This window comes from Pinus tabuliformis, chromosome 8, assembly GCF_031772625.1.
Source record: "Pinus tabuliformis cultivar Carrire ecotype Pingquan chromosome 8, CPIR1, whole genome shotgun sequence".
Taxonomy (NCBI): Eukaryota; Viridiplantae; Streptophyta; class Pinopsida; order Pinales; family Pinaceae; genus Pinus; species Pinus tabuliformis.
In genome coordinates this window covers 943,930,238-944,002,326 of record NC_142294.1, presented here as the reverse complement: position 1 = coordinate 944,002,326, position 72,089 = coordinate 943,930,238, and the positions used below count along the sequence as shown (strand labels likewise).

Here is a 72,089-nt window from a genome sequence, read left to right as displayed (position 1 = left end):
GCTTTCCTTCTCGTAGTAAGTTTGACTATTCAATATAATAGATGATGCTCTCAATTGTTGTTATTAGGATGGAAGAATTATGAAACAACTATTGAGGAATTCCTGATTGTGAAGGAAAAAGATAGAGGCACAAAGGTTGAGCACATATGAAAAACCCTTCATGCCACCATTTAAGAAATGACCATCAACATCACCATATTGTTGCATGGCCAACTACTTTTTATTTAATGAAATATTAATGTCATTTTGTCACTCCATTCAAAAGATATTAATATTCTGACATGTTAACAAATTTAACAACGTGTGAACATAGGGTAATTAGAAATAAGAAACAAAGTATTGAATTAATGCCCAACTAATGGCAAAGTACCAATAATATCATCTCAAACAACAATTTCCATTCGTGTAGAAAATTAAAAACATATTCTAATTCAGTTTATGGAAAATTACAAAAACAATAGTGCATTGGATAAAGAAAAGGGATTTAATACCAAAAATTGGTAAATCGATGAAAATCAATTACGAGGAGTCATTTCTCAAGATAGGCCGAGACTAATATACATGTCATATAAAACAAGACAAAATGGTAAATAAGTAAACACCAATCTTGTAGCTAACATGTTTAGAAATGTATACGAAATTTATTTTGACATCGAACTAAAATTTGACATAGGAAAACATTGAAAATACCCATAGAGGAAAATACAAAATCCTTGTTCATAACCACCTCTCCAATAACACTACAATGTTTGTCCTTTATGAGAAGAAAACAATGAAAGAGATTGTAATGACACTTTGAAAGTGGGAATTTTGACATCCTAAAAACTCTTGTCATTCCTCGTCAAATAGATTACCCATGTAATAAAGTAAGGAAGTGTTTTATATTCCTTTAATTCCATTCTAAGAGAATAATCTTGAAATAAACCTTCATTCATCATTTTATCCCACAAATGTATAAGTGGGATATGATGTTCTTGTGTGAGGGCATTCTAGGAAAAAATTAAGGAAGTTTCTTCATTACTTCTACAAAGTATGCAAATGCTTGGACCTACTTTATTTCTATTTTGAAGTGTCTCTAAAGTTAAGACCTAAGTTTTTTTTGAGAGAAATTCAATGAAACAAAGCACACTTTGGAGGGACTTTAGCATTCGATACTATTAGAAACCCAATCCTCTAGGAATGGGTGAAGTTATGTAAATATGTGAATAGAGAAAGTCCATAAGTTAGAATAAGAAAATACCTTGGAATTTGAATCCCAAAGATCACAATTCTGATTGTATACAATGATGTTCCTCTTAATGGAACACATCACATTGGAAGTCACCTTCCTAGATTGACATGTTATTAGAGTGTAGGTCCCAAGTGTAGGCATTCCACTACCCCTTGTAACTCCCTTTTTTCTCTCTACCTAACATCCCTATCATTTTCCTTCCCTAGCAGAAATGCTTATGCATCTTTGTTTTTCTATCCTACTATGATAGTTACTATGCGCTTGAGTTTCCTACCAGTAGCATGTTGCCAATTCCATACCATCCACATCAACCCTAATGCATGTATACTCATGACCTGCAAAATTTTTGTAAATTGAACGTCAGGTGGTCCCCGTAATAAGAAAATTTTCATGCCTCATGCAGACCCTGTGATAACTGTTACTTCTCGTATTTGAATTATCTATCCTTGCAATCTCGAACAAAACATGATTCACATGAGCTTCTGATTTGTGGTCTATATTCATATTAAAATCTTGTGGTTACATTGAAAATATTTTAATTACTAATTCAAGATTTCTATACAGTCTTTCAACAACACACCACTCTCACACATTTGTTACATTGAAAATATTTCACCGCTTTGATCCTTCCTGGAAGAGTTTCAATAAAACATTCTCTCACACATTTATTTTAATTTTATCAGTTTCAAAGTGTGCACTAGTTAGATGTTGCAAGCTTAGAGCAAGCCTCTGTTGTCTGCAAAGGTCAAGTTCTATCTAAATATGGACATAATTTGGTAAAGGCTTGCATCTTAATTTTTTTTTTCTTGAGGTCATGAATGACCAATCTTATTTTTTTGCACAAAAGAGAAGGCCGAGCAAGGTAAATCATCATCTTGCAAACACTAATTGTCTGGGAAAAGGTCATGGTCATGTATTGGGTTGCTTTGGTTTCATATTGGGTTGTAGACACATTCACCAAGAAGAGGAGGTCAAGTTGGAGCTTGTGGGGATAATTTTCCACCATAGAGCTCTTTTTAATTGTCCATGGAATAATGTAAATGATCACTTTCTAATTCTCTAAACAAGATTGCAAAGTTGTGTATTATTCTTGCCAAATTGTTCCATTTGTCATGCAGTTCTTGAAGCTTGGTGGACTAAACAATATGGATCTTTTCTATTATTAGTTATTGATTCTTATTAGTTACTTGAATATTTTGTAGTGACTTTTCTTATAAAACATGCACTCTCTCATCTCCATTTTTCATGTAGTTCTTATTGGCAAGGAGAACTACCACGAATGGTCCAAAAATATTAGGCAAACCCTCATATTCAATGACCTATGGAAATGTGTTTATGAAGGAGAAAGTGACAATGTGCTTGCCAAACCCACGTGATACAAAGAGATCATCATTTGGGAGAATAAGAAAAATTTGACAGATTTATTTAACTCACACTAAAAAATGGAGATAGTTAAGTTGATGAATAATATTTTCAATCTATAATTGAAGCATGATGACTCCCCAACCCTAGCCTGAAAATTAGAGATATTATGCAAGTTATAGATGGCACAAGAATAAAATTGGACATCCCTCTCACAAATTTTTCAAGGCCCTCTATCCGACATATTCTCACTACGTTGAATCCATACAATCTACTTCCTAAATCAAAGACATTAATTTTGGCGCTCTTGTGGAGAGCTTTGTGGGATGAGAGAAATATGTTAGGAAGAGCAAGACAACTTTTTAGTTTACTAAAGAAGTTGTGTTCCTTGCACATAAACAGAAGAATCTGACACGATATTCTTCTACAGGAGGAGGTGGTTGAAGAGGATGTGGAAGGAAAAATAATAGAGGTAGAGAGGGTAAACATAATCAATGAGAAAAATATTACCTTCGTTGTATCCGTTGTAACAGATATGGACATGATGCATCCACATGAAAACTCTCTTGGGAAAGAATCTAGAAAGAATGAAAAGAAGAGAAAGGTAAAATACCAGATCTAGGGAAAGGTAAAGCACATGAATCTACTCATTATATTGTTGCACATTGCAACATTGGAGTAACCAAAGACCTATTTCATACTTATTTTTCTTCTTGGAAAGATGCATGGCTGGTTGATACAAGTGCAACCTGCCACATGACCTTCCAGAAAGATTTTTTTTTAAGACTTTAGTGACAATGTAGATGGAGAAATAGAATTTATAGAAAATTCAAGTCTCAAGACATCCAACTTGGCATCATCGAGATTAAACTGGCTGAAATTCCTAACTTTCTTTTGCATCAAGTTCTCTACCTTCTAGAGCCACAAAGAAACCTTTTGTCTGTAGTTCACATTCGCCAAAAAGGACAATCCATTCACATATTTGATGCAAAATTTTAGGTTAAAAAATCACAAGACAAAAAAGTTGTCATGACTAGAAAAGAGGAGGAAATACTATTAAAGTTGCAATGAACGTTTGCTCAGAACTCTGTATATAGTTCCCAGTATAATGAAGGGAGATTTCCATCTAGTCTTTGATGACATGAAAGATTTAGAAATATTAATTATGACAACATTCATATATTGAAAAGAAATAGCGTTTCTAGTTTTCCAATCATTCCAAGGAAAATGAAGCAATGTGATGCTTGTTTCCTAGGAAAATATAGGAAACAACCATTTCATTATTTCGTTCCCACAACATGTATAAATCTTGCACTAATTCATTTTAGTTTTGTGGCTCTATCCATGTTCCTTATACAAATGGAAATAAATATACGATGACTTCTATTGATGATTATTCTAGGTTGTGATGGGTATATTTGTTAAAATGTAAATCAAAAGGTTTTGAAACTTCCAAAAACTTTCATGGATGGATTGAAAATTATACACAATCACATATCAGATATATTCATATTGATAATGGAAAATAATATACTTCAAATGAATTTGAAAAATATAATCACCAACATGGAATTCAACATCAAATAACGATGCTATACAATCCTCAACAAAATGGTGTAGTTGAAAGAATGAATAGGTCTATCTTAAATATGGCTCATTCCGTGATGCTTTTCAAAAATTTAAAGTTGATGTTTTGGGATGATACAGTTTTATGTATAGTAAATATAAAAAATAGATGTCCATCTCATGCTCTCAAGAAAAAAATTCCTTGTGTAATTTGGTATGACCACATTCCTTTGGTAAGGCATCTTAGGATCTTTGGTTCCACTCGTTATGCCTTGATTCCTAAGGAACAAAGAAACAAACTTGGTGCAAGGAGTTGAAATTTTAAAGTTGATGTTCTAGGCTGATAAAATTCTATGTATAGTATATGTCAAAAATAAATGTCCATCTCAGGATCTCAACAACAAGACGCCTTATGCAAATTTTTATGGCCACATTCCTTCGGTAAGACATCACAAGATCTTTGGTTCCACCCGTTATGCCTTGATTCCTAAGAAGAAAAGCTTCAACAAACATGGTGCAAGGAGTTGAAAGTGTATCTTCTTGGGGTAATTAGATATCACCTAATCATATTATATATACGATGAGGTAAATAAATAATTAATATTGTCTAGAGATGTGATTTTTCTTGAATCTTCCAAGACTGACAATATTGTTGAGTGATGACTTGATTGTTTGGACAGATTCAATCATGTAAAAAAATTTCATGAATTTGATAATGATATTCCACATCTTGAAGCGGGTATCCCTATCCTAGATAAATCTATGGAATCTCCTTCTAATGCACTCTCTACCCCTCATGAAGTTCGAACCACTTCTCCATATCAAGAAGACACTTTGAGTGAAGTGATTGAGAGGATTGGAAGGATAAATAGAGATGTGGCCCCAACTCAGTTAATAGATAATCTTGGACCATCTCAAAATGGTCCTCCAAAATGTCTCACTAAAACAATTGAAAGTGTTCATATTAATGAGGTTGGAAAGAAAGGAACGAGAAGTGCCACCAGACAAAATGGAGGTGATGTAGATGATTTAGATTCAACTCATGATATGGATGTTTTTATGATCATGAATTGAATTTATATACTAATTTTGAACCAAATTTCTTTAAATAAGTTTCTTCTCATGATGAATGGAAGAATCAATGCAAAAAGAGTATGTTTTTCTCATAAATAATGGAGCATTGAAGCTAATGGACCGTTTATTTGGAACCAAACCAAATAGTCTTAGAACAATCGAGTGTAGTAAAGACTATCATTTGAATGAAGAGTAGTGTATGTAGTTCACATGTGTGTTGCATGGGGAGGGTTGGCTATGCTAATACCCCTCTTAAAAATGTTGTGGGAGTAGAAAGGTGGTGGCACCCCCCCCCCCAAGTGCCCCCTGACCTTGAACGTCCTAAATTCCAACACCCTAATTGGGGGCTTTTTGTCAGTGTTTAGTTTTACTTGCAGAGGTTCCTTCTAGCTAGTAAACACCTCTTCAGACAATGATTATGTTAGAAAAATGTCTCGATCCTGACACCCCAAGTTAGACAAGATGTCAACCACTTTGTTTCCCATTCATCGAGAATTCGATGTTGTGACACAAGGAATAGAATGGAGCAACTTTTGAATGTGATAAATTATGTGTTCCAAAGTCTGACTTTTGGACAGTTTTTTTGTAGGTTTCCTATTGATTATTTTCATGAAAATTTACATAACCAACTAGGAATCACAATCAATCTACAATTTTGAATATCCTTCATTAATCGAAAGTCCTAGAACTCTTTCCAAGGTGAGGAATTCTACCACATTATTACTTGTGATAAAAAAAATTTCAACATACAACTTCAAGGCTCGACCTTCCCAATCTCGAAACACCATCAAAATTCAAATTCACAAAACCCATTATGGGGTGGAATGTAGATTTTGGGAGAGGAATTTTGGGGAGAGGGGATCTTGGAAGGAGAAGATGAGGTCATTAAAGGATAGCTCAAGTTTTGATAAAATATTTATTTCATGTTAATTCACTTTCTAGTCCTCCTTGTTCCATGCTTTAGAGAGGATGGTCTAACATATATTTTGCTTAATAATTTGATAGATTGTACCTTATTCATTTTTGTTTTGTTTTAATATCCTCTTATTTGTTTCTTTCCAATTCATCCATATGAAAATTCGAGGAACAAGAATCCATGCTTGATTCGAAAAAAGGTTACTGAATATGTTAGTTCTAATTACTCGAAAGTGCCTACCAAGATGTTGTAGTTGTGGTTTGAGTATCAAAAAAGGAGTAAGACTTGCACCCAAAGACAAAAAACAAAAGGAAAGGAATTGTAATATGTTCCATAGTCTCTTCCCGATTCCAACATCTAGGGCACGTGAAAGGACCCTAAAATCCTTTTTTTCTTCTTTGATCCTACGAGAATATATTTTTTCTTCCTATCAACCACAAGAATTGTACAATGTTTTCCCAATAGCTATTCATTTTAATTGTCCACCAAAGAGGTTCTTGATGGATATCCTTGTGACCAACTAGCAAGGAATATGCTTCATTAAGAGTAAACATCACTTTAGTATGATATCTCCAAATTGTTTCATGGTCCTGAGTAGCGATAACTTTACAGCTTTGCAGTTACTCAACAAGAAAAGGTTAGGTAGCTAAGGTTTGTCATGTCGGATAATCCTCGATTGTTTTCCATCCTCTCTAAAGCATCAAATAATGCATAAGTTTTCAAAAATATTCTATTGTAGTGCACTATTGCTTTAAAGTAAATGCCTCTAACACATTGAGTTCCTCATAGTCCCACAACCATGGAATTTGTTTCCAAGCATATTTCTAGAAGACGGTAGTGCATCCATTCCTAGTCTCTCAAAAGGTATGAGTTTGGATTAGACTCTAGTTGGCCTATGCCAAATTCCATATAAAGGATCCTAAGGGATACTATGCAACTCTTAAATTTTTCAACTGAGAAGAGGTGTGGAAATATTCCTTATCCTATATTTGTTTCTGAAGTTCATTTCATCATTGAATCCATCTCCACCAAAGTTTAGCTCTCATTTCCTTGTTCACAATTTCTAAGTCTCTCATGCCCAAACCCCTGGCCAACCTGGGTATGCAAAGATTTTCCGAGGAAACTAATGACCATTTTTTTCTTTCTTTGCTCCTCTCTAGATAAAACCTCTATAGAAGGTAGTGATGGATTTGAAGATGAATTTTGGAGAAGCTAAGGCTACATTTGGTAAACTAGAAGAGCTTGAAGGGCATACTTAAGAAAGGATAACCAACTCGCCAACTTATGACATCGAAACATGCAAATTTCTAGCTTGCTGGAGATATTTTGAAGTATTCCTTACCAATAGATTGATCTCAAATATTTCTCTACCATTAGATCACTCGGGTATTTAAATTCTCTCAAAGAGTTATCTAACATTGGATAACTTTTCTAAGATGTTTTAAACAAAATGTTGATCTTTGAGGTGTAGTTTAGGTGAAGTATTGTTGAGGTGGTCGAGACATCGGTGAGAAACATAATGACGCCACAAGACTAGAGATCATGAGGCACCTAAAGCTATGTGAAGTATCTAGAGGCATCACAATTCATATCAGAGTTGATTACCTCTAAAGTGATATCAAAGTATAACAATATTGAAGTGATCTTCACAACTATCTAAGATAGGTGGTATTCAATCTTATCACTGCTAAGGTGATATTGGAGTGGAATGACAATGAAGTGTTGTTCACTAGAATCTGAGATAGGTGGTATCAAACCACATATTAAAGTAGTTGAGCAGAAAATATATTGGAGCATATAATAGATCATAGTGCTACTAAGGTGGTGAACGGAATCTCCTTGAGAGTATGTTACCATGGAAGTTTCCGTAGAGCATAGTTGGGACCGAGGTCCAAGATAGGTGTGTGGTAGTGTCTTTGTGGCAATGTTGTACCAAAGTACACCTCCTTACAGTTGGTTTTTCCCTACAAAGGATCACAGACAGAGTTGGTGTAGTAAGTGAACAAACTTAGATAAACAAAGAATTGCAAATAGTGAAAACAATGCATATACAAACATAAACTAGAACAAAGAGATAAATACATAAACAAGGCTCAATGGAGAAAACAAGTCAACAAAATATAGGAAAAAACTCCCTTTATTGATTTTTGGTAGTAGAGTTTGAATACAATAGATGAATCTTAAGCACTTGAAGAGAATTCTTTGAGGTATGGTGCTCAAAAAATACTCAGCGAGGGGGGTTCTTTTCCTCGATCTCTTTGAAAATTTCTACTCTCTCTCAAAGAGGTATGAAGACTCTCCAATGGTGGACTCTTCCTCTCTTACTAGGATAATGGATTTCTTAGAAGAAATATGGCCAACATGCTAGTGCTCTTAATTTCTTTGGCTTCAACAATGGAATGTTGGTTTTGTCTCATAGCAATTTGGCCAGCATAACAATGTCTCATATTTTGGTTCTCACATGGCCTATTTATATGTAATTTTTTGAATCATTCTTGCCTCTCTTGGTTCATTGTATGAAGATGACTCATTAGTAGGACAAGATGATTCCATTGAGTGTTTCATATCTTCAAGGTGACTCGAATTCGACTGTCCTCGACTGAGATCCTATCAGGAAATCACCTCCAAGTGTGTGAAGTGGTCTCCAATTTACTGAGTCATCTATTTCTTTGATCACATGACTTTCAAAGGAAATTCTGCTTGCATGCGACTATCTAAGAAATTGATGTGAAGCTCTCAATTTTTTAACTTTATAAACTTTGGGTCTTAGAAGAAATTAATTTTTTTTAACTTCATCATGTCTTTAGCCGGAAAATCTTCACTTGTGAATTTTGCTGGACGTATTTTAGCATCTTTAGGATTGTGCAAACATGTGTACAATTTTCTGGTGTTAATAGTTTCCCCCTAATGTATGAGGTTAGGAGAAAATGTATAGCGTAAATACATCACGTTTTATGTTCTGACGAGGAATCTGATCAACTTGTTCGAGAGAGAGGATAACATGTGATGGAGATGAGTAGAGAAACCCCTTGACTGAGTATAAAGGATAACCATACTCTAAAGAAAACATAAAGAGTAAAAATGAAAATGTTTATATGAGGCGAGAATGTCCCATGCTTGTTATGATGACTAGTGACGATTGATTACAAACAGATAGGAAATGGTTCTCTCCAGTCAATGTTATGGTGGTTGACGTGTTGATGACTGAGGATGATAATTGTTGGCACCCTCATGGGTGCTTATTAGACAAATAGACTAAATTTTTTTCCCCCATGCATAACAAAGGTGAAGCACTGCTAAATTAGGTGATGAGGTATGCATGTGTCTTTGATTTTGGTACCTCCCCCATATCATGATGTGAGCACTATTGAATGAGGTGCTTAGTGATGTTGGGGTCTTTGACTAAATGAAAGAAATGAAATGGTCATTAAGTATGGTACCACCTTGACATGGAAACTCGTGTTGGTGTCGAATGTCAAGGGGATTGGTGAAATAAATAGGAAATAATGATTCCCATTATGCCACCTGAGGATATCCCTTCCAGGGGGGAGTACCCAAGGTATTTCCTCTATCCTAGAATATGACTATTGAATTCGATAGGAAATGAGCATCAACCACTGACATGTTGTGTCAGGGAATCAATATAAGATGTAAATAGAATTTAATAGTGTGCTTCATATAAGGCATGATAATGAGAGATGACAATATGAGTGGACATGGACAACTGACCCAAGGTCGGAGCTATTATGCAAATGGCAGTAATCAAAACATGTTTGTTGATAGGAATGGCCCTCGAGTTGGTAGGATTTCCAGGGTGGGTGTAAGTATGTTCTGACTGGCGTGAATATACTAAATGACTGTGGGTGATGTGAGAGCTCCAACCAATGGTGACTAGAAACTTTAGCCGGGTAAAAGACATGAGAATATGGGAGGGGGTAGTATTCCTAAAAAAATATTTGTACACTTGCCAAAAGAATATGAAGGTGATTTGGATGTATAGACACAGAGACGGGTTCCCCATAATAATGGTGATGTGTATGGAGGTGTGGTGCTTTTGCTGAGGGTGGGGGCCCCATTGGTTGGTCTTTGTGCTGGGTTGGTAAGGAAGATGAAGTGACACAGATGGGCTATGTAATATAGGTAGATTATAGGAAAATGTAGGATGCAGTGGTGCATTTGCCTTGATCTATAATAAAGTACCAGGGATGGCCCGGGAAGGGGGTGTATGGGCGATGAGTGTAACATAATGAGGTTGATCTTCAAGGCATGTAAGTGGAGTGATTCTAAGGCCTGAGTAGGTGGTCATGGCTCTTGATAGCGAATAAGGGTCTAGAAACTTGAAGAGGGCCATGAGTGGGAGGGCTCTATTAATCGACATGGATTTTTATCATATGCAAGGCAAGGTGGTCATAAAAATGGTCGAGATGATGGACCCTATGGTGCATTTAGGCATAGAAAATTTTAGGGGCGAATGTTCGCCCTTTTGCGAAATTAAGGGGTTTTAAATTTTTAATGGGCGAATATTTTGTATCATAGTACATTTTTGCAAATCACCTCAAATAGCCCACCTTATTTTAAGGGAGAGGGTAAAAAAGGTAAATTTAGCCCTTGAAATTAGGAGTTACAACCTTCCATTCGCCCATTTTCAAGAATAGGTTTTATTTAAGTGAATCCTATGGGCCAAAGGCCCAAATACCATATTTATAAAAGAGGTATGGTAAATTAATAAAAATATAAATAAATGAGAGGTATGGTAAATTAATAAAAATATAAATAAACGAGAGGTATGGTAAACAAATAAAACATTGTTTTATATTTACTCCATAAGTCACCTTATATTTACGAACACTAAAAAAATGCGTTATATTTAGGTGAAACCTATGGGCAAAATACTATGGGACAAATACAATGGACTAGATTGTTATTAATACCATGCAAAAAAACATTATTAACCCTAATATTAGTATTAATAAAAATAAAAATGGCACATGGTATTGACCAATGGTATTCACCAAAATGGCACATGGTATTGGCCCATGGTATTCACCTGGAATGTAGCCTATTTAAATGGGGGGATTAAACCAGCATAGATCCATCTTTACTCTGGATCTACTACCCCCGAAAGGTATCAAATATCGTGATATGCAAACTAGCATAGAGTGAAAAAATATTTGATCCGATCAAGAGTAAAAATGGATGTTGTAATTTAATATATGTTAAACATTTTAGCTTGGTTAAAATAAGAAATAAATAAAAATCAACTATTAATTTTATTAATTTTTATAAATTACTAATAGTAATTTTTAAGCTCCAGGTTTATGATAACCCATGGTATTGACCCATGGTAATACCATGGTATTCATGTGAGCATAGACTATTTAAAGGGGAAATTCTATCATCTTAGATCCATCTTAATTCTGGGTCTACAAGTGCTCAGAGGGATAAATAGATTTCATCCCCATAAGAGTGGTAGATGTGGAGTTAAGATGGATATAGGTTGGTTTTTATGATAATGAAGATATTAAATAGACTTATGAAATTATATTGTAAAAACATCTTAAGGTGAATGGTTAAAGCATAGACATTGGACAAGTATATTTGTATACTTCTGTTTTAAACTGAAACAAATCTAGGGCTAACAGGAATGGATTGATTGCACTAGTTATCCTTCTATAACTTTCCAACATATGCTGGAGTAAACAGATTGTAATTTGGGTAATTTTTCTTATTGCAAACAGGAACATACTTGTGTATTGGCAAGGTGGTTACGAGGTCCCTAGAAGTGATGAATTTGAATTTTTCTTTGTTTTATATATAGTATTAAGTTTTTTCTCATGCTTTCTGTGAATGGCACGGGTGAATTTTATCCTACACCCACTAGGTTAACGATATGTAATTTCGGTAATTTTGATTTCAAAAGATATTTTAAAGAAATGCAATGATTTCATTTGTGTATTCAATAAACACAAGATTTTATAATTAACTAAAATATTTGCCATGCCTGCTGAGAGATTCGCCAAAAATTTATATATACAAATCATATTATTGATAAAATCGCCTTCCGTTTTTCCTATATACCATGGAGATTCGCCCATTTATTATACATGTAAATTTAGGGGGGTTCTTAAAATTTTCCCTACATTTAGGAGAAATTATGTTAGCATATGCAAAGCTTAAGAGGAAACCTATCATGCTAAGTGGTGAATGATACCTGCTCTGTTATTTGCCTATTGGGGTGTTCGTTGAAAGGGATTTTTTATGATGTACCTACAATATACACAACCAATACCCCAGGTGAAAGCATATTTTTAAAACATATACATAATCGTTGATTGACTGAATGATATGAATTAAAGAATAAGAGAAGGCATACCTAAAATGATTTTCTGAGCATGCGACAGGTCCAAAAAATTAGTTTTGGAAATCACTAGAACGGAGAGTTCCATGATGGAGATGGTGTGGTACTAGTCCTTGTGTCTCTCTCGATTTTGACAACGGAGGTCCTAAGCTTCTATAATGGGCTCCAAAAAATGGAAAATAGGACGTGTTACACAATATTTTGTCACACCTCCTACACTTCCTTGTGACATACCCCGAAGTACCTGAAACATGACCATTATACAGTGTACTCATTCATATATGAAACTCTGATCCTTCCTAAGACATTGATTGGAAAATGCCTTGAGCTTGCCTTGAAAGAAATAGCTCTAAAACCCTAATTTGAGAATCATCGCACTTATGAGACTAAAAACAACAATGATCACATGTTGCACTGCACTTGACCCGCAATGGCATCGCTCTATTCACTTGTATACCTGCGATGATCCCAAAAAGGAAATTTTACCAAAGAGGATGAGAAGCTTCATGATCTCAAAGCTTCCAGAGTGGTGAGCTGGAGGTTTTTTGGCATAGATGAGGTCAAATTCTCTCAACTTGACCTCTTGGTTTTATCCCTATGAGATACCTCCTTGAGATAAGGGCCTAATCTTATATTTGGAGAGGTCCTAACTCCCCTTCCCAGCCTATATATGCATCCTCTCCCATACCCAAATGGTTGGTCTATGCTTATTTTCACCCTTATGGTAAGATTGTGCCTATATGCTACTCATTTAGCTTGGAGAAGGAGTGCTTGGAGAGCTTAGCTTGGACTTGGATATTCATTCATGGAGAGCCTATCAATGTCAAGGCTTGCTTGCATACTTCCCCTTATTCTATTAATATACAACTTTTGGTTCATTTTCCCTAATTGTGTATGCTCATGTATCATTTAGCTTAACATTCCTTGATTGGTTAAGTTGGTTTCTTTTGAATATGCTATTTGTATTTTCATGCCTTGTTGTGTCTTGATCTCTTGTGTAGGTGCATACATGCTATGAGCAGTAAGAATGAGCCCGTGACGCAAGTGATTCAAGGTATTCAATGAAGGAGATCGAGATAGCATCAGAACGAGGTAGGCCATCTTCTTCGTCTCTCTTTTCAATTGAAACTTAGGAAAGTGTCTAGTAGATTGTCACTTCCATTGCTATACCCACTCATTGGGATAGAGGGATCGTCTCTATCCATAGATAGGATTTACCTAGACAACAAAAAGTTGACTCCACTGGAGAGCCTATGATCCTTTCCATTCAATCCTTCACCTTGTTTTTGTGATGAGTTTGACCAACCGTCCATTCCCAGACTTTTTTGCTTGTCTTTAACTATTTTCACTTTTCGGTAATTGCTTGAAGGTTCTTGATTTGTGCCGCTCTTGAAGATTTTTTGTTGTTTCTTTATCTTTCTTGACCATTGCATTTTTTTCCTTGATAGTCGTGATGACATCGCAAATATGTTGATTATAGTAGCGATGATCACTTCTTTTCTTTTAACAGGGCGATGATATTAGAGGTTAAAGAAAACTAGGGTTTGTCTTCTTGTTTTCAACATTTCACCTTCTGTCAGTGGATTACCAGTATGATTTTAGTGTCCTTGTCTTGTTTGACATGTTTCTTTGACTGAAATTACCTCTTGATTTGGTTTAAGTGTTGTAAAAGCATGTTAATGTGTCTCATTATATGGCAAAAGCAAAAAAGTACTCAAATGAAAAAAGACAAAAAAATATATATATAAAAATATCAATTAAATGAGTTGAGTTTCATACTTGTTAATTATAAAAAAATAAATGCTAAATTTGTAACAAAACTAACTGACAATAAATTTGGTAAAAGCTATAGTGAACATATTTAATGGGTTAAAAAATAATAAATAATGTTATAAAAAGTAAATACTAAATTTGTAAATAAGTCAACTGATAGTAAAATATTGGTAAAAACTATGGTCAATCACTCACAAAATATAAATAACTTTTTTAAATATGTAGGTTTAAATATGTAAAGTTAAATGAAATTCTAAAACTCTTTAAAAATATATATAAAAATAGAATTAGAATTTCTAAACAAATAATTTTATATATTATATTTTGAATAATATAAAATATGTTATTATAATCATATTTAAAAATTTTATTATAAAAAATTTCAAATATATTTTAAAAAATTTCAAAAAATAATTTTAACATTTTGCTATATATTATTTTCAAATTTCTATTAAAAAAAATTGATTTTATAAACTTGGAAGGATAGTTTCTTGGGTCGCGGTTTTATATATACAAAAAGATTATCATTTTTACTAGTATTTTAATAATAATTAAAAAATATGCTTACTTTTTATTTTTAAATTTGTTTAGCAATCTTTAGAATGTTTACAACACATCTCATAAAGAAATTGGAATTGAAAAACATAAATCAATAGAGAAATGGGGGGTCGCAGTTTTGTCACTACTTAAAATTTTATGTAAAATATTAATGAATATATTTTAAAGAAAATGAATAAATTAGATAAAAAATATATATTAAATTTTAGAAAAAATATGACATGAAATTGAATTTAAATTGACATGTTTTGTCTTCTTTTACCACCACCTAATTCTTTATGATTTTGTAAATTTAAGAGTAAACATTCCAACTCCATTTATTTTTATAAAACTTCTTTGCCACAAAAAGGGAAAAAGTGATACACATTAACATGCTTTTTTTGACTTCCAAGTCATCCTTCATTCGCTCATTGGTCTTCTCTTCAGAGATCAATTACCCTTGATCAAAGAGTATTTTTATGTTTCACCTTCTTTTGAAAATAACTTTTGGTTCTTGGGCATTAAGTTGTTTTCATTAGTGTCGAATTGAGGAGATGCTTTGAAAATCACTTTAGTTCAAAGAGTCTTTTTGTTTTTCAACATCCTTTTAAAATAACATTTGGTTCTTTGGTATTAAGTTGTTTTCATTAGTGTCGAATTGAGTAGATGCTTTGAAAATACTTTAGTTCCATTTGGCAAACAATAGATTACAAAATTGTTCATTTCGATTGAATTGAAAAGAAGTATGCGTTTCGAAAAGCGAAAGTGAAAGTATTTATCTCTAAGTAGTTTTCGAAGCATTTGTTGCATTCAAAATCATTAATGTGAAAGAGATTTTCATGATTATTGAGTTTTTTGCATTCTCTTTTTCTCTTTTGCACTAGATTACATTGATTGCATTAAAGTGAAAAGGAAATCATCATTTTATCTTAAGGTAGATCACTTTAAGATTTTGTTTTGGCATTAACTTTTCTTATGAAAGGAAAGATTAGATTTCATGTTTTGCATTTAGCATTGGAACAATTGTCATTGATACATTGTTTCTTGTTCGATGCATGATTTGGGTGTTTTTCTTCCCTAAATAGGTAGCCTTCATCGAATGAAAGGATCTTAATTTCATCATTTAGTTGCATTTTAGGAACATATGACATCATTAAGGCCTTGAAATCAAAACATAATTTCAAGATTAACTTTAAAATATATCAATTAATCTAAGGAGCATTTGAAACATTAACGCTCATACTTAGTGGTCTAGGCTAGAGACGTTTTTCGGTGTGTATAAAACTCAACATTTGTCTTTCTCTCTTCCATTAGACAACGCTATCACTGACTTATGCTCCCCATACCATCGAGTTTATAAAGGGAGACCCTCATAGGTTGCAAACCTTTTTCCATAGGAAGCTTGTAGAAAATATGTGATAGGTTAGCCCGATAACGCAATATAAATCAAAGCAGAATACTATAACCTAATTCTATCAATTTGCGGAAGCTTAAAGATCAAGTTGAACAATATAACTAGAAGAAGAAGAATCAATGGCACAATACACATGAAAATACTTTGGGGAAAGCCTCAGATAAAAACCCCACACTATTGTATTATCATACATGGTGGAAATACATAGGAATTATACAAAGCCTTAGCTCTCACAGCTAGCTAGCTCTCAGTACAATCCTCACAGATGCTCACAGGAAATCTTGGCTTCTCTCCAACCTTCTTCTCTGCCCTCCAGGATCCTATTTCCTTGCGTTGTTCCTTGTGGATGATTAGCCTATTACCAAGTGAAAAAAACAAGCCTTCAGAACTGCACAATCCTCAAGGATGAATCCTTGACTGTATGCATGAGTTTTCTCCATGAGAAAACACATGAAACTGATAATACACTGTCCTTGAACATTAATCTCAACTGGGTCTTTCTCAGAATAGACATGCATGAGTTTTTGATGAGGGACTCTTCAGTTAACTAGAGTAGCACTAGTTGAGTGCATTAATGCATCAACTGACTGTTAACTCACTATTAGTTCCTCAAACAATTTGGAACTAATTTAACTCGACTTAACTCAGTAAACTGAGTTAACTAATTACAACTCAAACATAAGTCAATATTATCTCCTTAATTTGAGGGATAACTCTTGCATGAATCAGGAAGACTTCTAACTTGAATTTTTCCAACTAATTAATTTAAAATTAATTAATTAATTATTTCCAAGTAGCTGTTAAGACTAAATCCGATTTTAATTCACAATTTAATTTAAGGACAAATTAAATTGGAATATTCTTGTTGCCATATTTCAACAAAGCTGAGTCTGCCGCCCTATGAACCTGATACATTGAACACAACATTTGGGAAGATTTCCTGCACATACGTCAAGTCCATGGTAAATTTATTTGCTAAGGTGTATATTGCAGTTCATGGTTTCTTGGTACTCATTTTTGCCTAGAGTTACCTGAGTGGTCATTTCGATCTTTTCTGAATCCTTAAATTTGAAAATATCATCGAGCACTTGTCCTTTCAAGCTCACTAAACCAGCGAAAGCAACTAGAGTCACCTTTTTCCTTTTATCGACTCCTAAAAGATGAAAAGGAAAAGTTTTTGTTTCTAAAAATAACTGGCCACAATAAATATGTTGAACCAATGCAGCTACTTCTTGGACCAATATTGAGCATTTCCCTATTAATTTTAAGATTTTTAGTAAGCCCTTACCAAATTGTCTTTCCTTCTCTACTCTTGAGAGGAAGTCATCATGGCTGAACCATTGGGTTAATCTCAGAGTTCCCCTTCATTGTCTAATATTGAAGGGTCGTCCCAAGGAGTTCATTCAAATATTCCTCAATCACTCGAAGATCAAGGTTTCAAACTTGGGATTATTCTAAGTATCCAACCCCTGTATTCTCGTCCACCACCATCAGATTCCTGATCACCTCAATAATTTGATCCTGAGACCCCTGATAATCCTATACAAGCCCCTGAGAGTTTGCAGAACCCTGAGAGTCCACAAAGGATTGTTGTTTATCCATTGAATCCATTATTCGATCTTGTTGTGATATCTTCTCAGTGTCCTTACAGTCCTTATGACTGGTCTGGTGTTCCTTTGGAGTTATCTCCTCATAGATCTCGAGTTCCTCCTCGCCAATTGTTTCCACCCATGGATATATAAGGTGAGATCCCAACCTATTTTCCAAGTCATTCAGAAGTTTCAGCTACTCATACTCCTCATGTTGATGATGAAAAAGGGTATGAATTTCCTCCAAAAGGCTTTCCTTTTACAGGAAGAGTCCCACCTCACACACTTCTTAAAACCAGTGGGCCCATGTTTCCACCTAGTTATTGAACCCTAGCCCAGTTAGTTTCAGAAACACCCAAAGATTCATCTTTGTATCAAAATCCCATTTGGTCTTCAAATGCCATGCCTACTTCTAGTTCGTTCATTCCAAACACGACCTCTCAAATTTCTTTACAAATTGTTGTCACGTCAGTTCCCGTTCAACCTACAATTCTATCACGACCTATATCGCCATTTCAACAAAGTCTTCTGGTACAACCAACTATTTCAGGTCAGGTTTTTGTTAGTACTTCCACCCCTCCGTCAAGTGGACATAATGTGCAACTTCCTTATGGGGGAATCTGAATATTCTTCTTGTTTCAGGTGAAACCAATGTGAGTGGATTACAAACTCACATGGTTGGAGTTAATCAACCTTATTCTGGTGGTATTCCTAACCTTGTTTGTCCATCCGGGTTAGGTAAAATCCAGTATCAACAATATTATATGGCTCAGATTCCACTCCAATAAGTTTATGTCCCATATGGTTCACAAGCCTTTGTAAATCCACCTTACACTCCATAAGAAGGAGCTTATGTCTAGCCTGGTGAATCTACTATTCTTGGTGGATATGGTCAGATTAAATTCAGAAATTACCAATACCCTCAGGGTATATCTGAAGGAACTATCTAGCAACCCTTGCAGTAGCAAGGGAACTCGTTATTGCACCAAGGGCAACCTTTTCAATAGCAAGGGAAGCCTTTGCAGTAGTCTTAGCAGCCTTTGCAACAATAAACTCAATTTGTTCAGAAGCCTACTCAACTTTTGTATCTCTAAGGAAAACCTTTGCAACAGTAAGGTCAACCTTTAAAACAACAAAGTTAGCCTTTGTAACAACAAAGTTAGCCTTTGTGGCAGTAAAGTCAACCTTTGCAACAAGCTTCATATGCATATCAACAAGGTCAACCCCTATAGTAGTAGGGCCAATCTCTTTAGGTCTAGGGTTAATAGGTTCAACAACCTTACAATCTATATTCCATGTATAATGCTTATCAATGGCCTCTCATAGGTCAATATTAAAACTACCGTGGAAAAAATCAACCTTATGGTCAAGGTACCCCTCAGTGGGGGAAAAATCAAAACCCATATGGTTAAAATCCTCCACTGTGGGGGCAGAATGCTTACCAGCAAGGTTGGAACCCGCATTTGGATCTCCTCAAAGGCCCTACATGCCATTCAATCCACAATTTCCCTTATTGGCTACGTTGGAACTGCCTGATGTTTCATGGCTTATGAATTATCCTATCCTTCATTCGCCTTACTAGCCTCTATTTCCTATGAAAATTCCAAGTGATTGCCCTAAATTCTAAGGAAATTCTAAATAGGACCCGTAAGCCAATGTGATGACATATCACCTATGGTGCTCCTCTAATTTGTATGTTGACGATTATATCCGTCTTCGCCTCTTTCATATAACCTTAACAAGTGCTGCCACAAAATGGTATATCGAGTTGCCTCGAGCTACCCATGCTGACTTTAACTCTTTAGCTACGGCCTTCCTCACTCACTTCCAATTTCTAGTTCGGTATGAAACTCACACTCATTTTCTCACATCCCTTAAGCAAGATATCGTGACCCACATTTCTGATCATATTCATGAAGGGAGATGTCGGTGTCGCCTCATCAAATTCGAGATTGCTGATGAGTTGTTGACTGAATGGTTCACAAAATCATTTGTTAACAAGATTGCTAAGGATATAGCTATTGGTGGATGTGTTACTAAAGAACAAGCTATTTCCCATTCTCAGTATATAAACTTAGTCTATTAAAAATCAGGCACATTATATGAGATGTTGCCTGATGCTCCAAGACCATCTTCGGATCTGGAAGCCTCAAAGTCTCCCTATGTACCAACTGTTAATCGTGTAATTGGTTTAATGTCTTAGACTTCTGCTAAGGCTTCTTCGAAGAAGAAATTTGTTTCAAACATTAGTTCCAATAATCTTTCGAAAAATTCGTCAAGTCCTAGTAAAACCTTTGAGGTACATGTCTTTCAATCTACTACATCAGATAAGGCCTCAAAAGGTAAGAAAATGGGTAAAGGTAAAGCCAAAACCAATACCTCGAGATAGGATCCACCCAAATCATCTGCTAATGATGCTTCCAAGCATAAGTTGAAATATCCTTGCCTCATCTGTGAGGAAGATCATTATACCAAGGATTGTCCCTGACATGTTGAAGTTAACCACTTACTGAAAGGGACTCAGGCTATTTTGAAAGAACCTGTTACACAACAATTTATCACCGTTTGTCACCATCCTTGTTACCCCTCACCCGCACACTGGAGGACTCATTCCGAGACCTGTGAGAAGTGACATGAACTGAAACCACTTGCACCATATTCCTCTAAGTATGAGCTTCATTTGCCCTGAAGACAACTCCTGCAAAATCTCCATGAAAACAGCTCTTTTTGCATTAGCGCGGGTCCACAGTTCACTGCCCGCGCCAATGAGGGAAATCCTCTAAAAAGGGCGTGCCATTGGCGCTTTGTCCCAGAGTCGCACTCGCGCCAACCGAATTGAGTAAAGTTTTTAACCAACAAACTCCCGAAGGTTCTCTTCAACCCATTCACCAACTGAATCTATGTTCAACTAGGATGGTTTGGCTTCGAATCTCCATAGAAAGGAAAGTGGTTTGCCACCTTTCATGGAAGTTTCCAAGTGATAAAGCCAATCCCATGAATAATGTGGTTGATCCTATCTTTTTCTTCTCTATCTATAAAAGCTTGCTTCTATGCCTTGAGCAAGCTAGTCAGAGTTACAATAGTTCCAGTTCTAGTATAGGGATAGAGAGTTTGAAGCTGCAAAAGCCTTCTTTGCACCCATAAGGCCAAATCTAAGTAAGGAGATTCTTGTCACCCAAAGAGAGAGAGGTTTGTTCCTCACCCCAACAAGCTTTGCAAGACTTGTGTAGCTGACTACCCAGCCAAAGGAGGATTTGACGTCAGAACAATGGTTGTATTCTTCTTTGTTATTTATTAATAATAGATGACTATCATTATGGTTCCACTCTCATTATCTTATGTTTGATATTGAGTTATATATTTTTTGACTGATATATAATTGCATCTACTAGATTTTATGCTTGTTTTCGTGTTGTTCTTTGCATGTGCAGGTGTCCAATCATGGAGATCGTGGGGATCGTGACCGGCCAAGGCAAAGGAACGAGGGCGACATCTCTTCTACGAACACTAGCGTTGGAATCCAAGTAGGTTCTCACCATCCACTCCTTATTTTCAATTAGGATCTTGCGTGATAGCATTGTGTGATTGTTGCTAGACCCGGTCTAGGCTAGTAGGGATCGTCTCTGTCCGCAGAGAGGATTTACCTCCACAACAAATTTGGCGACTCCGTTGGGGAGTTAACTTGTTGTCTGATTTGTAAACTTTAGATAGAGCCTGAAGTACGGCCAAATAGCCTTCGAAACGCTATTGCTTTGCATTAGTGAAGTAGATCAATGCCACTTCAGTCAATCTCCGGTTTGGTTTACGGACTAAACAACTTGGAGTTTGTCTTGTCTCTTGGGTTTCTCTTGTTTTGATTGCTTAGATAGCTTTTTGGGTTGGATTTCTTGTTGTTTCTTGCTTCCTGGTTTGCCTAGATACTGTTCTCAAGCCCTGGGTTGCTTGCTTTTGTTTTTGATTTAGCAAACTTGATTAGCGCGCTTTTTAGCCTTACAGTCGCGCTATTGGCGCAAGTTGCTCAAAGACAACCCGCACCAATCCTATAAAAGCGCGAGTTGCAGCCTGACAGTCGTGCCAGGCCTGTCAACTTTTCCAGTTCGCTTGTCTTCAAGCCCTCTGAGCTTGGATTTGTATCTTGCTGCGTCTTTTTCAATTACTGGAGTGTGTTTGATCCTTGTTTGATTGGTTTTAGACCTTCATCCTTCGGGTGTTTGCCTCTTTCTATCGATTTCACATTTTAGCCCTAGGTCATCTAGTGGCTTTGTGCGTCGAGCCTTCCGTAGGTGTTTTGTGTTCTTTGATCGCCCAGTCAACTTTGTGATTATTCTTTTGCATTTGCTCGGTAGTTGTCAAAGCTTTTTCTTGATATTCAAGTGATTTGCTTCTTTTTCGCTTGGGTTTCACTTGGCTTCGTTTGGGCTTAGATCACATAGCTCATAGAGGTCTTTGTGCTTTCTTCTTGGTTTGAAGGATTGTTTTGGTGTTTTGGGGATTCGATTGTGTGCTCATTGAGTGAAATTGGTCTTTTTGCTCGGTGTTACTATCTCTCAAAATTTTTTTAGTGCACTTTGCCATTGAAAAGAAAACGAACAATCTCTTTTGCGTTGCATTAGTTAATTGAAATTAGAAACTTTTCATTGATTAAGCGATTTAAAACAAAGAAAGGTTTCGTTTATTTGTCATTAGCTGCATTAGAGTGGTTCTTGATTGTTTGTGGTCATTTTGTTTGTTTGAAAAATTCTTAACTCTCTCGTAGTTAGTATTCATCGAACGAAATGATATTCTTTGGCATATAGCTTGCATTTAGGGAATTGTGAGAGATTACATACGGTAGGACCTGGAAATTGAAACTTAATCAAAGATCAACCATAAAATGAACTGAATGAACTTAAAAACGCATTGGAACATAACGCTCACTGATTAGAGGTCTAGGCTAGAGACGTGCTCCGGCGTCGTTAAACCTAGTCACTGTTGTTTCACACTACGGTTGGGTGATTCCTCCTTTTGTGACTCGATAGTGGTCTAGCACGGACTTGAGCTCCCACGTACCGTCGCGTATATAGGGGATACCCCACTAGGTTATCATCCTTTATCCACAGGAAGCCGTGTCTGCCGCCTTACAAGCCGTAACGCACCGAACACAGCATTCGGGAAGATTGACTGCCGTACGGGAAGTCCTTGGTTTTCATATGACTGCCAAGGTGTATATGCAGTTTTACGGATTTGTTTGGTAAACCCTTTTGCCTAGTTCTCCAGAGTAGTCACTTTTGATCCTTTTCAGACTCCTTAAAAGAAAAGGCTCACTTGAGCAGTTTGTCACTTCAGGCTCACAAAACATTCGAAGGCGACTAGAGTCACCTTTTTGTCCTTTTCTCGACTCTTAAAACATGAAAAGGTCAAGTTGTGTCCTTGCGTCTTAAAATTTATTTGGCCGCGATAAACATTACCTGGTTAGATCTTGTGTGCGTTAGTTTGAGTAGGGTCCTTTATCGTTAGATTCCCTTAGGTTTTGTTTGAAGTTTGCCATCCTGGCTGAACCGTCGACTCTCGTTCCAAGTGATCAAGGGTCTCTGTCTTCCGCTGCTCCTGAAGTACCGGTTGTAAGTGATACTCTTCCTGTTATCCCGAGTATCCAACCGATCAACTCTCGCGCTCCGGACGACGAAGGTTACGAAATTCATTGGAACCCCATCTGGGAGCCTGAAGAGGACGATATTCCTTTTACCCCACCTGGTGTTTCATCTCCAATGTCTACCTCTCACATGGATGAGACATCTCCTAGAGTGAGTGAGACACCTGTTTTGTCGAATATCGACACTCCCATCCCAGCTATTTCTCCGCTCCCCCCACGCTACCAGTCGTTGAGGGATAGGGTAAGTGCCAGGATCCCTGCTTCGACTATGTGGGACCCCCATATCACTCCCACCATGGGATCTTTTGTTTCACAAGTCCACACTACACCTGTCACTTCAGTTCCAACAAATCCAACTGTTTGTGTAGCACATTCAACTCCGGTTGTTAGTGCTGTTACAGCGTCTTCAGCTCTGAATACTGGTGCTGGTCCCCCTCACGGTCAAGTGAGTAGCGGTCAGCCGGCACACTCACCTAAAGTTGTCCACCCTGCACAAAGTGCTCCACCCTCTTCTGGTCCCGTCCCAGGAGGGGGGCCATATGATGCCTATGGACAAGCTGTTCAGGATCCGAATGCGCAAGGTCCATTCTATTATTACGATTCTACTGGTCAATACCTTCAGCTTTCTCGACCCTTGCCTACTCAACCTATTGTTGAGGTTTCGGTACCATTATCCGTTGCTCGGAACGCCACCACTTTCCATGGGGGCCAAGCAATGCCTGCACAGCTTCAAGGACCGCCTAACCAAGGCCAGCCATCTTATGTGCAAACTCCCCAAGGGCAGCAATATTATGGCCAGTCTTACCCAAGACAACCTGGGGGCCTACAAGGACAACCCTATCAGGGACAACCTTCGGCCGCTAGCAGTCCATCTTTTACTTATCTGACTCAACCTTCTGGTTATCCAGGGCAACCTGGTACCCAGCAAGGTTACCCGTCTGGACAACCAGGACAACCTTACATCCAACAAGACCAACCTGGTATCGAGCAGGGTTATCCCTCTGGACAAGCTGGACAAACTTATATTCCACAAGGTCAACCGGCAGTCCAACAGGGGTACCCTTCTGGGCAAGGAGGGCAGCCTTACGTACAGCAGCGCCAACCCACTGCCCAGCCTAGTCATCCTTCTGGGCAAGGGGGTCAGCCTTCTGCACAACAGGGCTAACCCACTGCCCAGCTTAGTCATCCCTCTGGACCGGCTGGCCAACCTCAAGGTCAACCGGCCGTCCAGCCCGCTCAACCATCTGTTCCGCAAGGACAACCCTCGGTTGCTCAAGGACAACCTGGTACCCAGCAAGCTCATCCTTCTGGGCAAATGGGTCCGTCCCAAACCCAACTAGGCCAACCTTCCGGCCAGATGGTCCAAGCTCAACCTGTTCAAGGACATCCTTCTGGGCCCCAGACTCAAATTGGTTATCAAATGCAAGGTGGGCCGCGACCCCAACCTTCTTACCAAGCACAACCTTCTTATCAGGCTCAGTATGGAGCTCAGCAAACGTATGGTTACCAGCAACCCCAGGGGCAAACTCAATTTACCCCTTATCAAAATTATCAACAAATGCAGGTCACTCCTTACCAGAATTATCAGCAACAGTACGTTGCACCTGCAGGTCAAGTTGCTAATCCATGGGGTGCTGGGGGGCAGACCCAGGGTCAACTGTCTGCTTATGGACATAATCCTTATGGACAGAATCCATATGGATAGAATCCTTATGGACAGAACCCCTATGGGAAAAATCCCTATGGGCAGAACCCTTATGGGCCAGGCCCATCCGGACAAAGTCCATGGGGGCAACCACCGCCTGGTTGGAACCCTGGTACTACCTCTCTTCCACAGCCTCAAATCTCCTTTAATCCTCAGTTGCCTTTTTTAGCGACGCTAGAACTTCCAGATGTGTCCAAGTTGACGAATGATACCATTCTTCATAATCCATATTGGCCACCAGTTCCAACTAAGATACCCGGTGATTGCCCGAAATTCGATGGCAAAGCTGGTGAGGACCCTCAAGCCCATGTCATGACCTATCACCTTTGGTGCTCATCCAACTCATGGCTTGATGACTCCATCCGGCTCCGCCTCTTCCAAAGGACTCTCACCGACTCGGCCGCTAAGTGGTATATTGAGTTGAATTGCGGAACATTTCAAGATTTCAACTTGCTGGCTATGGCATTCCTAACTCATTTTTCAGTTACCCATTCGGTATGAGACAGGGACACATCTCCTTACGTCTCTCAAACAGGACACGGCCACACATATATCCGATCATATACATGAATGGAGACGGTGTCGTCGCTTGATCAAGATTTGGATTCCTGATCAGCTCCTTACCAATTGGTTCACGACTTCCTTTGTCCCTGCAATCGCGCGAGACATCGCCATGGGAGCTTGTGTAACTGAAGAGCCAGCTATCGTGCACGCTCAGTACCTCGACTTAGTTTATTCTCAGTTAGGTACTTTATATGATTATTTGCCAGACGCCCCGAGACCCGGAACATCCAAAGCCCCACCAAAACCATCTGTTGACGGTGTTATTGGCTCTGTAAATGCATCTTCAAAGAAATCATCCACGAACCCTGGGAAGAAAAAACAGAATGCTTTTAATGGAAACACTTCTCAGGGTCAATCGAATTCTGGAAGTACCTCCGAGGTTAACGCCGTTCAGTCCACCACGACGGATAAATCCTCGAAAGGGAAAAAGAAAGGGAAAGCCAAGAATAAATTCGAACAGCCCAAACAGGACTCCCCTAAACCTCCACCCGAGGAAGGAGCCAAACGTAAACCTAAGTATCCTTGTTTTATCTGTGATGAGGATCACTACACTAAAGACTGCCCCAGGTGGTCCGAAGTTAGTCGATTGTTGAAAGGTGCTCCTGGGACTCCTGCTGTGCTTAAAGAACCTTTCCCTTCGCAGCAAACTCAAATGGTGGCAGATCCATCGCAACCCTCTTCTTCATTTGGCTCTCAGGTATTTATGGCTGGGACAATTCCCATCCATGTCACTACTCGAGCAAAAGAATATCCATCTCACGCCGGGAAAGAGCTGGAGGTCCCCTCCAGCACTCCTCCGTCCAGTTCTGGTCCTCTCCACATCGAAAGACCTAGCACTGAGACGACTATCCGACCCCCTCCAAAAGGTGTACTCCGAAAGTCTTCTTACAACCCTAATGCTCGTGCTGCCCAGCACTACAGCATCGTTGAGGACTTAGCTCAGGCTCCGTCCACTATGTCCGCTCTAGAAGTCCTCCAGAGCTGCCCCTCCCAGAGGAAGTCCTTGCTATCAGCCATCGGTGGCATAGACCCGACTGACTTGGATCTGATTTCTTTTGATCTCGAGGGCTATACTTCGAGACTGCCTCACCAGATCGCTTTCCTTATACAGGTCATCATCAATGGTAAAACGATTCATCGTACAGTCATTGATGAAGGTGCCTCAACTTGCATCATGTTTGTTGCTTGCTGGAAAGCTATTGGTTCTCCAACATTGAGCCAGTCTCCTACGACGTTAGAAGCCTTTGATGGAAGAGAGTCCCGTCCTTACGGTATCCTCCAATGCTTGCCCATCTCCTTGGAAGGGAAGACGGTAGAAGTGGAGGTCGAAGTTGTCGACGCCAATCTTACCTACAACCTCGTCCTCGGACGTAGCTGGACATATGCCATGAAAGCCGTGGCCTCCTCCCTTTTCCGTGTCATTCGTTTCCCTCATCAGGGCAAGATTATCACAGTGGACCAGCTCTCCTTCTTCGCCTCTTCTTCTGAAGGTAATGTGCCTTTCGTGGAGCATACCTCCAAATCATTCGAGAGTGTGGGAGCTGGGCTCTTTAAGGATCCCGCCCTAATGGGTGTCTTTCCACTTCCACCTCCGAATCTCGCCCCTATTAACATGATTTCCGTGCATTCTGATCCGTGGGTGCTTCCTCCCGCTAATCAGATAGAATCCTGGGGCGATATGATGCCGTTGAGTCCTGTCGAGCTCAACTATGTCGAAATCGTTGCTGCATCAGCTCCCCCTCCCGAACCTGCTCTTCCGAGCGGTGTTCCCGGCTCATATGTTCATTTCCCTTGGGTTGGAGATGATGCTACTTCGGATCCATTAAAGGAAATATTTCCTTCCGATGAAGCCATCATAGAGACCATGTCTCTTGAGGAGCCCCCTTGGTCAGATCATCACCACCGTTCCTCATTTCTCCCTGCGAATCAGGAAATGATCTCATGTCTCGAACGGTTTGCTTCGTGTATCCCATCCCAGCCTCTTCAAACACCTATTCAAATTTACCAAGTGTCTTCTGAGGGCAATATGGGAAACATTACGCAGACCCAACCCATCCGTTTGGGACCCCTCAAAGTCGAGGCTATTTTGAACCTTCCTCCCCCTGCTTCTTTGCAACAATTGCAGAGCTTGCAGGGTAAAGCAAATTTCTTAAGATGATTCATTCCGAACTATGCCGAGGTGGCTAAGGGTTTCACACAGTTATTGAAGCGAGATACACCCTTCCATTGGGATGCTATCGCTCAGGAGTCTTTCGAGCGACTCAAGGGTCTCCTTGTCTATGCTCCATTATTGCGACCTCCGAACTACCACCGTGATTATACTTTGTATCTAGCCGCCGTCGATACCACTATCGGCATGGTTCTCGTACAAGACGATGATGATGGCAATGAACATGTCATATATTATCTCAGCCGCAACCTCTTGGACACGGAAACTCGCTACGCTTGTGTCGAGAAGTTGGCATTGGCCGCTGTTTGTGCCGTCCAACGCTTCCGGCATTATATCTTTTTGCACACCACGACCGTGATTTCTGACTACAACCCGATGACGTACATTTTGTCACGTCATTTGCTGGGGGGAAAATAGTCAAAATGGATCGTAATCCTCCAAGAGTTTGACTTGGAATTTACTGCTGCCAAGTCTAAGAAGTCCCTGGTTTTTGCTGAGTTACTCTGTTCTTTTCCATCTCCTTCTGCACCCTCTCTTTCAGAAGATCATATCCCGAATGAAACTCTTTTCCTATCAGCACCCTCGATCCATGGTACGGGGATATTATCGTTTACTTACAAACGTCCTCTTTCCGCCCCGCTGTATCCAAAGATGCTCGGCGGCGGATCCGCCATCAGTCTCAACCCTATCGTATCATAGGGGACACCCTGTACCGACTCGGCATTGACTCCGTTCTCCGCCGATGTCTTACCCTCGAGGAAGCTGAGAGAGTCCTGAATGACTGCCACTCTGGTGCCTGTGGTGGTCACATGTCCGGATATGCCACAGCTCAAAAAATCCTTCGTGTTGGTTATTTCTGGCCCTCCATTTTTAAGGATTGCATTCTCGTCGTCTGTTCATGTCATGCATGCTAGATATACCAGCGGAAGATGCGTGCGCCACCGGCCCCGCTGCACCCTGTAGTGACCGTAGGCCCTTTTCCAAAATGGGGCATTGATTATACAACTTGTAAGCCTCGCTCGGCCGGGGGGCATGGGTTTATTATCGTTGCCGTCGATTACTTTACAAAATGGGCTGAGGCGATGCCCACATTAAATGAAGACGGTCATACTGAAGCACAGTTTTTGTTCAATCATGTTATTACGCGATTCAGAGTTCCACAGGCCATCGTCACAGATCACGGAAAACATTTCCGTAATCACATGATGACCGAGTTGACAACCCAACTAGGCTTACGGCACGATAGTTCAACCCCGTACTATCCTCAGTCTAACGGCCAAGTTGAAGCCGTTAACAAGATTTTGGTTATGATGCTTCAACGTATTGTTGACATGCATAAGTCTAATTGGCATCTGATGTTGTTTCCCACCTTGTGGGCCTACCGAACCTCTGTGAAGGATGCCACCGGTTTCACTCCATTTCAACTAGTTTACGGATTGGAGGCTACCCTTCCTATAGAATGTGAAATTCCTTCGTTAAAAATAGTCGTCGAGTTGCTTCCCAACACTACTCCGGTAGAGGAACGGCTTCTTTATCTAGAACGGCTAGACAAGACCCGTTGCTTAGCCTCTCTAGCCATCGAAGCTCAAAAGAAGAGAGTCAAAACTCATTTTGACCATACCATTCATCCTCGTTCCTTTGTTGAGGGAGATCTAGTCCTGCTATACGACCAAGAAAATGACAAGCTGGGGGCAGTCAAACTCGAGCCCATGTGGCTAGGCCCTTACATTGTAAAGAGAGTGTTGCAAAAAGGGGCGTACGAGCTAGTTGACTACGAAGGTAATCCTCTTGATAAGCCCGGCAATGGGCTGTACTTGAAAAAGTACTATGCATGATTCATGCGCTTCGGTTTGTACATGCATGTATGTGTGTGTGTGAGTTTTCATGTTTTCGGTTTGGTGTGAAAGCGTGATTTCCCCTTATTGTGTCTTTTTGCTTCTTGTGCAGATGTCGGGTGCACCTTACATTGGTTTCGCTGATGGTGCCTGCCGCAGCACTCGTAACTTGTCCTCTGCGGCGTGGGTGATCTACGATCCTCACGGTGAGTTGATAGATCTTCAAGGTGTCTGTTTAGGCTGTACTACAAACAATGTTGCCGAATATAGCGCTGTTATTGAATTATTAGCCGAGGCAATTAATCTTGGTATTCGTACATTGCTTGTTAACCTAGACTCTCATCTTGTTGTCCATCAGCTCAATGGGCGATATTCCGTCAGAGACCGTCACATTTTAAGGTTGTACTTACGTGTTAGAACGGAATTTTGACTTTATTACATATCAACATATTCGAAGACAATTAAACACATTATCTGATGCATTGGCTAATCATGTATTAGATAGACATTTGCGTAATTTATAATCAAAACATCTTACAAGCAAGCACATAAAAGCATAATAATAAACCATAGGCATATGTATATATATGTGTGTGTCGCAAAGTTTTGCACCGCATGCATTACATAAGTCCAAAAAATAATACATGTTCATTCTGATACATCCTCGGACAACATGTCCCTCAAAAAATATGCATGAAAGAAGCCTAGAAGTCTATTCGTGGTGGTGCTCATGATAGCACGTCACCGCGCGCACCAAGCGTCTCAACAGATGATGGATGTGGCTCGGCACCCCCACTGTGTGCCTCTGGTATGCAAAAGGCACGTCCGCCAATCGAGCATAACCCGGAATCCCTTGGGTCAGTCCCTCGAGATTCTACACCAGCTCTTCCCCCACGGCACCCCTTGCCTGAGGATAAGCTGCAGGTTGGCCCCTCCGCGCTATAGGAGACAAGTCGGCTGGTCGCTCTGGGCCCACATCTGCATATACATACAACTGTCATCAGAACATGCATGTATTGACAAAAAAAAAATGAAAATACATAAAACATCAAAAAGAGAAGATCATACCTAACTCCTCTTCCCACTCCTCTCCCTCTGGCAGTGGGAGGTCTGGGTCCCCCATGAAGTTGGTTCCCACATATGGCCAATCCTCTACCACGATCAGCTGACGGCAAAGCCATATGAAGAACTCGGGCCGCCAAGACATCTGCTGGCCCCCTCCTCCTCTGGGCATCAATGCTGCCCAGCGAGCCATCCTAGGCTCTCGTGGCAATGGGTCCGCCACTACAGCTCCCTGGTACTGGAAGAGGGGTAATCGTTCCAAGAAGAACGACACCACAATCGAGCCATACCTGAACTGTTTCACTCCCCCGCGCTTACACTTTGTAAGCTGCCTTTTGATATTTGTAGTCACCGTTGTAGCCCAGTCAAAAATGGTGGGGCTAAGGAATTCTTTTGCTAGTAACAGATGATTCTTGCTTGCCTCATGGGGCGCCTGTACCCCAGCTGCACGCGTGATGGTGAACAATATCACCTTAAGAACCAAATCATGGATGGTGGCGATATCCACCTTGGCACTGTTTTTCCCAAATTGTGCCTCTGGACACACGCAGGCCTTCACTTCACCTATTTTCTCTCCGGAAGGCCTGCTTCCAGTCAAAATGGGGCTCGCCCCTCTCCGTGACAGCCCAGTAATGAAGTACACATCAGATACATCCAGCTCTAAGGTTTGATCCCGTAAGCGGAATACTTGGTCATCAACATCCCAAGCATCCACTATGAATTGTAATAGCTCCGGTTGAGCTCGCAGATAAGAGGTGAGGAAGAACTTCTTGAGACCACAGTCTCTCAAAGCATTCATACATCCCTCATCCGCTATGGCCAAGGCATCTACGGCATCATGCTCCCGTTCTTTCCATTCTACCACCATTTTTGCTTGTTTTCTGCGCCCACAAGGATGAATAAATCATTAATGAAACCCTGGTAGGCTTACAAACCAGACAAATTTCAAAAATTATGGGAAAATTCAAGTAAAAAGTTAGGTCGCGCGGTTGGCGTGACTGTTTCTAAAACAGTACCTTTGGGCAAATCACCCCATTGGCGCGGACCCATGCTGGATACTCGCGCCAATGGGGCACAACCCTAAATTTTAAAATCCTCCTTGCGGAGGCTCAATCAGGGAACAAAATGCATAAAAAGAGTATGAAAATGGAGCTAAGGGAAGCGCCTCTTACCTGGAACTGGCGCAATCTCAAATGGTTGCACGGATTGGCGGTAATCACTGCTCGAAGATTGCTCCCCAAATGGACCACTACTACTATGCAAGAGGTAAAAAGTAAAAGTAATTCTATTTTTTACATTTTCACCATATTTATAGACTTTTTGACTTGTAATTAGGTTTAAAGAGTTGTTTTTTGAATATTTTAATATATTTTGGTCGAAAATGGATTTTACGCTTGCTTTTGGTGCTATGACAGGTCCTTTTTTGCAACTTCGATGGTGAAACGAGTTGTATTTTATACTTTTTCGGACTCGGTAAATGCACGAAAAAGTTACTGTGGAGTCATCTTTCAGCTCTTTTCTGACTCGCTAAAAATAAAAAGATCGCCGAGTTATCCCACTTGACTCGTTAATCGTAAATAAGAGGCGTTCGTCTTTAAACCCTTTTCCAACCGTGTAAAAACGAAAAGATCGTCGGACCCTTGTCGTTTCAGGTTCGTTAATGGTTACGAAACGACGTGACGTTGATCACTTTTTCACTTTTTCAGGTTGGTGTCACTATACATGAAAAGTACTCCTTGATCGTAATGGTCGAGTGGTTCTTTCGAGCATTGTTTTATACTTTTTCGGGCTTGGGAGACACAACTTTGCGAAAAAGGACCCCCCTGGAGTTTTCTTTTCTGCTGTCTTTTCAGACTCTCTAAACAGGAAAAGACGCCGAGTTCTTCCCTTGTCAGACTCGTTAAAACTTAATGACATCAGATTCTGTCGTAATGACGCCCTACAAGCACATGCTATCCCCGTCAAGCTTGTTAAAAATAACTGGGGTACTTGCCAGAAATGGTGGGGAAAATGGACCCATAATTATTGTCGTGTCGGCAGTATGTCGCTCTTGAACATGGCACTAGTCTGCATTCGTGTCGGGATGGGGACATCTCATCTTGTTTTACACTAGCCTCCGTGGGATTGGGTTATCCTATTTGACCTCTCATCTGCTCATTGCCTTGTCACCATGACCTCTGCTCATTTGATGTCAAATACTGCCAAGTCCACTGTCGTGCCGCCGATATGTTCAAGAGAAGTTGACCTCTACATAATTACAACCTCCCTCTGATGCCTCACATAATTCTGATTCACCACATCATTCTTCCTCTATCTCGTGTCAATGATGTGGGAAACACTATGGCCCACCTTTGATCAAGGTCACTTCCTGTCGACTTCAGCTCATTATCCAGGAAGCTGATTTAGAGACTCCCTTCCGGTGCCTTGGAGCCTGCATGCCTCAATGGCAGGTTCTTCGTGTTCGACGAGAGGTTTTCATCATTGGCCTCCGATCGAATGATTCTGCGGGTGTTCGACGCCAGCTCACCTATTCGCACGCCGCAGATTGTACCTATAGTACCTTGAGGGCCATCGTCATTATTGGTGGTACCTCTCGCGTCTGTTAATAGTTTTCATCATTGACTGGTAATCAGATGATGTTCATGCATGTTCGACTTCAACTCATGTATTCGCATGCCTGAACTTGTACCCTGTTCGGGTTGAGATGGAGCGCCAGACCCTGGATTTTGTCTATTGGAATCCAGGCTACGATTTGTGGATTATTATGATCATTACATGACTCATACACTGGATGGCTGCGACCATGCCTGAGTCTATTTATCGATCCTCTCTAGATGGCTGCGTCCATGCCTTGGATCTAGATTATTATGTACTCTATTATGGATGGCTGCGCCCATACCACATATATCATGTACTTGAGATATCAGTTGTACTTCTTTACGCAGGTTCTCCGGCGGCTGTGTTTCAGTCACACATGTTCTTGTAAAGCATTTCACCCCTCTCTCTCTCGGGCCTCATGATTTAGGGGGCATCTGTTACACAACAATTTGTCACCGTTTGTCACCGTCCCTGTTACCCCTCACCCGCACACTAGAGGACTCATTCCGGGACCTGTGAGAAGTGACATGACCTGAAACCACTTGCACCATATTCCTCTAAGTATGAGCTTCATTTGCCCTGAAGACATCTCTTGCAAAATCTCCATGAAAACAACTCTTTTTGCATTAGTGCGGGTCCACAGTTCACTGCCCGCGCCAATGAGGGAAATCCTCTAAAAAGGGCACGCCATTGGCGCTCTGTCCCAGAGTCGCACTCGCGCCAACCGAATTGAGTAAAGTTTTTAACCAACAAACTCCCGAAGGTTCTCTTCAACCCATTCACCAACTGAATCTATGTTGAGCTAGGATGGTTTGGCTTCGAATCTCCATAGAAAGGAAAGTGGTTTGCCACCTTTCATGGAAGTTTCTAAGTGATAAAGCCAATCCCATGAATAATGTGGTTGATCCTATCTTTTTCTTCTCTATCTATAAAAGCTTGCCTCTATGCCTTGAGCAAGCTAGTCAGAGTTACAATAGTTCCAGTTCTAGTATAGGGATAGAGAGTTTGAAGCTGCAAGAGCCTTCTTTGCACCCATAAGGCCAAATCTAAGTAAGGAGATTCTTGTCACCCAAAGAGAGAGAGGCTTGTTCCTCACCCCAACAAGCTTTGCAAGACTTTTGTAGCTGACTACCCAGCCAAAGGAGGATTTGACGTCAGAACAATGGTTGCATTCTTCTTTGTTATTTATTAATAATATATGACTATCATTATGGTTCCCTCTCATTGTCTTATGTTTGATGTTGAGTTATATCTTTTCTGACTGATATATAATTGCATCTACTAGATTTTATGCTTGTTTTCATGTTGTTCTTTGCATGTGCAGGTGTCCAATCACGGAGATCGTGGGGATCGTGACCGGAGAAGGCAAAGGAACGAGGGCGACATCTTTTCTACGAACACTAGCGTTGGAATCCAAGTAGGTTCTCACCATCCACTCCTTATTTGCAATTAGGAACTTGCGTGATAGCATTGTGTGATTGTTGCTAGACCCGGTCTGGGCTAGTAGGGATTGTCTCTGTCCGCAGAGAGGATTTACCTCCACAACATAACCATTTCCATCTTAGTAGAAACAGTTGGTAGACGAATCACAGTCCTCTGCCTCCTCTGGTTCCCAAGTTTTCATGATGCAAGCTTCATCACCTATTTCTATTGCTACTCGAACAAAGGACTATCGAACCTTGAAAAAGTAGATGGTGGAAAAATAAGTCACTAATATACCTTCCACATCCACTTCATCCAGTTTTGGTCTGCTCCAAATTGAGCATCCTAACAGTGCGTCTGTAATCCAACCACTTCCTAAGGTGTACTTCGAAAATCATCTTACAATCTGAATGATAGAGATACACAACATTATAATATTGTTGAGGATTTATCTCAAGCACCTATGGCGATGTATTCTTTGGAAGTTCTCCAAACATGTCCAACACAATGGAAATCATTGTTGTCTGCTATAGGTGTCATTAATCTTTCTTATTCGAGTTTAATTACGTTTGATCTTGAAAACCAAGTTCTTCATCTTCCTCATCAAATTTCCTTTTTGATTCAAGTTATCATTAAAGGAAAGACGATCGATCAGACTGTTATTGATGAAGGTGCTTCTACCTGCATCATGTTTATTTCGTGTTGGAAGGCCATTGGCTCTCCTCCTATTAATCAGTCCCTAAACACTTTGGAGGCCTTTGATGGCAGAGGCTCACACCCATACGGTATTCTCACAAACTTGTCGATCATGTTGGAAGGAAAGCTCGTTGAGATTGAAGTGGAAGTTGTAGATGTGAATCCCAATTACAACCTTCTTCTCAGGAAAAGTTGGACCCACACTATGTTTTGTGTGGTTTCTTCTTTATTCCAGGTGCTTCATTTTCCTCATGAAGGAAAAATTGTCAAAGTTGACCAACTATCTTTTTTCTCTTCCAGTACGTTGAATGACAATGTCCCATATGTGGGAAATACCAAGATTCCTTATGAGAGTGTGGGGGCAAGTCTTTTCAAAGACTCTTCTTTAGTGGGTACTTTTACTCTCCAACCTCCAAATGTCACTTCGGTTAATATGATCTTGGTCTGTACAGATCCTTGGATTATTCCTACTCCAGATCAAATTGATTCTTTTGGCGATTCTATGTCGTTAAGTCCATTAGAGCAAGATTATCAAGAAATTGTCTTGGCTTTGCCTACATGGTCTCCAAGAAGAAATACATATTTACAAGTGGTGATTATTGCTTTATTGCTAAGGGACCCTCTAAAAACAACATCAATGTTCTCTAGCATGACATTCTAAACTTGTTTTCCCCTTCAATTCCATTCTTTTTCAATAACTATATGATAGAGGGCACAAATTTTGTGCATGGGTATCCGTTGAGCGTTTGCCATGGAACACCCACTGGAGTTTCTCATGGCCTCTAGATAAATATCCTTAACTATGATGCCCCCCACTTAGCTTGTTAAGCCTTAACTACTTTAATTTGAATTTTAGCATTACACCTATTTGAAGAGGCTTTACAGGTAACAAGTAACGTGCATAGTTATGAATTAAATTTAAAAGAAATCTTACGCAATTAAAAAAAAATAATTAAAAAAAAGTGTAACCCAACCTATTTAAATTTAAACAAATTAATTTAACCCAAAAGAGAGGAACACATGGTTATGAAACAAAAGAATCCGAAGAGAGATTTACAGGCAAGAAACAGAAGAATCCGAAGCGAGATTTACACGTAACTAAGAGCGTGGATAGTTATGAATTATAATTTTAAAAAATTCTTACCCAATTTTAAACAAACTAATTAAAAAAAAAATGTAACCCAACTTACCTAATTTTAAACAAATTAACTAAAAAAACCCAAAAAAGATGAGCACCGAGTTACAACTAAAAGATATTTTAATTTGAATCTTACCATCACACTTACTTGAAAAGAGATTTACAAGTAACAGTTGAGGTGCATAGTTATGAATTAAATTTTAAAAAATTCTTACGCAATTTGGAAAAAAAAAAAGTGTAACCCAACTTACCTAAATTTAAACAAATTAATTTAACCCAAAAGAGGCGAACACATGGTTATGGAACACATGGTTATGAAAAAAAAGAATATTAATTTAACCTAAAAGAGGCGAACACATGGTTATGAGAAAAAGGAATATGAAGAGAGATTTACACGTAACAAATAACGTGGACAGTTATGAATTATAATTTAAAAATTTTTTACCGAATTTTAAACAAATTAATTAAAAAACAATTTATAACCGAACTGTACTGTTTTATGAAACTCTTCCCTTTACACGTAAGAAATAACGTGGATAGTTATGAATTATAATTTAAAAAAAATTCTTACCCAATTTTAAACAAATCAACTAAAAAACAATTTATAACCAAACTGAACTGCTTTATGAAACTCTTCCCTTTAAAATTCGAGCTGCGAAAATCCAAAGAAAAAGGTTTTCCAGAAATTACGCAAAAAACTCTTCCCGACCAAAATCCAACGAAAAAAGTTTTCCGGAGATTGCGCAAAAAGGTGAATCCCCACGTAACAAAACAAAGCTCTCGCATCCTCTTCCTTATTTTATATATATATATATATATATATATACACACAGATGCGAATGGAAAGGGACAAAACACTTTCAATTCTTCCTGATTGATTGTTGAAGATTGGGTTGTGCGCGCACTTCCAATTCTTCCTGACAGTGGAAGATTGGGTTGTTCTTTGGCTGTGTGGCTTTTGTTTTCTTTCATTTCTTGTTTCTATTTTGCGGCATAGTGGAAGATTGGGTTGTTCTTCGGCCGTGTGGTTTTTGTTTTGTTTCATTTCTTGTTTCTATTTTGCGGCATCAGTTGATGAATAATAATAAGATGGCAGGTTGTAGTGCCGCTGGGACCCCGATCCTGAAGGAGGAAGTGGACATAGTGATACCTACGATCCGGAACTTGGATTTCTTGGAAATGTGGAGGCCATTCTTTGAGCCGTATCACCTCATCATCGTGCAGGATGGGGATCCATCTAAGACCATCAGCGTGCCCAAGGGTTTCGACTACGAACTGTACAACAGAAACGATATCAACAGGATCCTGGGACCCAAGGCCTCCTGCATTTCCTTCAAAGACAGTGCCTGTCGTTGCTTCGGCTACATGGTCTCCAAGAAGAAATACATCTTTACAATTGATGATGACTGCTTTGTTGCCAAGGATCCCTCTGGAAACCACATCAATGCTCTCCACCACCACATTCTCAATTTGCTTTCCCCCTCCACTCCATTCTTTTTCAATACACTGTATGATCCATACAGAGAGGGCGCAGATTTTGTGCGTGGGTACCCCTTCAGCCTTCGCCATGGAACACCCACTGCAGTCTCTCATGGCCTCTGGATGAACATCCCCGACTATGATGCCCCCACACAGCTTGTCAAGCCTTGGGAACGCAACACCAGGTATGTGGATGCAGTTTTAACAATTCCAAAGGGTACTCTGTTCCCCATGTGTGGCATGAATTTGGCCTTCAATCGGGACTTGATTGGCCCTGCCATGTATTTTGGCTTGATGGGCGATGGGCAGCCCATTGGTCGCTATGACGATATGTGGGCAGGATGGTGTGTCAAGGTCATCTGCGACCACTTGGGATTGGGAGTGAAGACAGGGCTGCCATACATTTGGCACAGCAAGGCCAGTAACCCCTTTGTTAATTTGAAGAAAGAGTACAAGGGAATCTTTTGGCAAGAGGACATCATTCCATTTTTCCAATCTCTTACACTTCCACAGGAATGTACGTCTGTCCAGCAATGCTACATTGAGCTGTCAAAGCAGGTAAGGAACAAACTTGGTGTAATAGATCCATATTTCCAGAAGCTGGCAGATGCCATGGTCACTTGGATTGAAGCTTGGGATGAGCTCAATCCCCCCACTGCCAACCGTGCTGCAGAAACTGAAGTAATTCCCCGTGGACCAGATAAGACATCCACGAATTAGCAAGGATCTGGCACATTAATTCCTTGCATTTGTCAGCTCTGAACAGTGCCCAATATTATTTAGTTCATGATCATTTTGGTAGATGGATAGTCTATTCTAGTTGATCTCTAGCTATTAGTTTCTTTTTATGCAGTCAGATGAACATTTGTTGTGATGCAATTAATTTTGAGAATCTGCATGCAGTATTTGCACGAATTTGTTTTTGATCCAGTTAGATGATAATGGACATCCCTGGAAACATCAGATATTTTTGAGAATATATATGCTTGGATCTAGTTAGATGATTATGGACATCCCATCCCTGGAAACATCAGATATGTTTGAGAATATATATGCTTGGATCTAGTGTATGTAGCAATCCGTTGCTGCTATTGAGATCATATTTTTATTTGGTTTGGGACGGGAATTGCAGAGTGCAGTTTTTGTTGATGATGACTGCTTTGTTGCCAAGGATCTGGCACATTAATTCCTTGCATTTGTCAGCTCTGAACAGTGCGCAATATTATTTAGTTCATGATAATTTTGGTAGATGGATAGTCTATTCTAGTTGATGTCTGGCTATTAGGTTTTTTTTATGCAGTCAGATGAGATGATAGTAGGGGCGACATTGAAATCTGGGAAACATTTGCATGAATATGTTTCTCATTTACTTAGATGATAATGGGGACTACATGGACATCCCCAGAAAGAAACATTCGATGGGGTGGGTGCCAGTGTTTTTGAGTATATGCTTGGATCTAGTATCTGTAAGAATCTGTTTCTGCTACTGAGATAATATTTTTCTTTGTTTCGGGGGCGGGAATTGCAGATTGCTATTTTGTTGAAAAAAATTGCTAAATTTAAGTGTTTCACACAAATTAAATGTTTGGTTACCAGAAATGCAATGGCATGTATGATATCAAATAGAAACTTCGTTTTTATTAAAAATGTGAAAATTTTTTGTTGATTTATTTGATTGTGTAACAATATCTTGGCAAAGCAAAAGCCAACCTAAAATATAATTAATAATGTTATATTAGTATCGCTTTTCAATATTGTTTTTTTATTTTATTTAATAATATCTCTATCATATATTATTTATTTATATGGTCCTACACACTTTCTAAATATTTTAATCAGTTGAAGAGACGCCGCGAAATCCCCAATAAACTCAGTGCAGCGTCATTACATTACAGCTTGATTAGATTTTGTGACTAGCGAAAATGAGATTATCACAGGTATCATGTTCCTCTTTTGCCATTAGCTGAGTTCTACGTTTCTCATTACTTCAGTCCACGGACCCTGCACGTGATGTTTTTTGTTCATTTTTTATAGCACTCTTGTTTTAGTTATTGGCCCTTCTTTTTTTTCTATGGTTGTATATCTGTAATTTTGAATAATCAAATAACTATTTTGATTTTGTATTTTGGGATCCATCACTTTCAAATATTTTTAGTTAAATGTTTAGAGCCAACAAATTATCTACATCTTGATGATGAGCTACATTTGTTGGCTCGAAATATTGATAGAAAATATTTGAATGTGATGATATGGAAATACAAAATCACAATTGTTCTTCTCGCAAAAGTCTTAACTCAGGGAATCAAATAACTAATATAAAAATGGAGATAGTAGATAAGTAAACCAATTAATTTATTTTTAAATAGATACTCCCCAATTTTATCAGAAATATAATTCTATAAACTTACAATTCTATTATTGATAGGAACTTAGATGGTAATCAAATAGAATTTTCGGAATAATCACATAGTTGATTTGGAGTCGAGGTTTTGAACCATCTATTGTGGTTCATCCTCAATACAACGATTTAAGAGTTTTATTTCATTTTGAAATTACTTATTTTTTTTGAATTTGGAAAACAAAAAACCAATCAAAATTGAAATTTATATTTCAAAAAAAAACTTTGTTAAAAAACTGAAATTATTCCATGTGAACTGGATGTACAATATTGTTACCTTTGTTATTCATCTTTCACAACAACAACATTTATTGATAGATCAAGGATATTTTAACTTACATAAATACTAGCCCAACCATATAAATTAAATAGCCTGTGAACACCATGGGCCAAGACCATGACTTATCAATACCACATGCCCAAAATATCATAACTTATTTCATATGACATTTTTTAATAAATTAAATATAATTAAAAGAAAAAAAGTGACATAACTACTTTCCCTATTTTAAAAGAGCCATTAGTGTAAATATTGCATTTTGAAAATATTTGTACGTTCAATATTTTATGTATCTTTTATGAAATTAATTTGAGCATATATAAGTTTGACTTTATCACTAAATCTTGGTTATTAAAAAATAGTATTATGCTTAGAAGCATGTCACAACTCAATATGGGGGAGATGTTGTAGTCCAACATTAAATACAAAATTATACTAGCATAGTCATATCAATTAAATGGTTGTAAAGAAAGATAGCCATTAGTCCATACTAAACATGCAAACACTGGTATGAAAAAACTTCATGAATACATCTCATGTTACTAAATAAAAAATTAACTAAACTATAGCTTTATTATTATTATTATTATTAAAACCATTAATATATAAATTAAACATATATACATTGAAAAAACATGCACCAATATTCTTAAACATGAAGATTCTTAGTTTGTAAATAGGATTTGTTACAGTATCATGCTGGCATAACTCGTTTCATGGGACACTTAATTCATATGTCATTTTTTTTAAATTAATCAGGAAAAATGGACAACCACTTTGAAAATAAATCTCAACTTTTTATTTGTTAATACTAAAATTTTTCTAGAATATTAAGTGGAGATCAAATCCCTACTATCCACCTATTAATTTTTTATAATTAAATTAAAGAAAACAAAATTAATGTCCACATCATAAATCCTTTTAGTGAGTCAACCAAGCCCAAGAATGAGAATGGGTAGGTTCTTTAGATGGCACCATCGATGTAGAAAAAGGTGTAAAGGTTTTTTCTTTTAGGGAAAATGGAAAAGCTAAAATATTAACAAAGAAATGAACGCATATTTATTTTGGGGAGGAGTAGAGCACTCATAATGGAACTGATCTTTATCTAATGAAAAAATAGTGCACTCATAATAGTGATGATGCCCTCATTTTTTGTTATTTGGATGGAGCAATTGTGAAACAACTACCGAGGACTTCATGATTGTGAAGGAGAAAAATAAGAGGCACAAAGGTTGAGCAGGTATGCACTACATTGCATGCCACCATTTATATAATGACCATGAGCATCACCATATTGTTGCATGGCCACCTCCTTTTCATTTAATGAAATATTAATGTGGTTTTGTCGCTACAACATAGGGTAAATAAAAAAAAAAGCAAGGTATTCCAATCAATGCCCAACTAATGCCAAGGCCCAATAATATCATCTCAAACAACAAGGTTCATCCATGTGCAAAATTAAAACATCTCTTCAATTAGTTTATGGAAAACTACAAAACAAATAGTGCATTAGATAAAGAAAAGGGATTTAATACTAAACATTGGTAAATCTATGCAAATCAATTACTAGGAGCCCTTGCTCAAGGTAGGAAGAGACTAACAAACATGTCATGCAAAACAAGACAAAATGGTAAACTAGTAAACACCAATATTATACCTACCATGTTTAGAAAGGTATACGAATTTAATTTTGACACTGGACTAAAATTTGACATTACATGCATTGACTATACCTATAGAGGAAAATACATAATCCCTTTTCATAATCACCTTTCCAATTAACACTACCAAGTTTTTCCTTTATAAGAAGAAAACAATGAAAGAGATTGTAATGACACTTTGAAGTAGGAATTTGGACATCCTAACAACTCTTGGCATTCCTCGTCAAATAGGTTCCCCAAGTAATAAAGTAACAAACTATTCTATATTCCTTTAAATTATTCCCTTGTAATAGAATACCCTCGAAATCAATCTTCCATCGTCACTTTATCCCATAAATGCAGAAGTAATATATGATGTTCTTAAGTGAGGGAGTTCGAAAAATAAATGACGGAAGTTTCATTATTATTGTTATAGGATGCAAATGCTTGGACATACTTTATTTAGCTGTTGAAGCCTATATAAAGTTAAAACCTTTTTTTTAAGAGTGATTCAAAGAAAAAAAGTGCAATTTGGAGGTACTTTAACATTCCATATTATTAGACACATAATCCTCCAGAATTGGGCAAAATTATGTAAATATGTAAATAGAGAAATTCCATATGTTAGAATAGGAAAAGAACTTGGAATTTGAATCCCAAAGATCACCATTCTTATTGTATATAATGATATTCATCTTAATGGAATGCATCACAATTGGAATTCACCTTCCTAGCCTGACATGTTATCAAAGTGAATGTCTCAAATTTAGGCATTCCTCTGCCCCTTGTAACTCCATTTTGTCACTCTTCCTGACGCCTATGTCATTTTCCTACCCTGGCAGAAGTGCCCTTACATCTTTGTTTTTCTCTCCTACTATGATAATGATGCATTGGATTTTTCTGCCACTAATATGCTGCCAATTCCCTGCCATCCTTATCAGCCATAATGCATGTATACTCATTTGACCTACACAAATTTTGTAAAGCCAACATCATGTGGTCCCTATAACAAGAAAAATTTCATGCCTCATGTGGACTCTGTGATAATTGTAACTTCTTGGATTTGAATTATTTGTCCACGTAATCTCGAATGAAATGTGATTCACAAGAGAATTTTCCACCGTAAATCTCTTTTCGATTTTCCATGTGATAATGTAAATGATCGCTTGTTAATTCTCTAATGAATATTGTAAAGTTTTGTATTATTCTTTCCAAATTGTTCCATTTATCATGCACTTCTTGAAGCTATGTGGAATAAAAACATGGAGCTTTTCTATTATTAGTTATGGATTTTTATTAGTTGCTTGAATATTTTGTAGTGAAATTGCTTATAAAAGATGCACTTTTCATCTCCATTATTGGTGTATTTCTTAATGGCAAGGAGAAATACCATGAAATGTACATAAAGATTAGGTACACCCACATCTTCAATGACATGTGGAGAGGTGTCTGTGAAAGAGGTGGAAATGCACCTACCAAGCCCACATCAAAAAAAGATCTCTCCATTTGGGAGAGCACACATAGTAAGGCATATGCCTGGATGATTGATTTTGTAAGTAAGGAGGTAAGTCATCATATTATTCCAATTACAAATTCCTATGATGCATTAACAAAGAAAGTTTATTTGACTCATACTCAGGGTTGGAGGTAGTCAATTGACGATCAGGCTCTTCAATCAAGAATTCAAGGATGATGACTCCCTATCCCTAGCCTCAGAAATTAGAGCTATTATGCATGATGTAGAAGCCACAAGAATCAAAATGGACATCGCCTATGTCATTTTCCTACCCTAGCAGAAGTGCCCTTACATCTTTGTTTTTCTCTCCTGCTATGATAATGATGCATTGAATTTTTCTCCCACTAGTATGCTGCCAATTCCCTGCCATCCTTATCAACCATAATGCATGTATACTCATTTGAACTACAAAAATTTTGTAAAGCCAACATCATGTGGTCCTTGTAACAAGAAAAATTTCACGCCTCATGTGGACTCTGTGATAATTGTTACTTCTTGGATTTGAATTATTTGTCCATGTAATCTCGAATGAAATGTGATTCACAAGAGAATTTTCCACCATAAAGCTCTTTCCGATTGTCCATGGAATAATGTAAATGATAGCTTGTTAATTCTCTAATGATTATTGTAAAGTTTTGTATTATTCTTTCCAAATTGTTCCATTTATCATGCACTTCTTGAAGCTTGGTGGAATAAAAAGCGTGGAGTTTTTCTGTTATTAGTTATGGATTCTTATTAGTTGCTTGAATATTTTGCAGTGAAATTGCTTATAAAAGATGCACTTTTCATCTCCATTATTGGTGTATTTCTTAATGGCAAGGAGAAATACTTGAAATGTACATAAACATTAGGCACACCCACATCTTCAATGACATATGGAGAGGTGTCTGTGAAAGAGGTGGAAATGCACCTGCCAAGCCCACATCAAAAAAAGAGCTCTCCATTTGGGAGAGCACGAATAGTAAGGAATACGCCTGGATGATTGATTTTGTAAGTAAGGAGGTAAGTCATCATATTATTCCAATTACAAATTCTTATGATGCATTAACAAAGAAAGCTTTATTTGACTCATACTCAGGATTGGAGGTAGTGAATTGACGATCAGGCTCTTCAATCTAGAATTGAAGGATGATGACTCCCTGTCCCTAGCCTCAGAAATTAGAGCTATTATGCATGATGTAGAAGCCACAAGAATCAAAATGGACATCGCCTATGTCATTTTCCTACCCTGGCAGAAGTGCCCTTACATCTTTGTTTTTCTCTCCTACTATGATAATGATGCATTGGAACATAGGATGATTAGAAATAAGAGACAAAGTATTTGAATTAATGCCCAACTAATGACAAAGTACCGATAATATATCTCAAACAACAATTTTCATTCATGTAGAAAATTAAAAACATCTTCTAATTCAGTTTATGGAAAATTACAAAAATAATAGTGCATTGGATAAAGAAAAGGGATTTAATACCAGAAATTGGTAAATCGATGAAAATCAATTACGAGGAGTCATTTCTGAAGATAGGCCGAGACTAATATACATGTCATATAAAACAAGACAAAATGGTAAATAAATAAACACCAATCTTGTAGCTAACAAGTTTAGAAATGTATACGAATTTTATTTTGAGATCGAACTAAAATTTGACGTAGGAAAACATTGAAAATACCTATAGAGGAAAATATAAAATCCGTGTTCATAATCACCTCTCCAATAACACTACAAAGTTTATCCTTTATGAGAAGAAAACAATGAAAGAGATTGTAATGACACTTTGACAGTGGGAATTTTGACATCCTAAAAACTCTTATCATTCCTCGTCAAATATATTACCCGGGTAATAAAGTAAGGAAGTGTTTTATATTCCTTTAATTCCATTCTAAGAGAATACTCTTGAAATAAACCTTCAATCATCATTTTACCCCACAAATGTATAAGTGGGATATGATGTTCTTGTGTGAGGGTATTCTAGGAAAAAATTAAGGAAGTTTCTTCATTACTTCTACAAACTATGCAAATGCTTGGACCTACTTTATTTCTATTTTGAAGTGTCTCTAAAGTTAAGACCTAAGTTCTTTTTGAGAGCAATTCAATGAAACAAAGCACACTTTGGCGGGACTTTAGCATTCAATACTATAAGAAACCCAATCCTCTAGGAATGGGTGAAGTTATGTAAATATGTGAATAGAGAAATTCCATAAGTTAGAATAAGAAAATACCTTGGAATTTGAATCCCAAAGATCACCATTTTGATTGTATATAATGATGTTCCTCTTAATGGAACACATCACATTGGAAGTCACCTTCCTAGATTGACATGTTATCAGAGTGTAGGTCCCAAGTGTAGGCATTCCTTTACACCTTGTAACTCCTTTTTGTCGATCTACCTAACATCTCTATCATTTTACTTCCCTAGCAGAAATGCCTATGAATCTTTGTTTTTCTATCCTACTATGATAGTTACTATGTGCTTGAGTTTCCTACCAGTAGCATGTTGCCAATTACCTACCATCCCTGTCAACCCTAATCCGTGTATACTCATGACCTGCAAAATTTTTGTAAAGCCAACATCAGGTGGTCCCCGCAATAAGAAAATTTTCACGCCTCATGCAGACCCTATGATAACTGTTACTTCTCATATTTGAATTATCTATCCTTGCAATCTCAAACGAAACATGATTCGCATGAGCTTATGATATGTGGTCTATATTCATATTAAAATCTTGTGGTTACATTGAAAATATTTTAATTACTAATTCAAGATTTCTATATAGTATTTCAAAAACACACCACTCTCACACATTTGTTACATTGAAAAGATTTCACAACTTTGATCCTTCCTGGAAGTTTTTCAATAGCTCATTGCTCTCACACATTTATTTTAATTTTATTAGTTTCAAAGTGTGCACTAGTTAGAGGTTGCAAGCTTAGAGCAAGCCTCTATTGTGTGCAAAGGTCAAGTTTTATCTAAATATGGACATAATTTGGTAAAGGATTACATCTTAATTTTTTTTTTTCTTGAGGTCATGAATGACCAATCTTATGTTGTTGCACAAAAGAGAAGGTCGAACAAGGTAAATAATCATCTTGCAAACACTAATTGTCTGGTAAAAAGTCATGGTCATGTATTGGGTTGTTTTGGTTGCATATTGGGTTGTCGACACATTCACCAAGACGAGGAGGTTGAGTTGGAGCTTGTGGGGATAATTTTCCACCATAGAGCTCTTTTTAATTTTCCATGGAATAATGTAAATGATCACTTTCTAATTCTCTAAGCAAGATTGCAAAGTTGTGTATTATTCTTGCCAAATTGTTCCATTTGTCATGCACTTCTTGAAGCTTGGTGGAATAAACAATATGGATCTTTTCTATTATTAGTTATGGATTCTTATTAGCTACTTGAATATTTTGCAATGACTTTTCTTATAAAATATGCACTCTCTCATCTCCATTTTTCATGTAGTTCTTATTGGCAAGGAGAACTACCACGAATGGTCCAAAAATATTAGGCAAACCCTCATATTCAATGACCTATGGAAATGTGTTTATGAAGGAGAAAGTGACAATGTGCTTGCCAAACCCACGTGATACAAAGAGATCATCATTTGGGAGAGCAAGAAAAATAATGCGCATGCCCTAATTATTACTTTTGTAAGTAAGGAGTCGAGTTATTAGAGTATTCCAATAACAAATTCTTATGATTCATTAAAGAATTTGACAAATTTATTTAACTCACACTAAAAAATGGAGGTAGTTAAGTTGATGAATAATATTTTCAATCTATAATTGAAGCATGATGACGCCCCAATCCTAGCCTGAAAATTAGAGATATTATGCAAGATATAGATGGCACAAGAATAAAATTGGACATCCCTCTCACAAATTTTTCAAGCCCCTCAGTCCTACATATTCTCACTATGCTAAATCCATACAAGCTACTTCCTAAATCAAAGACATTAATTTAGGCACTCTTGTGGAGAGCTTTGTGGGTCGGGAGAAATATGTTAGGAAGAGGAAGACAACTTTTTAGTTTACTAAAGAAGTTGTGTTCCTTGCTCATAAACAGAAGAATCTAACACGATATTCTTCTACAGGAGGAGGTGGTAGAAGAGGACGTGGAAGGAAAAATAATAGAGGTAGAGAGGGTAAACATAATCAATGAGAAAAATATAACCTCCACTGTATCCATTGTAATAGATATGGACACAATGCATCCACATGAAAACTCTCTTGGGAAAGAATGTAGAAAGAATGAAAAGAAGAGAAAGGTAAAATACCAGATCTAGGGAAAATTAAAGCACATGAATCTGCTCATTATATTGTTTCACATTGCAATATTGGAGTAACCAAAGACCTGTTTCATACTTAATTTTCTTCTTGGAAAGATGCATGGCTAGTTGATACAGGTGCAACCTACCACATGACCTTCCAGAAAGATTTTTTTTTAAGAATTTAGTGACAATGTAGATGGAGAAATAGAATTTATAGAAAATTCAAGTCTCAAGACATCCAGCTTGGCATCATCAGGATTAAACTGGCTGGAATTCCTAACTTTCTTTTGCATGAAATTCTCTACCTTCTAGAGCCACAAAGAAACCTTTTGTCTGTAGTTCACATTCGCCAACAAGGACAATCCATTCACATATTTGATGCAAAATTTTAGGTTAAAAAAGCACAAGACAAAAAAGTTTTCATCACTAGAAAAGAGGAGGAAATACTATTAAAGTTGCAATGAACGTTTGCTTAGAACTCTGTATACAGTTCCTAGTATAATGAAGGGACATTTCCATCTAGTCTTTGATGACATGAAAGATTTAGAAATATTAATTATGACAACATTCATATATTGAAAAGAAATAGCATTTCTAGTTTTCCAATCATTCCAAGGAAAATGAAGCAATGTGATGCTTGTTTCCTAGGAAAATATAGGAAACAACCATTTCATTATTTCGTTCCCATAACACGTATAAATCTTGCACTGATTCGTTTTTAGTTGTGTGGCTCTATCCCTGTTCCTTATACAAATGGAAATAAATATACGATGACTTTTATTGATGATTATTCTAGGATGTGTTGGGTATATTTGTTAAAATGTAAATCAAAAGCTTTTGAAACTTCCAAAAACTTTCATGGATGGATTGAAAATTATACGCAATCACATATCAGATCTATTCATATTGATAATAGAAAATAATATACTTCAAATGAATTTGAAAAATATATTCACGAACATGGAATTCAACATCAAATAATGATGCTATACAATCCTCAACAAAATGGTGTAGTTGAAAGAATGAATAGGTCTATCTTGAATATTGCTCATTCCATGATGCTTGTCAAAAATGTAAAGTTGATGTTTTGGGATGATACAGTTTTATGTATAGTAAATCTAAAAAATAGATGTCTATCTCATGCTCTCAAGAAAAAACTTCCTTGTGTAATTTGGTATGACCACATTCCTTTAGTAAGGCATCTTAGGATCTTTGGTTCCACTCGTTATGCCTTGATTCCTAAGTATCAAGGAAACAAACTTGGTGCAAGGAGTTTAAATTTTAAAGTTGATGTTCTAGGCTGATAAAATTCTATGTATAGTATATGTCAAAAATAAATGTCCATCTCAAGATCTCAACAAGACTCCTTATGTAAATTTTTATGGCCACATTCTTTTGGTAAGACATCACAAGATCTTTGGTTCCACCCGTTATGCCTTGATTCCTAAGAAAAAAATATTTAACAAACATGGTGCAAGGAGTTGAAAGTGTATCTTCTTGGGGTAATTAGATATCACCAAATCATATCATATATATGATAAGGTAAATAAGTAATTAATATTGTCTAGAGGTGTGATTTTTCTTGAATCTTCCAAGACTGACAATATTGTTGAGTGATGACTTGATTGTTTGGGCAGATTCAATCATGTAAAAACTTTTCATGAATTTGATAATGATATTCCACATCTTGAAGGGGGGATCCCTATCTTAGATAAATCTATGGAATCTCCTTCTGATTCACTCTCTACCCCTCATGAAGTTCGAACCACTTCTCCATATCAAGAAGACACTTTGAGTGAAGTGATTGAGAGGATTGGAAGGATAAATATTGATGTGGCCCCATCTCTATTAATAGAGAAGCTTGGACCATCTCAAAATGGTCCTCCAAAATGTCTCACTAAAACAATTGAAAGTATTCATCCTAATGAGGTTGGAAAGAAAGGAACGAGAAGTGCCACCAGACAAATTGGAGGTGATGTAAATGATTTACATTCAACTGATGATATGGATGTTTTTATGATCATGAATTAAATTTATCTACTAATTTTGAACAAAATTTCTTTAAATAAGTTTCTTCTCATGATGAATGGAAAGAATCAATGAAAAAAGAGTATGTTTTTCTCATAAATAATGGAGCATTGAAGCTAGTGGACCATTTATTTGGAACCAAACCAAATATTCTCTCCTCTTAGAACAATCGAGTGTAGTAAAGACTATCATTTGAATGAAGAGTAGTGTATGTAGTTCATATGTGTGTCGCATGGGGAGGGTTGGCTATGCTAATACCCCTCTTAAAAATTTTGTGGGAGTAGAAAGGTGGTGGCACCCCCCCCCCAAGTGCCCCTTGACCTTGAACGTCCTAAATTCCAACACCCTAATTGGGGGCTTTTTGTCAGAGTTTAGTTTTACTTGCAGAGGTTCCTTCTAGCTGGAAAACACCTCTTCAGATAATGATTATGTTATACAAATGTCTCGATCCTGACACCCCAAGTTAGACAAGATGTCAACCGCTTTGTTTCCCATTCATCGAGAATCCAAAGCTGTGACACAAGGAATAGAATGGAGCAACTTTTGAATGTGATAAATTATGTGTTCCAAATGCCAACTTTTGGATAGTTTTTTTGTAGGTTTCTTATTGATTATTTTCATGAAAATTTAGATGACCAACTAGGAATCACAATCAATCTACAATTTTGAATATCCTTCATTAATCGAAAGTCCTAAAATTCTCGCCAAGGCGAGGAATTCTACCACATTATTACTTGTGATAAAAAAAATTCAAACATACAACTTCAAGGCTCGACCTTCCCAATCTCGAAACACCATAAAAATTTAAATTCACAAAACCCATTATGGGGTGGAATGTAGATTTTGGGAGAGGAATTTTGGGGAGAGGGGATCTTGGAAGGAGGAGATGAGGTCATTAAAGGATAGCTCAAGTTTTGATAAAATATTTATTTCATGTTAATTCACTTTCTAGTATTCCTCGTTCCATGCTTTAGAGAGGATGGTCTAACAGATACTTTTCTTAATAATTTGATAGATTGTACCTCATTCATTTTTCTTTTGTTTTAATATCCTCTTATTTCGTTCTTTCCAATTCACCTATATGAAAATTCGAGGAACAAGAATCCATGCTTGATTCAAGAAAAAGTTACTGAATATGCTAGTTCTAATTACTCAAAAGTGTCTACCAGGATGTTGATTGTGGTTTCAGTATCAAAAAGGAGTAATACTTGCACCCAAAGACAAAAAACAAAAGGAAAGGAATTCATAATATGTTCCATAGTCTCTTCCCGATTCCAACATCAGGGGCACATCAAAGGACCCTAAAATCCTTTTTTTTTCTGCTTTGATCCTACGAGAATATATTTTTTCTTCCTCAACCACAAGAATTGTGCAATGTTTTCCCAATAGCCATTCATTTAAATTTTCCACCAAAGAGGTTCTTGATGGATATCCTTGTGACCAACTAGCAGGGAATATGCTTCATTAAGAGTGAACATCACTTTAGTATGATATCTCCAAATTGTTTCATGGTCCTGAGTAGCGATAGCTTTACAGCTTTGTAGTTACTCAACAAGAAAGGGCCAGGTAGCTAAGGTTGGTCATGTCAGATAATCCTCGATTGGTTTCCATCCTCTCTAAAGCATAAAATAATGCATAAGTTTCCAAAAATATTCTATTGTAGTGCAATATTGCTTAAAAGTAAATGCCTCTAACACACTAAGTTCCTCATAGTTCCACAACCATGGAATTTGTTTCCAAGCACATTTCTAGAAGATGGTTGTGCATCCATTCCTAGTATCTCAAAAGGTGTGAGTTTGGATTAGACTCTAGTTGGACTGTGCCAAATTCCATATAGAGGATCCTAAGGGATATTGTCCAACTCTTAAATTTTTCAACTGAGAAGAGGTGTGGAAATATTCCTTATCCTATATTTGTTTCTGAAGTTCATTTCATCACTGAATCAATCTCCACCATAGTTTTGATCTCATTGCCTTGTTCACGATTTCTAAGTCTCCAGCCCATACCCCTGGCCAACTTGGGCATGAAAATATTTTCCAAGGAAACTAATGACCATTTTTTTCTTTCTTTGCTCCTCTCTAAATAAAACCTCTATAGAAGGTAGTGATGGATTTGAAGATGAATTTGGGAGAAGCTAAGGCTACATTTGGTAAACTAGAAGAGCTTGAAGGGCATACTTAAGAAAGGATAACCAACTCTCCAAATTATGAGATCGAAGCATGAAAATTTCTAGCTTGCTGGAGTTATTTTGAAGTATTCCTTACCAACATATTGATCTCAATTTTTTCTCTACCATTATATATCTTAGGTATTTAAATTCTCTCAAAGAGTTATCTACCATTGGATAACTTTTCTAAGATGTTTTAAACAAAATGTTGATTTTTGAGGTGTAGATTAGGTGAAGTATTGTTGAGGTGGTCAAGACATCGGTGAGAAACATAATGACACCACAAGACTAGAGATCATGAGGCACCTAAATCTATGTGAATTATCTAGAGGCATCATAGTTCATATCAGAGTTGATTACCTCTAAAATGATATCAAAGTAGAACGATATGGAAGTGATCTTCGAGCTTATCACTGCTAAGGTGGTATTCGAGCTTATCACTGCTAAGGTGATATTGGAGTGGAATGATAGTGAAGTGTTGTTCACTAGAATCTGAGATAGGTGGTATCAAACCACATATTAAAGTAGTTGAGCAGAAAATATATTGGAGCATATAATAGATCATAGTGCTACTAAGGTGGTGAAAGGAATCTCCTTGAGAGTATGTTACCATGGAAGTTTCCGTAGGGCATAGTTGGGACCGAGGTCCAAGATAGGTGTGTGGTAGTGTCTTTGTGGCAATGTTGTACCAAACTACACCTCCTTAACAGTTGGTTTTTCCCTGCAAAGGATCACAGACAGAGTTGGTGTAGTGAGTGAACAAACTTAGATAAACAAAGAATTGCAAATAGTGAAAACAATGCATATAAAAACATAAACTAGAACAAAGAGATAAATACATAAACAAGGCTCAATGGAGAAAAAAACTCAACAAAATATAGGAAAAAACTCCTTTTATTGATTGTTGGTAGTAGAGGTTGAATACAATAGATGAATCTTAAGCACTTGAAGAGAATTCTTTGAGCTATGGTGCTCAAAAAATACTCAGCAAGGGGGTTCTTTTCCTCGATCTCTTTGAAAATTTCTCCTCTCTCTCAAAGAGGTATGAAGACTCTCCAATGGTGGACTCTTCCTCTCTCACTAGGATAATGGATTTCTTGGAAGAAATATGGCCAACATGCTAATGCTCTTGATTTCTTTGGCATCAACAATGGAATGTTGGTTTTGTCTGATAGAAATTTGGCCAGCATAACAATGTCTCATATTTTGGTTCTCACATGGCCTGTTTATATGTAATTTTTTGAATCCTTCTTGCCTCTCTTGGTTCATGCATGGCAATGACTCATTAGTACGACAAGATGATTCCATTGAGTGTTTCATATCTTTAGGGTGACTCGAATTCGACTGTCCTCGATTGAGATCCTATCAGGAAATCACCTCCAAGTGTTTGAAGTGGTCTCAAATTTACTCAGTCATCTGTTTCTTCGATCATGTGACTTTCAAAGGAAATTCTGCTTGCATGAGACTGTCGAAGAAATAGACGCGAAGCTCTCATTTTTTTAACCTTATAAACTTTGGGTCTTAGAATAAATTAATTTTTTAAAACTTCATCATGTCTTCAGCCAGAAAATCTTCACTTGTGCGTTTTGCTAGACGTCTTTTAGCATCTTCTTTATTGTGCAAACATGTGTACGATTTTCTGGTGTTAACAGTTCCCCCCTAATGTATGAGGTTAGGAGAAAATCTATAGCTGAAATAAATCACGTTTTATGTTCTAACAAAGAATCTGATCAACTTGTTCGAGAGAGAGGATAGCTTGTGATGGATATGAGTAGAGAAACCCCTTGACTGAGTATAAAGGATAACCATACTCTAAAGAAAACATAAAGAGTAAAAAATGAAAATGTTTATATAAGGCAAGAATGTCCCATGCTTGTTATGATGACTAGTGACGAATTACTACAAACAAATAGGAAATGGTTATGTCAAGTCAATGTTATGGTGGTTGATGTGTTGATGACTGAGGATGATAATTGTTGGCACCCTCATGGGTGCTTCTTGGAAAAATAGACTGAATTTTGTTCCCCCATGCATAAAAAAGGTGAAGCACTGCTAAATTAGGTGATGAGGTATGCATGTGTCTTCGAATTTGGGTACTTCCCCTATATCATGATGTGAGCACTGTTGAATGAGGTGCTTGGTGATGTCAGCGCCTTTGACTAAATGAAAGAACTGCAACGGTCATTAAGTATGGTACCACCTTGACATGGAAACTTGTGTTGGTGTCGAATGTCAAGGGGATTGGTGAAATAAATAGGAAATAGTGATTCCCATTATGCCACATAAGGATATCCCTTCCGGGGGGAGTACCCAAGGTACTGCCTCTATCCTAGAATATGACTGTTGAATTCAATAGGAAAGGATCATCAACCACTGACATGTTGTCTCGAGGAATCAATATAAGATGTAAATATAATTTAATAGTGTGGTTCATATAAGGCATGATAATGAGAGATGACAATATGAGTGGACATGGACAACTGGCCCAAGGTAAGAGCTATTATGCAAATGGCAATAGTCAAAACACGTTTGGTGATAGGAATGGCCCTTGAGTCGGTAGGATCTCCAGGGTGGGTGTAAGTATGTTCTAACTGGCGTGAAGATAGTAAATGACTGTGGGTGATGTGTGAGCTCCAACCAAGGCCAACTAGAAACTTCGGCCAGGTAAAAGACATGAAAATATGGGAGAGGGTAGTATTCCTAAAAAAATATTTGTACACTTGCCAAAAGAATATGAAGGTGATTTGGATGTACAGACATAGAGATGGGTTCCCCATAATAATGGTGACGTGTATCAAGGTGTGGTGATTTTGCTGAGGGTGGAGGCCCCATTGGTTGGTCTTTGTGCTGGGTTGGTGAGGTAGATGAAGTGATACAGATGGGCTATGTAATATAGGTAGATTTTAGGAAAATGTAGGATGTAGTGGTGCATTTGCCTTGATCTGTCATAAATTACTAGAGATGGCCTCAGAAGGGGGTGTATGGGCGATGAGTGCAACATAATGAGGTTGATCTTCAAGGCATGTAGCTAGAGTGATTCTGAGGCCTGAGTAGGTGGTCATGGCTCCTAATAGTGAATAAGGGTCTACGAACCTGAAGAGGGCCATGAGTGGGAGGGCTCTATTGACCGACATGGATTTGTATCATATGCAAGGCAAGGTGGTCATAAACATGGTTGAGATGATGGACCCTATGGTGCATTTTGGAGAAATTATGTCAGGATATGCAAATCTTAAGAGGAAACCTATCATGCTAAGTGGTGAATGATACTTGCTCTGTTATTTGCCTATTGGGGTGTTCGTTGAAGGGGAATTTTTGTGATGTACCTACAATATACACAACCAATACCCCAAGAGAAAGCATATTTTTAAAACATATACATAATCGGTGATTGACTGAATGATATGAATTAAAGAATAAGAGAAGGTGTACCTAAAATGATTTTTTGAGCGTGCAGCAGGTCCAAAAAATGAGTTTTGGAAATCATTAGAACAGAGACTTCCATGATGGAAATGGTGTGGTATTGATCCTTGTGTCTCTCTCGATTTTGACAATAGAGGTCCTAAGCTTCTGTAATGGGCTCCAAAAAATGGAAAAGAGGGCGTGTTACACAATATTTTGTCACACCTCGTGCACTTCCTTGTGACATACCCCAAAGTTCTTGAAACATGATCATTATGCAGTTTACTCATTCATATATGAAACTCAGATCCTTCGTAAGACATTGATTGGAAAATGCCTTGATATTTCCCTGAAAGAAATAGCTCTAAAACCCTAATTTGAGAATCATCACGCTTATGAGACTAAAAACAACGATGATCACCTGTTGCACTGCACTTGACCTGCAATGGCATCACTCTGTTCACTTGTATACCTGCGATGATCCCAAAAAGGAAATTTTCCCAAAGAGGATGAGAAGCTTCATGATCTCAAAGCTTCTAGAGTGGCAAGCTGGAGGTTTTTTGGCATAGATGAGGTCAAATTCTCTCAACTTGACCTCTTGGTTTTATCCCTATGAGCTACCTCCTTGAGATAAGGGCCTAATCCTATCTTTAGAGAGGTCCTAACTCCCCTTCCCAACCTATATATGCATCCTCTCCCATTCCCAAATGGTTGTTCTATGTTTATTTTCACCCTTATGCTAAGATTGTGCCTATATGCTACTCATTTAGCTTGGAGAAGGAGTGCTTGGAGAGCTTAGCTTGGACTTCGATATTCATTCATGGAGAGCCTATCAATGTCAAGGCTTGGTTGCATGCTTCCCCTTATTTTCTATTAATATACAACTTCTGGCTCATTTTCCCTAATTGTGTATGCTCATGTATCATTCAGCTTAACATTCCTTGATTGGCTAAGTTGGTTGCTTTTTAATATGCTATTTGTATTTGCATGCCTTGTTGTGTCTTGATCTCTTGTGTAGGTGCATACATGCTATGAGCAGTAAGAATGAGCCCGTGATGCAAGTGATTCAAGGTATTCAACGAAGGAGATCGAGATAGCATCAGAACAAGGTAGGCCATCTTCTTTGTCTCACTTTTCAATTGAAACATAGGAAAGTGTCTAGTAGATTGTCACTTCCATTGCTATACCCACTCATTGGGCTAGAGGGATCGTCTCTATCCATAGAGAGGATTTACCTAGACAACAAAATTTTGACTCCGCTGGGGTGCCTATGATCCTTTCCATTCAATCCTTCACCTTGTTTTTGTGATGAGTTTGACCAACTGTCCATTCCCAGACTTTTTTGCTTGTCTTTAACTATTCTCACTTTTTGGTAATTGCTTGAAGGTTCTTGATTTGTGCCGCTCTTGAAGATTTTTTGTTTATTCTTTATCTTTCTTGACCATCGCAATTTTTTCCCTAATAGTCACGATGACGTCACAAATGTGTTGATTATAGTAGCGATGATCACTTATTTTCTTTTAACAAGTGCGATGATATCAGAGGTTAAACAAAACTAGGGTTTGTCTTCTTATTTTCAACATTTCACCTTCTGTCAGTGGATTACGAGTATGATTGTAGTGTCCTTGTCTTGTCGGACATGTTTATTTGACTACAATTGCCTCTTGATTTGGTTTAAGTGTGTTTGGAGCTTGATTTTCCTTCTAGGGTTTCTAGGACTTCTAAGTCATCCTTCATTCACTCATTGGTCTTCTCTTCAGAGAAAAATCACCCTTGATCAAAGAGTCTTTTTATGTTTTACCTTCTTTTGAAAATAACTTTTGGTTCTTGGGCATTAAGTTGTTTTCATTAGTGTCGAATTGAGTAGATTGTTTGAAAATCACTTTAGTTCAAAGATTCCTTTTGTTTTTCAACATCTTTTGAAAATAACATTTGGTTCTTAGGTATTAAGTTGTTTTCATTAGTGTCGAATTGAGTATATTCTTTGAAAATCACTTTAGTTCCATTTGGAAAATAATAGATTATGATGGGAAGTAGGTGATTTATGATGTTTTTGCTCTCTGCTGGCAAGTGAAAAATATGTGAGGGACCGTGGAGAGAGGAAACAATGAGGGATTTTTAGTACTGTTGGGATAGGGTTTAGTTGGGGAAATAGGGGATTTAGGGAGTAATTTGGGAGTTTTGGGTATACAACTAGGGTTTGGGAAATGGGAATTGGGATAGGAATAGATGATGTTTTAGGAATATGTGAATTTAGGGAATAGGGGAATTAGGGAAAATGGAGTGAGGGAGTGGAAAGGTGAGGGAATGGGAAGATGGACTTGGTAGCCAAATAATCAATACAAACCCTAGGCAGCAGATTTTTGGGAAATAGCAAGAGGGTAGGGTTTGATTTTCTTTTAGAAAACCACCATAAGACAACCACCATAAATTGTATGAAAAATTATTTTACTCGTAGTGATAAAGGCTCAACCTACTTGCACAAATGAAGATCCAAGCGTTTGGTCGATTTGGAGTGAGTTGTTGAAGAATTCGGGCTTGGAAGCTCTATGCACTGTGCCTCAAACCCAATGCACCGTGCCCTCTGTATGCACCGCGCCTGTTCACTTTAACATTAGAAATCACGGCCCTATGCGTCACGCCTGCTATGTGCGCCGCGCCTCTAAACTTGGGCAGTTTTCTCCAAATTTCTCTTGCTTGCTCTAAAACCGAATTTTCTTTGCTCAAAATTTGTCTTTGAGTGTAAAAGAGCTTTTGATTTGAGGGAGACAATTATATACAAGGAGCTTTTAATTTTTGATTCATAAAAACCCACTTTTATGATGTTTGGAATATGACTTGACTTTTAACTCTGTTTTTGAGCTTTTTCACTTTATTTGAGCTTGTGATGAACTGAATGACTTATGTTTTGTTTGCTTTGCAGGGGCTTGGAGCTACTGAGGCTAGGGAAAATGACCAAGGTTGCAAGTGAAGTGATTTACATATGAAGGAAATAAAATTACATGATTTATACAATAAAATCTGAAATACCTTGTTTTTCCTCAAACTAGAGTTTTGAGGAAAACACATCTATGAGAACTTGATTATGAACTTTATTGGTACTTGAACCTCCTCATGTGCCTGCTAGCTGTTATTGGACATTTTGAAACCCTTTTTGATGAAATCCTAATGAAACCCTAGACCTAAATGACAATGAAACCCTGGAAAAGACTTTTGCAATTTTTAAGACAAAAAGGTGACTGTATATGCTTTTGATGAATAAACATGAGGCAACAGGTAAATGACATGAGGGAAACTGTAGGAGAAGCCACTACTGTCAGATGATCCATGCGCCCAATGGAATGCAGCTGACTGGGCAGGACACCTAATATGCAATGCAACAAGAGGATTTGATCTCTGACGGAGGGATGAAGATACTGACACTAACATTGGCTCCAATGGGGATGGTAGCTCCTTGGAGGTGCCAAGAACTGCAGATCTCTGGGAAAGCAAGCAGTGCCTTCGTCCATTGGGCTATGGAGTCAATAACTTCGACAAATCAAAACCAAACTCTTGACTCAATAACTCAATTTCAGGACTGAAAACTGACTCAAAAATAACTCACTCTCAAGATTGAAATTGACTGAAAGACCTGACTCTAACAAACCAAACCAAAACTGAAATCAAGTCTCAGTTTTATAGCCTTCACCTCAGACTGCAAACTGAAGAATGAAAATAGTACACACTTGTAATGGAATTTAAACAAACCGGTATATACAATGATAGGTAGAATAGCAGAAAACATTTCACAAATAATACCGTTTAAGGAGCCGACCGTTGACCGACCCACCAGGATAGTCTTCACCATTCATTTCTTGCAAATGGAAAGCATTTTGGCCCTGATATGCAGCGATCTTGTAAGGTCCTTTCCAAATATTTTCAAATTTGCCATGTTTACCTTTCTCCTTGTTCCTTGCATACCATTTTAGCACTATGTCTCCTATTTCAAACCTATCCGCCTTTGCTTTTCGGTCATATATCCTCTTGATTCTCTCCTGCAGCTTGAAAGTGTTCTGAAATACCTCCACTCTAGTTTGCTGCAAATGAATCATTTTATTGATCCTCCACTGCAAACTATCATCTTCGCTGCCTGCTTCTTGTAGAAGTTTGACCATCGGGACTACCAGAGAGGTTGGGAAGACTGTGTCCACACCGTACACAAACTCAAAAGGATACATGCCTATAGATTTCTTTTGACTTACCCTATTTGCCCAAAGTGCATTGACCACCTTTTTGTGCCAACTTTTCTTGTTAGTTTCCATCATCTTTTTGATAATGTTTACAAGAGATTTATTTGAGGATTCCACCAATTTATTGCCTTGAGGGTAATAGGTAGTCCAGTACCCCAAATTTATTTGATATTTGTGACAAAAGTCAATAATTCTTTTCAATTTAAAGGCTGCTGCATTGTCAGTGATAAGCTTATTTGGACAGCCAAAATGAGACAAAATGTTGTTTTCAAGAAATGAGATAATTACCGAATCAGTAGCCTGCCTTGTAGGAATCGCCTCAATCCATTTGGTGAAATAATACGTTGTTGTGAGGATCCACTTATGCTGTGCTGAAGAAGAAGGATGGATCTCACCAATGAAATCCAAACCCCACTGCTGAAATGGAGCACTTCAATAGGCTTGAGTGGTAAAGGCTGCAACTTCCTCTTTCCTTGAAAAATCTGACATTCGTGGCAGCTGGCCACTGTTTTGTACACATCAGCAAAAAGATTTTCCCAATAATACCCCACTCTCAAGATTTTTATTGGCTATTGTCTTCCAGAAAAGATGGCCTCCACAATCTCCCTTGTGAAAGTATTCCATAACCTGTTTTGCCTCTTCTTCTACTAAACAATTCAGCAAGACACCACTGGGGTCTTTCCAATAGAGTGCACCATTCATGATACAAAATTTTGCAGCCTTCAATTTCAGTGTCCTACTTTTGTTCTTAGCCATTTCAGGTGGTGATGACAGATTTTGGAGCACATAAACAATGTCTGAATACCAAGGAGAAAGAACAAAAATTTATGATACCTGAGAGGGCAGATTGTCTTCATCTTCCTTAGACCTAGTAGCAATTAGCTTAATGTCCAAGGAATGCAAATTTGACTCAGCCATTAGTTTAGCTAGCCCCTGTCCTTTAATGAGCTTTGTCGGTTTGATTTCCACGTCATACTCCAGCAAGGCAGCAATCCATTTGCCTCTTCTCCCCTATGGATCTGTTTGCACTAAGACATCCTTAACATCAACATTAGGGACATAAGCAAGGATGTGAGAATGCAAAATATAAACCCGAAAATCTTTCAATTCTTTTACCAAAGCGAGGGCCTGTTTTTCAATAATATTGTACTTAAATGCCGCATCCCTTATGGTTCTGCTGAAAAATGCAATTGGTTTCTCAAGCTGGTCTCTCTTCTGCATCAAGACTGCTGCCATAGTATCATCTGAGGCAAATGAAAACAAAATAAAATCCTGAGTATAGTCTGAGCTGATCAAAACCAAAGCTGAAGAAAGAGCTAATTTCACCAAATTGAAAGACTTAACTGCTTCCTCAGTCCACCTTACTGCACTATCTTTTTTGAGCATGTTTGTGATTTCTCTTAAATGTTCTGCAAGATTGGGCACAAAGCGACATAAGAAATTTATCTTACCATTGAAGGATTGGATTTCTTTCTTACTTTGTGGGAAATCAATCTTTTGAATGGCCTCCACCTGAGCTGGATCGATGCGGATGCCCTCCTTTGAGATAATATGCCTGAGAAGCTTGCCTTCATCCATGGAAAACAAACTTTTCTTTGGATTGAGAGAGATGCCATACTTCCTACACCGCTGAAATACAATCTTCAAATGATAAAGGTGATCTTCATCTGAATTAGAGAAAATGGTCAAGTCATCAAGATAAACAACTAGAAAGACATCTTTTTCATTAGCAAATGCGATATCCATCGCCCATTGAAAGGTTGCACCAACATTTTTCAATCCGAAAGGCATCTTTGCATAATGAAAAGTTCTCCATAGAGTGGTGAACGTTGTTTTGTCTCTATCATCCTAATGGACCAGAATTTGGTTATAACCCGAATAACCATCAAGTAGCTACATGCAGGATGCTCCAACTACTCTTTGAAGTATGTGATCCATCTTAGGCAATGGATAGTTGTCTTTCAAGGATATTTTGTTCATATTTCTAAAATCAATGCATAACCGGATCTCACCTGTTTTCTTGCGCACGGGCACCAAGTTTGAAATCCAATCTGAAAATCTTATGGGGACTATGATACCAACTTTGTACAACCGATTGACTTCTTTCTCAATTGAGGGAAACAACTTTGGATTTATTCTTCTTAGCTTTTGACGAAAAGGCTTTTGTTTGGATTGATCGAGATGACATGCTGAATTATGCTTGTGTCATATGCCTTCAAATCTGAATAATCCCAAGAAAATACATCAGTAAAAGAGGATAACAAACTGATATACTTTGCTTTTACCTGTGGAGGCAATGCCTTTGATAATTTCACCATCTTAGGATTTTCAGTTGATCCAATGTTCACATCCTCAACTCCTTTCTCGGTTGGCAGCAAGCTCGGTTTCTGGGCCACATCATCCTGATCGAAGAGCTCCTCTAAAGGTATTAGACCTTTAGGAATGATGTTGTCTTTGAGCTGCAAAAATTCCATTTGATTGAATTCTATATCCGATTCACCATCATCATACTCCACATCAATAGAAGTGTCTTTGAATTTACCTTCATTTTGCAAAAATTCATCGATCTCATCATCATCTTGAAACACTTGCCAATACCTTTGATTGTCGGGGATAGCTAGGCGATGCTTCACATGAATCTCAAACTTGTTGTTTGAATTCATCGGAATTTTCAAATTACTTGTTGCTGTTGCAAGTGAATCTGCAATGACATTCTGAGCACGGGGGACACATGTTAAAGTATAATCAGAAAATATTTTCAAGATATCCAACACTGCATTGTGGTAGGCCCACATTCGAGGATGCTTAGCTTGGTATTCCCCTTTCACCTGCTTGATTACTAACTCGGAGTCGCCATACACTAAAATCCTTTTAGCATTCAATTTTCTAAGAACTTTCAAACTAGCAATTAAAGCTTCATATTCAGCCTCATTATTTGAATAGTCGAAAGCTAGTTTATAAGAACAGACCCTTGCATTGCTTGGAACTTCGTTTGGGCTGAAAACAGGGCTACGTATCCAAATGTCAATTCTAGCACCTTCCCTTCCTACCACGCCATCAAAATCCATGCTCCATAGGCCTGCTTCATCCTCTTCCAAATGCTGAAATTCTGTTTCTTTTTCTCGTTGTCCATTAATATGTTGTTGCTATAGAAAGGCTGATTGCTCAGCGGTACTATCAAGTCTCTGCCTTTCTTGTTTTAAGACTTCTCTAAAATTTTCAGTGATCTCGGGAATGTCTTCTACTTCAACTACTTGGCTATTTACATCATTAAAGCTATCTGAATACAAAACAAATGATTCTAAATCAGTATGTACATAGTTGATTGGATGATTTATCGGCTTCTCCTTGCTAGCGATCATGTACTTCATTTTCTGTTCTCGGTATAGTTTCCTCATATGAACAAACACGGGAATGGTAGCATAGGAGAAATCAAGCTGCATTGTCCCTTTAATCTTTTCTCCCCAAGATCTAGAAAGAAGCATGCCAAATCTAGGAGGTATATTCGCCACAACCACATCCATCAAAACATTTTTAGTCAGAATCTGATCCAAACTAACCACCAAATCCTTGATAAGACCAATGCACCTTACTCTACCAGAATCGAAAGAGTAAAGGTCATGATATTTTCTAGTGACATCCAATCCCAATTTCTCCATGATAGCTTTAGGCATGAGATTATGAGAGGCTCCAGAATCAAACATAGCATTATGTAACACAAAGTCATGCACCCTGAGACTGATATAAAAAGGAGTGACACCACTATATTGAGACTAACCTTCCAATGCTCACCTAAAAATCAACTCAAGACTGTCATCCTCCACGTTCACCATGTCGGATGATGGATCTAAATTCAAAATTTTAGACACCTGATCTTTATAACTGCTATTCTTCATCAACTCAGTCAAAGGAATAGATATTTTTAACCTAGAAATTTAATTTGCTAAGTTAAAAATTGGAACTTTTTCTACCTCTTTCGCTGAAACATCCTTCTTTTCTGTTTTCTCCTTTGACACACTTGGCTGATTGGTTCTTTCACTTGCTGATGGCGTTTTGTTGGTGTTAGGATCAGCTGTCTCTTTTCCCTTTTTCTGCACATTGGGAGGATCATTCTTTGGCGCTACTGCCTCCTTCCTTTTCTGAATTGGATTTACGTGCACATCTCTACTTTGGAGTGAATATTGTCACTGCTGAGCTGACAAAGCATTCATGTATCCTCTTTGGTATTCATCGGACTCTTCCTCAAGAACTGTTTCATTTGCCAAAATGAAATTTTCACCCCTTTGTTTAGCTGAATTCTTGGACTACTCCTCATCTTCAGTGATGAAAATTGGCATATCATCGGGTGTAAAGAAATGGTTCTCTTCTCCAATTACATTCTCCTCCTCATTTGATTTTGGACCATGTACAAAATTCTGCTGCAAGGGTGTCTTCACCTACTATTGCACTGCTTGATCTTGGGCTCGCTGCTCTCTTTATTTTATCCTAAATTATGGCTGCTGCTGGCCACGGAAGTTAGGATTTCTAACTTGTAGTTCAGATTTGTCAATTGTCAATCTGTCAAACATCTTCTCCATATTCCAAAGCACTTGATCTAAAGTGGAAACCTCTTCCTTTATTGTTACCTTATTTTCATCCTTTGCTCTAGCTCTCTTGGCAAGGAGATTAGCTTCAATGCTGACTGCAATTTTCTGCATGTCTTCCAAAGTGGCCAGATCTCTCTCTCTCAATTGATAGGCCATATTAGTATCAAAAGCGTTTGGAAACTTAATCAAGGCCAACCCCATAGGTGGCTTTATATGATCAAGAATTGCATTGTAAACTGAATTGAATCTAATACAGTAATATTGAACAAACTCACCAACATTCCGCTTGATGTTCTCATATTCGGAAAGGATCTGAAGAGGATTTTTCTTCACTTACCAGCGATCTAAGAATTTTCTCTGCAGATTAGCCAATGTAGTGATACTTGCAGCCAGCAAAGCTCTGAACCATTTCCTCACTTCACCACCAAAGGTTTGTACAAACAGTCTCATGGTCACATTCTCTGCATCAATCTCATGGAGGTCAAATAAATTTGTCATCCTGTCCACATGTTGTTGAGCTGTAACACTGTGAGGAGTGTTGTCAAACAATGGAATTTTACTTTGATAATCGGCGGGCATGTCATCCAAATTTTGGGGCAGCACAAGGGGTGCAAAATGAGCAGCCATTGCTCTTGGTGGATTTGCAATTGGTCTTGGGGATGTTGGGGGAGTGGGTGCAACTGATGTATGGGGTATATGAGGAGGTGTGTGTGGAGGCAAAGAAATCTTGGATGTTTGAGGGGTAGAAGGAGTAGACGAGGTGACACCACTGCAGATTTTTTATCAGAGATAGTAGGCTGCACGGGAATGGTGGGAATGAAAGGAGGTTCAGTGGGAATTTTTGAGCTAGATGCTATTGCAGATGACCCAAGGGTTGCAGATGCAGTCTCTAAGAAATCAGGAATATTAGAAGCCACAATTGAAGTTTGGAGCTGCTTCAAGATATAATTGTCAATTGATTAATTGACCCTTTCAGTTTCAAGATCTTTAACAAACTCTACATTTAAGGTAGTTGAAGCAACAACGCTTTCAGATTTGGTTTCAAACAAAGACAACTCAAACTACTCGTCAAACTCAAGATCTTCAAGATCTTCAAAGACCACAGGACATGAATGAGATTTGAACATGGGAATCACAAAACTTCCTTGGTGAAGGATTCTCACAATAAGATTGGGATTTTCATACACAGGAGGAGGATCAGGATCTAGATTTGCTCTGGTATATCTTCTGGAAGCCAGTGTGCTATTATTTCCAAGAAATCAAATGGACATTAACAACTTTTTCAGCCTATCAAATTCTAAACTTATCATCCAGAAGCTTAGAATTATCAGATGTACTGGGGTGATTTGCAAGTTAGATATTGCGTTTATAAGACTAGACCGAAGATTGACTGAAGTATCTTTTATCTACTTGTTCTAATGCAAAGTAAAAGCATTTCGAAGGCTACCTAGCTAATCTTCAGACTTGGTCTATAGTTTATAAAACGAAGAACACTAACAAAAAAACAATTTGATTCCCCAGTATGGCCGCCAGTATGTTAGTGCCTAGATTTACCTCAGGCTGAGAAAGGTAGGATCCAGGGCCAACATCATAGCACACTTAACCTGGTAGCTAGCCCTACCAGGTCGGGAGAGGGCTCTCTCTGGGTCAATCTCAGAAAAATATGATCACTAAAGGCTTGAGCTGACTGATATAACTACTGATCTTAGGCTAGATATGTGTGCAAAAGAGTTTGATTGAACAAAATGATGTTTTTGCTGGCTCAAATGGAAAAGCAGATTTTAGGTGCGGGGAATGAGGCTTAACTTTGTAGAGATCTCAAGGGGGCAACGTAGGCAACTGATTTTGGCAGTTCAAATCGAATGAGGTGGAGGGACTAAATGGGTGAGGAGCTGAAGAGGGCAAGAGAAGCCATGGATCCTCTCCAAATAGCTGAAAACATCAAGAAACTAAAGCAAACCTCAAGTAGAGCACTACAATTTCAATGGATTCTACTTATACTCTTGTTTGATTTAGTTAGGAAGAAACAAGATAGGTAATGTCATACATAACACATAAAAAACTACAGAAGAAACCAATATACCAAAACAAAATTCCACAGGGATCCCAAAGAGTTCTGCAAACCCTGGTCTCAATTCCTTATCAAAAATGCTGATATGAGTGTACAATGAAGCTCCTTGCTTTCTCAAGAGTCCAACCATGCTAATGACTGAAAAACCACATAATATAGACAAACCATAGCTCATCCTAGCCTCTAGGGGTCGAGCTCACATGTTTACGAGCTGTTCCAACTAATTCTAAACTAAGAACTAGAAATTAGGCATTGGAACAACATGCCTCTAGAAACAAGGGAACCGATTCATTCAGTTTCAAACAACTTTTTAATAGATGAATCTACCCCCACAAGTGAAAATTTGACATATTTACATCATGGTCCATCAATGTAGATTAAATTACATCAAAAATTTGACATTAAGAAGGTGAAAAAGTCAAACTAGCAAAAGCTAGGCGAAAAACAGAGCATTCCTGGTCAAACTGGGCCAAATTTCCGCTATGCGCCGCACCAAATTCTCTATGCATAGTGCCTGTTTGAAGCCACTTTTGGAGATCTTCCCGGTGTCCAAATTTGCTCCAAGTGTGCTTGTTGGAAAGGTCTACCTGCTTAATTTCCAACCCAAGTGGAATTTTTCAATTTGGCCTCTATTTTCTTCTTCAAAATTCAGTTCTCCCAACACTGCTTCCTGTGTGTCAAAATAGGGGCAGTAAGGTCATTTTTTGAGTGTTTTTGACCTTTTTGAGGGCTCAAAACCTGTCCAAATTTCTTGTCCATTGGTAGAAAAACATATTTTTCCATGCCAAATCCAAAAATGCTGAGTTTTTGTCATTTGGAGGCTCCCATAAAAAGCGAGTGCCACATGGCGCGACGCATAAAGCAAAAAATCTTGTTTTTTGTGCCAAAAATTCCAAAAATGCAAAAAGTGCCCCAATTTTTTTGAAATTTGGGCTTGGTCTTCTTCATCAAGCATTTTGTTGGGCCAAGGAAGCCTCAGCCAAGATCTAAAGTCTATCATGCTCCTTTAGCCTCCTTGATGCCCTCTTCAATTTTGCCTTTAAGCTCTTGATTCTCGCCTTGCAAACTTTGTTTCTCGCCATGTAATGATATGCCATATGTCTCAACAATGTCTTCCCCTTTTTGGCTTTCTCCGACAACCTCTGTAAGTGGATATTGGCTCTTTCAAGTCATGACTCCCGATTGGCATTGATCTCTTGCTCAAGTGAAGTGAGCTTCACCCTCCTCCTTTGGGAAGCTTGGCGATTCTCCCGAATGTTTTGCAACTCCATAATCACTTGCTGATATTCAAGCTTCTTATTTCTTTGCTCCAGGTACTTTATAATCCATTTAGCCCTTTCCAAGTTGAGGGATAAGGCATTGATGTCCGCCCGCTGTTCTTAGATGATTTCTTTGAGATTTGTGCTTTGCGGGCCCACTTCGGTATCATCACCCTCAATGAGAATAAAATCAGTCTCCCGCTCACCTGATGGTCCTTCATCCTGTAATGGCCTATTGCCTTTGTCCTGAACCTGTTGTGCTGATGACAGAAGCGAGACCCCTTCCACCCCGGGTGGAGATAATACTCACTTTGCTGCTACAAACAAGCCTCTAGTGCACTTATGATAAGTGATAAACACTGGCATACTAGTGGTCTGTGTCTCATGACCCTCATGCTGATAAGAAGGTCCACCTGTCTCATGCAAAGTCTCTGAAGGTCCCTGAGGAGCTGTGAAAAACTCACTAGAAATGAAGTCCTCCCAGGTGATGCCCTATAAGCCAAGCTAATGGATGACCACAATTTTAATGAGAGCAAAATGATATATATTATTGAACTGCTGCTGAGGAGTCTTGTTCTGTACTAGGGTGGTCATCTTCTCAATGTTTTGGCACATGAAGTAGGGGAGGTTCATCATCCTCACCCTGGTAAAATGCATCAGTAGCCTAATATGATAAGCATATAAACGGGAAAACCGGCCCTCACAGCTGAAATAATTCATTATCAATTTCATCAAAGGAGTGTTTGGTCAATTTAGTGTGTCCTAAATTTCTACATTAATTATCAATACGAGAGTTGTAAACTGATGAAGTGTGGCACACTATATGTGCAAGATAGCCTCTTTCTTATATTTTTGTCGTTTTTCAATTTTTATTTTGTTTTAGAGGTTTTTTATTTTCGTTTATCTCCTAATGTGAATGGAAATCATATTTCTGAGTCTTTAGAAGGCAAGCATGGATATGGATTTTAGACAATTATGTCCTCTATAATGGTTTCCAGCACTTAATAATTCAAAAGATCTTATAATATACTAGTGATGATAGTAATACTTGAACAAGAATGAAAAATGTGCTGCTATTTAAAACAAGTAAATAATGAACTACTGATCATGAAACTATTATCTCTGCTACTGTCTAAATACAGAAAAATGATTTAAGCTACTGCACTCATAGAAATAAAAAATTGCAAAGAAAGTAAAACTAAAATCAAATTACATCATTCATAATCTGATTTCTCGCCAGTTAGTCTAGCTATGGCTTTCGGAGATAATCGTCAATGACATGAGCAATTTGATATCTAATTGCAGAAAAGTAAAACTAAAATCAAATCACAACTATCATAATCTGATTCCTCGCCAGTTAGTCTAGCTATGGATTTTGGAGGTAACCGTCAATGACATGAGCAATCTAATACCTAATGGCAGAAAATTAAAACTAAAATCAATTCACAACATTCATAATATGATTCCTCGCCAGTTAGTCTAGCTATGGCTTTCGGAGGTAATCGTCAATGACATGAGCAAGTTGATTTCTAAACTAACTAACAAAGCAAATGAACAAGATTGAAATCAAAATAGAATTGGAATTAAAAAAAACTAAGAAAATAAAAGTCAGCAGAGAATTAATCCCATGTCACTAGTCATTGTGAAAATTATATGCAGATGCCCGGGCTGCTTACTCTATCCTGAAACATACATACACTGATCAGCATCATACAAATCTTGTAAAATCATGAACAGAAGTGAAATGTTAATACCATAACAATTGAAATATACACAGGTGAATATATGCAATGGAAATAAGGAAACAATGCATAAAACTTTATAGCAACAAGGAAAACGAAACCTCAGCATACAGGGGCCCTCTGCACAGCCTCGGTCAACAGGCTATCAATCCAAGATTATGTTCATGCAATCATGTAGAAACAGAGTCTTTTCATATATTTCAAAACACAGTTACAGCAATAAGACTAGTGTCACGGCATAGTGAACTTTGAACAGCAAAATTACATTCAAAAAGACTAACTCTATGTGTATAGAAACACGTTATTTATAACAAAGGTTACATAACTGTTTTCCTGTAAAACTACGTGAACAGAGACACGTAAAAGATAGCGTCGATGGATTTATCATAATGGTTGCCGAGACTATTGAATCTATCAACTATGGCTGTTGCATTCACATCGTGGGGTAGTCTACATGTGGCAACATGACTCCAGATATTTAGGAACGGCCACGCATCCTTCAGAATCCTTCACGTGTTTGAAAACAGAGTCCGACTGCCGTAAGACTCTTATGTTGGACCATCGTTTGACCACTGTTGACCACAACTTCCCTTGATGAGTTTGGATGAACCAATAGGACCTGATCCATGTCCAGGTCATTTCTAACTTGCCCATGTGGCTTGTTTTGCCTGGTGACACCTGCAAGCTAGAGTTTAACAAAAATAGCTGCGGAAAGTTGAATCAGCTGCGGAAAGTGACTGGATTCCGCAGCTAATGAGAAAAATCTAGTTCAAACAGCAAACACAAAAACGTAGTCAGAAAACCACTTAAATGCTCTTTTACAATTAATATGCAATGATCTCTGATAGCTTACAGAGTGCTGGTGAGGGGAAAAAGTCTGGGAAAATGTGTAGAAGAGGTGTAATTTCAAAGCTCTACATACCCCCACTGTGAAGGTGTTGCATGTCCCCATGCAACCAAAACTTTGATCATCCTCCTTTCAGTTCATATGTTCTGAGACCTCTGCCAATACATCCAGTTTCCTTTTCTTCTTTCTTGGGACCACTACCATCCTCGACTTCCTCATTAGACACCTGAACTTGAGGTTGATGAGAGCCCTGTTCAACCTTTTGTTCTTTTTCTTTAATTTTCTATTTTTCTTCTGCCATAACCCAAGATGCAACATTAATTGTAAAAGAGCATTTAAGTGGTTTTCTGACTACGTTTAAGACCTCCAACTCAAAAACTTCCTATTTTAGTGATTGGATTTGAGCTTCTTGAGCTGTGTTAGGCTAGGCAGATGAAGTGCCTGGATCTGTGGCTGTTTTCTCCAAGGACTCTATATAATCATACATTTCTTGCTGGTTCAGGTCTATCTCAGGTGTGGTCTTTCTTGGGCTGACCCCAAAATCCTGTTGAGAAGGATTGATTTCAAAATCTGGCCGAGAAAGACTCATGTCAAAATCTGGCTGAGAAACAGGAGTATGGTGGGGACCATGGCCAGGAGGAATTGCTGAAGGTTGTTCCGATGTTTCCCCTCCTAAATCAATAAAGTGGGGCCCTTTAATTTGTATTTTTCTCAATTTCCCTTTAAGTCTCGAACTTCTTCTCAAAATTTGTGGGCTAGAACTCTGTTTTTCTTTGCCTTTCTTCTTTGCTGCAGCTGACTATTCCTGAAGGTAAACTAGTCTTTTAGACAGTATTTAGTGGTCCTCTTCTGAGGAAGGTTCTGGGGTTTGATAGACAGCCTCAATACTTCTTTTCCCTTTTGATTTTTTTGGCTTCTTACCCTTAGTTCTTTCCTTCCTACCTTCAGACAATTTTTCTTCCCTACTAGTTTCTTTGACTATGTTAGTAGGGGTATCTTGAATTTTATCACTTGTTTTCTTTCTTTTGCTTCTCCTTGATGTGTTGCTTTCAGGGGTTTCTTGTGGATCTTTAAATAAATTTCTGACCAAAAACTGCTCCCATGTGTCCTTCTTTTCTTTTAATTGTTTTTCTATCAAAATCTTCACAAGGCTGTGATGATACAAATGGGGTTCTACATCTCCCAGATTCTTTTGGACTATGGTGGAAATTTTCTTTAGGCTATTTAACAAGAATTAGGGAAAATTAATAGTTTGGTTTTCTAGAAAATTCATCGGCAACTGGGTGTGGTACATGTACATTGACCCGAATCGTCCCTCATAGGTAATGAATTTCTGGATTATTAATAGTAAACTAGCCCATTTTTATTGTAAAGTAGAGACAGGGATTCCTCGATTAAAGATGGTTACATCCATACCTGGATTTCGTAGGACAGCCCTCCATTCTCTCTCATCAAAGCTCTTATTTTTGAACCACCGTTCTCCCTCCTGTGGGAGTTCGATTGCAGCTACTATGGATGCCTCTGTGATTG

The 72,089-nt window shown here is 38.1% G+C and overlaps 1 pseudogene; it reads left to right on the top strand.

Moving 5' to 3' along the window:
• The first annotated feature begins 37,524 nt into the window (after window positions 1-37,524).
• LOC149238607 (UDP-arabinopyranose mutase 1 pseudogene) lies at window positions 37,525-39,476 on the top strand (annotated as a pseudogene).
• The last annotated feature ends 32,613 nt before the right edge of the window (window positions 39,477-72,089 follow it).